Source organism: Castor canadensis, chromosome 5 (genome assembly GCF_047511655.1).
Source record: "Castor canadensis chromosome 5, mCasCan1.hap1v2, whole genome shotgun sequence".
Classification (NCBI taxonomy): domain Eukaryota; kingdom Metazoa; phylum Chordata; class Mammalia; order Rodentia; family Castoridae; genus Castor; species Castor canadensis.
The window spans coordinates 154,720,657-154,776,251 of record NC_133390.1 but is presented as its reverse complement, the minus strand read 5'-3'; the positions used below and the strand labels follow the sequence as shown (position 1 = coordinate 154,776,251).

Here is a 55,595-nt window from a genome sequence, read left to right as displayed (position 1 = left end):
ATTTCTCTTAGTTCTGGAAGCCAGGAAGTCCAAGACCAAGGGGCTAGCATCTATTAAGTGCCTTGTGGTTGTGCCATGCATGAAAGAAGATGGAGATGCAAAGTCAGGGAGGAGGACAGCCACAGGGGACAGAACTCATCCTTTCCTAAGAAGACCAGTGCAGCAGCAACAAACCTACCCCTGTGGTGATGGCATTAATCTGTTCACAAGGGCAGAGCCCCCATGCTCAAACACTTCCAGTAAGGCACCCCCTTCCAACACTGCCACATTGGGATTGCGTTTCCAATGAGTAAACCTTGGGAGAAATACACATTTAAGTCGTGGCAGAGGGCTTCTGGAGAGTGGAAAATTCTTCATTTTCTTTAGGATGCCATGGGGATGAGAGCCCGTTTTCTGCCATGGGAAATGGCTCATTTTCTAGTGTGGAAGAAATTTACACAACTCTGGCCTAACAAACTTGGCAACATGAGCCAGTAAATCTTTGACTCTACAGTCCCTCTTCTAGTATTTTATCCTGGAGTCTTAAGTATTGGCTTTTAAAGTTTTAAGAAAAGCAAAGAATTGGAGGGGGCTGCAGTGTTGGCTCAGGTGGTAGAGTGCCTGCCTAGCAAGCATGAGATGAGGCCCTGAGTTCAAACCACAGTACTGAAGGGGGAAAAAAAAAATGGAAATCATCCAAGCCTGAGGAAGGCTTAGAAATAGGTCCCCAAGGGTGTTGTATCCAGCCCACCCTTCCGGGTCCTCCACAAGTTTAGTGGCCTTTAAATTACTATACAATTATATAAGTTGAGGGAAATTGGTAATATAGCTGATTCTCTTCCACAGAAATGCAAATTTTGACCAGTGGAATGCAATTATTGCTGTGGATTTTAGCCAATTTTGCCAGTTTTATATATTTTATGCAAAATATTCTCCAGCACTCCTGCTGGGCTTATGTATTTGCTCTTTCAATTCTCCTTTAAACAGATGAAAACATCCCTAAACCAAGCTCCCATGGTATAGCACCGAACTCATCCGAGCATTCACGTTTCCTCAATGAAATACCAAGGCTACTGTGTATTCAGTTACACAACCTCTTGTGACAAAACATTAAGTGGGAGGAAAAGAAATGCAAAATTTGTATTATGCTATAATTAAAATTCTAAATGCCTAGGAGCTGGAGGCAGGGCTCGCAAACCTGAGGCTAGTCTGGGCTGCACCATGAGATCCTATCTCAAAAACACAAGGGCTGAGGATGTAGCTCAGTGGTACAAACCTTGTCTAGCATGTTGAAGGCCCTAGGTTGGATCCCCAGCATGGGGGTGAAGGGTGTAAAAAGGGGAGTTAGTGCTTAGGGCAAAAACTAGAAGAGAAATTGAAGTTGGATTTGTTAGGGTGGTCCTATATAGATTTTTTTAATACTGATTTTTTTTTTAAAAGGTCTTAGTTTCCTACTTGTTGCTGTAACAAATTACATGGTTTAAGACAATGGTAATTTATTAGCTTGTAACTAATAAGGAGAACTGTAGTGATGCCTGCCAGTTACAGAGAATGTGACAAAGGATGGATTGGTGGATAGACGTGTGACCAATAGGTACATTTTTATAAGACAATCAGGTATTCACTAAAGCAACCCTTTACTTTGTTGGTAAATTTTATAAACAAACCTTGCGGAAAGTCAGACCCTAGGCTATGACTCCAGCAATCTAAGTTAAAACTAGTAAAAGGAGTGATTTAGAAAATCATTGTAAGAGTCCTTGAACAACCTCTATATTTGAAATGGATGGCTCTCAACCATGGCAGTTTGGGAAGGCATCTTTCTGGGGTACAGGAACATTTTTGTGGATGGTCTCTATAACTCTGTAAGAGAGGGAGTTGTGTTTGTAGGAGCACACACAGAGAATGGACAGCAAACTCAGCGTGTCCACATGGTAGTCTTGCCACACCCCAAGTCACTGAGGAACACCAACTCACACCCAAAAATCTTCCCTTCATAGTTCGTCACTGTGCTTGTACACATCTCCAACTGGAGCGACTCCCTTCTTGAGAAGTGACTATACCCTCATTTGGTAACTTGAGAACCCAGCACACATTCAAGAATACAGTCAAGGAGCAGAGAATGATGATGGAGGAGGGTAATCCCTGGCCATCCCAGTCTGACCCCTCTACTCCACCCTTCCTAGGTGGCCAATGGGGAAGGATTTCTCACTGCTGCTGTTCTTCTGCAAAGATACAACCTCGGACACTATCCTCTTGCCACCAGCCCACCCCTTTTCCCAACGAACAATCATGACACAGAGCTGAGAAAAGCCAGCATAAAGCACTTTTATTGCAATAATAAAACTTGAAACTCATTTGTGGTGCAGGTGGGGAGGGGAGGAACAAAGCAACAGTCTCTCTCACCAAATCACTACACAGGACAGCAAAGGGTGAGGAGCCAAGGGAGGAAAAAGCCAGGAAACTGCTATCAGCAGAGCGCCAAGCATCAAAACCCAGGAGATGCTGAAGCTGCGATGACCAGCATCATTTTCATAGAGAACACTCAAGGATTTGTCATGATGGCTGGACTTTCACTGGGTGGTAAGTCTACAAACAGCACCTTCAATTTAAACTTTCAATTAAAGTTCTTAAAATTTAGGAAGTGGAACTTGGATAATTATGAGATTATAAAAGTCCTGAAAATTCACTAGAAAAACCATGATGGAAAAACAAAAAACAAAATCAAATCAGGTCATGAAGGCTTCAGAGTCCCTGCTGGCCCAAGGACAGATACCTGTAGTGTCCTACATTGCAGTGAAAATGATCTGCTTTAAAAGGCAGAGGGTTTCAGGGGTGGGGGAGGGGCTGATGGAGGCAAAGGCTCTCCCCCTCCCCACTTCAGTTTTGGGTAGGGCTTTTAATTTAACCAAAGAATATCTCATACATTAGAATTCAGCCCTCAATAGCGTCTCAAATCTGCTATGGCTTTGCAGCGCAGCAGCAAGAATGTTTTAATATATAATAAAAATTTCATTCAAAAAAATAAAATAAAGATTCTTGCAACCCCCACCCCCCAACACCAATTCCTATTCTAAAGTTAACCCATCACTTGTGCTGTTAATACTCGACAATATACTTAATTGGAAACCTAGATCCAAAAGACTGAAACTGAATCTTCACCCCAAAATGAAGACAAAATAAAACGAGTAAGTTGAGGTTTATGGCATATAGTTCAGGTAAACACACGTACACAGAGAGGGGGAGAAGAAACGAAGGTGTCAGAGCGAAGCTGAGTGACAGACACATTCAGGCAGGGTAGGTGTTTATACAGTGTTGTGGGACGTCAGGAGAGCTCCGCATGGATTTGTGTGCGCACGTCTGGAGGCACCAGATCCCTCCATGGCAGATCTGTTGGGGACAGAAATCTGTGAGTTCCAGCAACTTAGTGTTCTTTGTGGGGACAGCTACAAAGCCATCTGCTGTGCCAAGCCCCACCCCCAGCAGCTGAGAGCCAGATGGGCTCAGGCTAGGTTCCCCGGTGAGCACCCTTGTTCTGCTTAAATTGGCACGTTTCTTGTTTTGCTTTTGCCGTTAGCCTAAGGTTTAGTTTGCTGAGGACAGCAGGAGCGCTGTCCTCTATGCTGACCACAGTTCCCATTAGCACTAGGTCTCCAAATTGGCTATGTATAGGAATCACCTGGGGGCTTGAAGAAAAATCTGAAGGTCTGGATCCTACCCCCAGTGACTGACTACCTGGTTTAGGGGTGGTCTTAAAAGCTTCTCAGGTCTTCCTGTGTAGTCAGATTGAGAGCCACAGGCCTGAAATGGCATTTGTCATCATTTGTCATGGTGAATAGACTTGGAAAATATCTCTGCATTTGCTCACTCAAGCCTACAACTTGCTGGGCTGCTCCAGCTTTTCTTCCAGACCCTGATAAGAATTACTGTGATGTTTTTTGGCAAACAGGTGTGAGTGGGGGATAGGTCAGGGTGACTTGTAGCCCCTCATCATGTCCTTTTCCTTCCCTTCCCTCCAGGTTTAGAGTCTGTACCCCAAACCAGCAGAGCTCCAGGGCTCCCTTGGATGCATCTATATTCCAAGAACTCCGCTCTTACAGAACTGGAAAGGGGTCTGAACTAGGTGTAGACCTCTGAGAACACAGAGGCTCTGTGATGTCTAAGATTCCCTCCTGGCAGAAATGACAAGGAAAGACGCTAGCACTATCAAACCTGACCAGGCCTATGTTACCTGAGCGTGCATTTACATAGGGGCTCAGACCATGGAAAGGTAAGACTGCTGATAATGAACAAGTTTCTCATTTTAAGAAGCCATCAGCAAGACAAGCTTCTGAGCAGCTCTGACTGCCACACAGGCTGGCAGCCACTCATTACAGCTTTTAAACAAAAGCATCCTACTCCAGCCCCTGTTCCAGGGACAGGAGGAGAGTGAATAGGAAGGTCTGAGCCACTTACAAAGATGATAGCATTCATTTGTTTAGTGACTGTAATACCTACGTGAAAAGGGATACACCCCTGGGATTCTAAGATTGGTGTCCTAAGAAGTGAGGGTAGAAGAGGGGAAACCAGGAGATAGGCTCTGGTCTTCCTATGCCACTGCTTGGATGTGACGTGAGGAAAGGCCTACCTCCCTAGGCCTCAGTTTCCTCACCTAATGCAAAAGAAGGCTGACTCAGGTCCCTAAGGTCCCTTTCCAGTACTGTCCAATCTGAGCACATCCTTCCCATTTCACAAGTATCCTCTGGTGTCATCTTCGCGCTCCACTCACTGTTAACAGGCTAGCCTTTAGTGTCCGGGGCTTTCTCACCAAGGCAGATGGACCAAGGCAGAAACACCTCCCTCATATCATTTAACAGGTAGTAACCACAATCTGTATGGCTGAGAGCTGCACAAGCCAGACACAATGCTATGTCAGAGGTGCTTTTCTTACTAGCTTATTAGCTTCAAAAAACACAGGGTAGAGCAAAGTCATCAAGAGTCTTGTTTCTAAAGAACAAATGCTGACAGCAGAAATTTGGCCTACGATTCCATAGACCTCAACTCAGTTAAGAAGCTACATACAAAAATACTTTATTAAAAGCTGCCATACCCATGAGTTCCTGCAAGACACATGCCACTCTTTACTTAGGGTAGCCAGCTTTTACATCAAAGGTAAGCACTGATTAACACTGATGGGACACCCAACACAGGAAAGAATGTAGTGGAAAAAGAAAGCCCTGTGGCATGTTTTGGTTCTCTCCTCTACCCATCAAACACAAGGAATAACGGGGAAGGAGCAAGGTAGTTAAGGCCTTTCAGCATTCAGTTTCCTTACCCATGAGCAGGGAGCTAAGGGAGGAGGCCACTTCTGTCATTCCAGTTTTAGAAGCTCCACGTCAAATACGAGAGTGGCGTTTGGTGGGATAATGCCTGGGTGCCCAGTGGCTCCGTACGCATAGTCTGGAGAGATAGTCAGTTTGGCTCTCTGACCCACACTCATCTGTGACAAGAACAAGAAAGAACCGCTCAGCTGAATACACTCCTGGTCTTTGCAGAAGCAGAGCTGGTTAGCTGGGTGTTTCTTGGGCATTCCAGTGTTGATGAGGGCATTCCAGTGACTACAGCCTCCCAACCCCTGTGAATGACTTACAAATTGGCAGTTAAGACTCTAAGGCACTCAAAAGCAATTAAAAGTCCCTCTTGATTCTCTGAAGGGCTACGCTCTCAACCTTCCTACCCAGTTCTTACTGATGGATTACGGGTAAGTCTGAAGTCTCCCCACCTAGTCCTTCAGTTATCTGTCACTCAAAGAACATGGGATTAAGTGGCATGTATTCCTGTAAAGGAGTCATTCCTGGGTATTCATGAATTGATTCCAGCACCTCAAGGATACCAAGCCTGTGGATGCTCAAGTCCCTTATATAAAATATATGTGCATATAACCTATGCACATCCTCTCACAGACTTAAATCATCTCTTACAATACCTAATACAATGTAAGTGCTGTGCAAATAGTTTTATACTCTATTGGTTAGGCAGCAATGACAAGAAAAATGTCTACATTGGTTCAGTACAGATGAAATTTTTTTCTCCCCTGGGCATTTTTGATCTGTAGTCAACTGAATCCATGGGTGTGGAAATTTGGAATACAGAGGGCCAATTACACTTTGATCAAGTCTTTGCTTTAAAAGAAACTACCTGTATAGCTATCTTTAAGAAACAAAAATGTCATTTTTTTCTTTTTCAAAAACGGTACATGAAGGCAATACATGTCCTTTCTGGGGGGTTGGTACCAATGGGAGGAGGAGGCTATAAGGAAAGGGTGTAGGAAGATGAATATGGTGGAAGTATTGTGTACATGTGTATGTAAATGGAAAAATGAGGACTGGTGAAACTACTCCAGGAATGAGGTGGGGGCGGGGGATGAAAGAGAATGATGGAGGGGTGAATTCAATTATGATATATTGTAAGAATAAGAACTTTTATAAATGTCACATTGTACTACAGTACAATGAAAAATTAAAAATATTAAACAATTAAAAGAAACAAACAGATAAAATAATTTTGGGATAGTTTATTTTTATACTTTTGTACTGAAAAACTACAAAACAGACAATATGATTTTCTGGAGTACAAAAAGAAAGTACAATATGCCATTGTCTGAAAATTCTTATACATATGTACCCACTGTATAAAAGGAAAATATCTTTAGGAGGACACCAATAATCCTAGGTCTTTTCTATGGAGAGAACAATGTGGAAAGTGTCCAGAACAGAGGGAAGATTTTCATTTAAAAATACTAATTTTGTAATGTTTTTACAGTTTCTAATCAAATGCACAAATAAGTTAAACATCTATGTTCCGAACAGTGAGCTGTATTTCTATCCCTCTATTTCGACTTTTGGACTCCATATGTGCAATTCCTGATGGTGACTAGAGGAAGCCGAGAACATAATGAAGCTTCCAGTGCAACTCAGAATCTATTCTTCCCACTGCTCCTCAGAAACTGGGACACACTGGACCAACGTGGTAAGAATGTTAGCTTATGGCTTAAGGGGAAAAAAAAAAAAGCTTATGACTTTATCTAATAAAATTCAAAAACAGTCTCCTTTTACTCAGCAATTCTACTTCTAGAATATTCTAATCCATAGGCATCTTACACTATGGATCAGTCAGAAAGAATACAGTGGCTCTTAATGTACCAGTATGGGAAGATGCCCAAGACATTGTCAGATGAAAAAAAAGGAGTTGTGGCAGGATTCCATACCTGGAAACATGTAAAACTGTCACAGTGACAACATCCCTTCAAATCATTTGCTGAGGACAAATTCTAGATGTGCTAGGTAGTTCTCAGACTTCTCACAAGTGACAGGGCTGGGAATGACCCCAAAGCACTGGGTAAAAGAAGGTAGGTATTTCCCAGTCCCTAATCTTGTCTCACCAAGCCTGGGCTGTGAAGTAGAGGTTGGTAAGTAACACTATCTCAGTAGCATCTCTATCACTTGGGGTATACAACACACTCATTGTCTCAACGCTCAGTCGCAGAAGATGGGTTGTAGACAGACAATGGTTGGCGTGGGAGACAGAGGGTGGGTTACAGACCCACAAGATGGCCAGGTCATGGGGGAAGGGGCAAAATGGTATGGTTGGCAAGGTTTTCCAAGGGCAGATAACCACAAATGGCCTCTTCCATGTACTGCCAACCCTCTGCCATATAGGAACAGAGACCCAGACACTTTCAGAAGGGAAGGCTTAAAGTTTCTAAAAGTCAAGCAGTTTATCTGGAGATAAATCACAGAGGAAGTGGAACAATGAGTATTCTGGAAGAGACAGAAGTCTTCCATTGTCTTGATTAAATTTCCAGTTCTCCTTGGTGAGAGGGAAACAGATTAATTCCTTGCTACACATAATCTAATTATAAAGCCCTCTCAGTGTCAGCCCACTATAAACATCCTTTTACGTGATAAAAGGCAAGAAAAATTCCTGGGCTCCATGGAAAGACAAAATTCAACTGAGGCCAGGGTGGGGGTGGGGTGGGGGGATGGCTGGAATAAAGAATGATGGAGGAAGTGAATTCAACTATAATATATTTCTTTTGTAAATGTCACAATGTATCCCCATACAACAAAAAAATAACCCAACTGAAACTTGGCAACCCTGGGTCTCCTGCTGTCTCCTGTGAAGTAGAGGTTGGTAATGTGATCCCAATAGCATCTACAGCACTTGGGTATACAACACAGCCACTGTCCCATTGTCTGTCTGTAGTGTTGGCAGAACAAAAATAATTTCCACAAATGGTGAAGGAACAGGTCAGAAAACAAATTCAAGACAAACAAAATGACTTTTTCATGACCTCTGAGGTGGTTTGATGTCATCAATAAGACAAGTAACTGAAAACTATGTGAGACCCTAATTTTCACTGTCCCAAGGGCAAAAGTTAATAGCACGCTACTGGTGGCACAGGGGGGAACAACACCTTCAAAATCTGCAGGGACAGTTCAGAGTGTGATCCCAAGAGGCGAACTGGCAAGACTTGCTGTGAGCTGGTGCAATAGCAACACCTGCAAATAAATCATCCCACATCCATATCCAGCCTGTAGCCCTTTTTATGTCCTGATATGGAATACCAAAATTGACTAGGCGAAAAAGCAAAGCACAGAACGGTGTGTGGGTGTATAACCGTGAGAAAAGTATGTTTCTGCATATGTGCAGAGAAACTAATCTGAGAAACTAATGACAGGAGCCATGTGCAGGGTATTATGTAGATGTGGTAGGCCTTTTGACTTTTAACTCATGTGAATGTACTACCTGTAAAGATAATTTAAAAGGTGGATACTAAGAAACAAGACAAAACAAATGAGAGCATACACACCTGGGCCACCCCTTCTTCCCAGCCTCGGATCACCTCCTGCTTGCCTAGCACAAATTTAAAGGGCTTGTTTCTGTCCCGGGAAGAATCGAATTTCTTTCCGTCTTCAAGCATCCCTGTGGAAAAGGGCAGTTGTAACATGATCAACCAGGAAAAATGACATGAGGCAGGTCAGAAACTAGCAGCACAGGACCCATCACAGATGTCAGTGCTAAAACTCCCAGCTGGTGTTCTAAACCTGGGAGAATTGATTTCCAAGAGGACCCCCTGTGACCTCACTGGGCAGCTACGGAGCTGTAGTAGAGCCACTCATCCAGGTCTGTGGGGCCCTTTCTGGATATTGAGTAGTGAGCCAATCACAAAAGACTTTGACTTCTCGGGGCTGTCTACCTTGCAACTTTCCCTAATTACAAGTAACTGTGGTCCCTTTGCTCACACAAGGGCTTACCAAGCAAGAGGCAATATGTCCTGATTCCCTGTCACTTTTTAATTTTTTTGTGGCGACACTAGGATTTGAACTCAGGGCCTTATGCTTGCTAGGCAGGCGCTCTTACCACTTGAGTCACTTTGCCAGTCCCGTCACCTTTTACATGTAACATGTATACACACTGCTCTTCCAGCCCCCCTCCACCACTGCCACCCCAAAGTCCCCCTGTGGCTCCCTATCCCCACGTTGCTGTTCTCCAGGCTGGGTGACTGGTGTTCAGAAAGAAGAACCCTCTCAGCACCACAGAGGGTGGCAAGACAAAGTAGATGACAGTTTTCCCCAGGATTCTGGTGCCAAGGGCCTCATACCAACCAGGCACCCGGGCAAAGATTGGTTCTTGAGTTGTCACAATCTTCCTAGAAAAAAGTGAAACCCAACCTGGGCAAAACTAGAGAAACGAAAGAACTTGTGCAATACTCATGTCACTTGTTTTGCTGCATCCTCCAGCAAAAAAGGGACCTCCAGAGGTGGAGAACCCAGTGGGTTGAGTGCTGTGAGAGAGGAGTGGGCATCTGTGATAGACATCTGCAGCTCCCTTTCCACAAACACCGCCAGCATTGGTTCGTCCGGAAGCTAGCACCGGCCAATTGTGATAGCTGATACTGAGGTCCTGAAAGCTCTCACGCTAGAACCCTAATGCTGGAAAGGGCCAGCCAGTTGTTGGCACAGAACTGACAGAAACTGATTTTATTGGAGGCTAAGGGTAGGCCAACCAAGGTTCTAAGAATCACCCAGAAGACTCACCAAAATAAGACTCTATTCAAGGGAGGAGGGAAATCCCAACAAAATCCCAACCCAAAAGTCAATGTCAACACTTGAAAGCAGGACAGGGATCAGAGATGAATTGGGAGTGTTATCACAATCACCAGACCATGCAGACTTTAGCAAAATAGGAAATGGAGGAGGGGTAGCGTGGGTAGCGCGGGGGACTGCAGGAGGGGAGACGGATGTCCTGGAGCAGAATAGGCACTCACACTGCCTAAAGCCTGGAGCTGAGGATGGGAGGCAGACGAGGGTGAGACCTAGTTCTGCTCCAAGACCTGCTCCCGTTCCAAGTCTGAGCACAAACAGAAACTGGCACCCCAAAAGCAGTGAGTTAGGTGCACATTTCAGTTGTTCCTTTACCAGAACACAATCACCACTGAGCACAAGAAATGACAGACTCACAACTTGAGTAGTTTTCTGATAATGAGCAACCTGGAGAAAACCAGTCTCCATGCTCCCCACTGTACACAAGCCCATTGCAAGCTCTACTTCACAGGTTGAGCCCAACTCATGAGCCCAGAGATAAGGGTAGAAGGAGGCCATGATTCTGAGTTCTTTCCTTGGACAGGCAAGCCTGCCCACTCACCTTGCAAAACTGTGTGTAACAGAAACAAAGAAACCAACTCCAAGGCTCTGTAACCCACCAAGGTCAGAGTCAGTGAATGATGGGACCTGGCTCTATGGAAAGGCTGTATTTAGTCAAATTGGGACTGTGAATCATGAAAGAGACCAATAACCAGAAACAGGCTCTTCCTGGTCTGTGCTCTTTTGAGCAGGTCCTGAGTTGGGGCCCAGTATGGAAGTATGTTCCCTGGTCTATGAGACTGACTACGAAGGCTAGCTAAACAAAAGAGGAAAACATGCCCAAAGGGGCACCAAGGCTGTGGCACAGCACAGAGTCACAGCGCCCACTCTTCTTTCTGACTGAGAATCTGCTTTCCAGGATCAGCAACAGTCCAGCCTTGGAGATGAACTGGAATCAATCTATGCCCTTCCCTATGCCAGGACTGGTGTGGGCAAATGGGCTAGCTTGGGCACTAGGGCCTACTTAGCTCAGGTACTGCTTCACCTACTGTGAACATCTACTAGTCTTCCAGGAAAAGTCCTACTTCACTGGTGAGAGAGAGGGAAGGAGAGAAGGAAAGAGGGAGGGAAAGAGGGAAGGAAAGAGGGAAGGAAAGAGGGAGGGAGCGAGTGAGACAGACACTCAGGAAGAAAGCTCTCACCTCCAGTTCTTGAATGTTATGTGATGTCTAGAGCCACAGCTGGGACCATGAGAGGATAGTCATGCCAGTGCCCTGAACTGATTAAAAGCTGCTTTGAAAGTCAAACTATGGAGACAGTAAAAAGACTGGGGCATTGTGGGGGAAGGAGGTAAAACACATGGAACATAGAGGATACTTAGGATAGGGAAAATAATCTTTATGATACTGTAGTGGAAGACATCATTGTACATTTGTGCAAACCCAGAATGTACATCAGGAGCAAGTGCAATGTATACTGTGGACCTTGGGATTCTGAGTAGGTTCCTAACTCTCAGGGAAGGTGCTGATAATGGGGAAGGCTATGCATGTGTCGGGCAGGAGGCACATGGGAAATCTCTGTACCTTCCTTTCAGCTTTGCTGAGAATCAAAAATGCTCTAAAGAATAAAATCGGACATATACAAAAGCTCTGCTTGGGCTTATGTCAGGTTTTCAGTTACTTGCAGCTAAATGCACCCTAAATGGGGTGAGGTGAATCTTTGATTCACTTACTACTTTAGTGTAGGGTGCTCCTAGAGGAGCAACAAATGACCACAGCCACCAAGACCACCGAGCACTTTTCTGATTTGTAATGACCAGATCAGTGTTTGGAGACACAACACACAATTTGTGTGTGTATACACAAAACAAAATGTACAGATTATAGTTATGTGGTATACTTCTCATTTTTTAAAAGAAGCTGATTGTGACCCACAAAATTTATTTCATGACATGCTAGTAGGCTGTAACCTACAATTTAAGTAATATAGTCTATCTATGAAGAATTATCCTATTTCTTGCCAAATCTGAACATGCCTGTGAGCCGGGAAGGCTATTTTGATGCAGTGAAGTACACACACTGCACAAGACACAGAGACAGACCGCCTCTCCCACTGCCCCGAGTTCCTGTTATTTCCATCAAGGGCAGTGCTGAGCTGCCTCCAAATGTCACAGGCAGTGACGTTGCTCTGCTCTGCCTGAGGTGAGCTGCCTCAGTTCTCTGACTGGTCCCAGACAGGGTACCCAAGCAGGACACGCCTCCACATCTGCTGAGCTGGCTTGGAGATAGAGATGCTTTCAAGGCAGTCTGTAGGTCTATGACAATGTCTAACTCACAGTCTCTGAGCTCACATGGGACAAGGAAGAGCAGTGTTTCCCTATTATGTCAGGAAACATAAAAGCCAGAAAGCAGGATCTTTGCCTAGGATCCTTATTCTCCTAGCTATTTCACAGGAGAAATTTACCTTCTGTCAATTCCAACTACTTCACTTTCATGGGGAAGGACTGGGGAGGGTGGTACTCCTTAGGCCTGAGGAGGGGATTTTCCATAATCCAAGTCCAAAAGCTAAACAGTATCTCCAGAGATGAGAAGCATGGTATGGGACTGAGTGCCATACAGACTACAGGACAAGGAGGTTCCAGAAGGAGGACTTGCCCAATGGAGAGGAATGATCCTTATGTATGGCTCTGACTGGGAAGACTGGGGGAGGAGATGATGCAGGAGGGAAGCAGAGATGTTAAAATGCAGGAATGAATGTGCACCTAGTTTTCTGGAGCAGAAGCAATGCTAGTCAGCTTTGAATGTAGGATATAGGAGAGGCTGTGATGGCAAAACAAGTAGCAAAGATCTCCATTTTCAGCCAAGATGGAGGCCAACTTGAGCCACATAGTTCCTAACCAACCAATAAACCCTCTCCCTATACAACTTAAGAAACCTAAATGAAACATAGCTGAGGCAATGGATTTAAGCATCAGACACCCATAATGCAGGACAGTAATCCCTGAAAGATGAGAAATATACAAGGCAAGCCTATAACTGCTCCAGCTTTCATCTTTGGGGAGGTTCCAAGGAAAAGGAAAGGGGACAGAGCTCAAGGCAATGGAGTCCACGGGACAGACTATCAGAATAAATCAAACATCCAAACACTACTAGCAGATAAAAAGACAAACCACAGACTTGAACAACATTTTTGCAAAACATACTGGATAAAGGACGTACTTCCAGAGTATATAAAGAATTACTGGGGCAGACTCCAGTGGCTTATACCTTTACTCCTAGCTACTCAAGAGGCAGAGATCAGGAGGATCACAGCTGGAAGCCAGCCCTGGACAAATAGGTTGAGACCCTATCTCATAAAAACCCATCACAAAAAAAAGGGCTGATGGAGTGGCTCAAGCAGTAACAGCATCTGCCTAGCAAGCATGAGGCCTGAGTTCAAACTCCAGTGCCCCCCCCCCCCAAAAAGAATTATGGGAGTTGTCACTCCCATTTCCTGCATAGGGAGCAGGAAATACTCCTTCCCCTCACTTCTCCCTACTTTATCCTGCTATACTAAAATGAGTCCTTGCTAAAACTTCAAGAAAAAAACCTATCAAGCTGGGTATGGTGGTGGTGCACACCTATAACCATAGCACTCAGGGGCTGAGGCAGGAAGACTGAAAGTTCGAGGCCAACTTGAGCTACATAGTGAGACCCTGTCTCAAAAATGAAAACAAAACAAAGACAATCAAAGTTCAACAATAAGGAAACCAGTAAAAGACAAAAGCTCTGAACAGATGTTTCACTGAAAAAGACATTTTATGGATGGCAAGCAAACATAAAAATACTCAACATTCTTAGTCCTAACAAAAATGCAAATGAAAAACACCAGGGGGGAGGACTACTGCTACTACTGATCAGAATGAGTAAGACTAAAGCTATCAGGAGCCTGTGGAGGACCTGGAGTTCTACACTGTTCACAGGAATACAAAATGTTGCGAGTACTTTGGAAAACAGCTTGGTATTTTCAAGTTAAACACACAACTCCCATATGACCCAGCCATTCTTCAAGAAAGGACAGGCTATGTCCATACAAAGATTTGTGCATAAATGTTCAAAGCAGGTTTATTTATAGTAGTCCCAAACTAGTTATCAACTCATGAATGGATTAAGTATACCCAGATAAAATTATTCAGCAATAGAAACGAACACACTATTGATACATGGAACACAGAAGAATCACAAAACAATTATGCCAAGTAAAAGAAGCCAGAGAAAAGTACACAGCACAATTCCACTTATCTGTAACTTTAGAAATGCAAAATAATCTCTGCAGACAGAAAAGCACATCAGCAGTGGTTTGGGGAGGGCAAGAGGTGGAAAGGGGAACAAAGAAATACCAAGTTACAAAACTGTACACTTTAAATATGTGCAGCTTACCGGATGTCAATTATGCCTCAACAAAACTTTAGAAGGAAAGTAGGTTGTGACGCTTACTAAAATCCTACATATGCTTGGCTCCTACAGTCACCCTGGCACTGGATGAAAAGTGCTTCCTCTGTCAGGGAAGGAGTAGGCAAAGCAGGCAGCAGGTCAAGTCTCAGCAGTTGCTCCAATTTTAACTCTGGAGACCTGTGCCAGGACCTGGAGCCCTTGAACAGTAAAACCACCTGCCAAGTTAGTGCAATAATTTCCTAGAGAAAGCATGCTCTGCAGGGAGGAGGCAACTGAGGCTACAGTCCCCACAGGACAGCTGGCATTCTTTAGGCTCTAAAGGCCATGCTTAGCACAAAGTGTCACCAGTGTTACCTATATCCATGTTCCCTTCCCACTATACACAAATATACCTCATGAAGGAGAAGCTGCCTGGGAGGATTCCACAGTCTTGATTTCAAGCATTAAGTCTTGGCTCTTGAGGCTGAGTGCAGCTTGAGGTCAGAGACCTGGACTCATTCTATATCCCCATGGCACTTAGCTCAGCCACTCTCCACTGGACTTGCTTCACTTGCATGATTTTTAAGAATCAGCAGCCTTCCATATTTAGACCTTCTTCCCTATATGACGAGAAGCAGCTGAAGAGTAATCCCAGAATGGCCATCTATTTCCAGCACCTGTAAGTTACTCACCAATGAGAAAATTGTGAAAATTTGCAGGTCTCCAGGTAAAAGCACAAGACTACAAAAGAAGTGAAAGCTTTGGCTTGCCACAGAGTTGAGGTCATCTTTGCCTACATCTCTTCAACTGTTTAGATGCTCACTGGGGGAAAACCAGACTCAAAGAGGGATGTGGGGAAGAATCTCAAGTCTGTCTTCACAGCAGCCTGCTCTTTCCTGCTGCTTATCTGTTTGACTGTGGGTTTGTTTTGCTGGGTTTTAGTTGTTGCTGTCGGTGCTGGGGATGAAACCCAGGGCCTTGCACATGCTAGGCCATACCCTAGATAACCCCCCAGCATGTTCTTGTTCAGAAGGAATCAGCAGAGGAAGAATATCTGGCAGCAGCTGCCAGACAGAATGCTCCTGGACAGTGTTCCTGGTGCACAGCAGTGGCTAAGACCCAGGACCAGTTCAGAGATTCACAGGACCGTTACTACTACTTTACTAGTAACAGAAATGGAAATGGAGTCATCTCCAGTGCACTCTGCATTGTGGAAGGCAGACTCCCCATATGCTGTGCCAGGCGTGGGAGGGTGGCACAAGAAGGCACCTTCAAGCCTCATGCCTTTAGCACTTCAGTGAAGGCTCACTGATGAGCATACAGCTGCTCATCAATCTGGAGGTTTTCATAGGAAGCATCTTACAAAGACTAAGAAATGAAGATTTAAAAAGCAAAGAAAAAAACTATACCTAAACCAAACAATAACACTGCAAACCTTCAAAACAAAATAAAGTTTCTGTCATTTGCAGCTGCGAGAAAGGATTTCTGCTTTCAATACATAGGTGAGTTTCACAAGTACAATTGAGTGGTGTAGGAGAGCCAAACTGAAGACACAAGTAGTCTGCAGACTTGCATTTGAAGCCACTTACGATGTTCCCAGATGGGTGCACTGTCCAAGACCTGATGGCTGGTTCTTTTCTTTCTCTTTATTAGACACAGGAGTTGTCACCTTTTGCCTAACTGCCTTGCCAGAAACTCATACACCCATGGCTGGGGGCACTAAGCTCCCTCCTGCCTCACTCTCCAGCTCGTCCTAATTCCTTCCCTCCCATGTTTCATGCTCACCAACAGGGCATCATCTGTACTTCTTTCCAAACCCAGTCATGGTGGTTATACTACTTGTATACAGCTGACAAAATGATGCAGCATGTAAATCAATGACATGAGTGTGACTAGAAAGAGTAGTCTTAGCTGACTGCTTGTAATGACTCAGTACAGGCAAGTCACCAAAAATACTGCTAGCAAGTAACTACATAAGTGTGGAGAAAGGAAAATCTGGAAAGGCTGGTATTTAGATGAACTCTCACAATAGTCCTTGCTCTACTTGAAAAAATAAATAAGCCATGCGCCACTGGTTCATGCCTATAATCCTAGCTACTCAAGAGGCAGAGATCAGGAAGATCACAGTTCAAAGCCAGTCCGGGCAAACACTTTGCGAGACTCAACTCAAAAAACCCTTCACAAAAATAAATAGGGCTGGTAGAGTGGCTCAAGGTGAAGACCCTGAGTTCAAGCCCCAGTACTGCAAAAATATAAATAAGGTTACATTTTTGTCCCATTTCTGAGCCTCAGTGTAACCTTTCTGAATTGGGGCTCTGAGAACCCAACAGTTGTATGACCAAAGGTCAAGTGCCGACACAGAGAAGGAACCAGTTCCACCCTCACCATCATTTTCTGGAGTTCATAAACTGACTGCAAGCACATTTCCCATCTGCAGCACAGTAATACTTCTAACTTTTGGCTAAATTCCTTTAGATTCTATGACCAAAACCATTTTCAAAGGCAAGGCGGCAATACAAAGAACAGACCGGAATGTGCACTCTTGTAGGCATGTCTTTCAACTTTCCACTTTAGTCACAATATAAACAATGCCACATTATGTCACATAGCAGAGAGGGTGAGGAACACTATTCAGCAGTGCTAACTAGAAATGGGAGAAATGTGCACTTTCTGCAGGGTCTAATGGTTTAAGGCATGAAGCCTTGCTCCTCTCCTCAAGACTGTTATCGCCCCTCCCCATCTCTGCTTCTGCCTTGCTTTCCTGAGCCCAAACCTGGTATGACAGCCAGCCAGACAGTCTTTTAAAATACAAGTCAGACCGGATTTCTCCTTGATAAAATCATCTCATTCAGAAAAGCCGCCGAAGTCCTTTAGTAGCCTACAAGACCTTACAAGAGTTGCCATCACTGCCACATCTCACTGTAGTTACTCTCATACTTCTCCACTCTCAAAACAGTGCTTCCTTATGTTCTGCAAACCTCAGAGCCTCTGTACTTCTGTTGCATAGCCTAAAACATTCTTGCTCAAATAGTCATGCAGATCCCTCACTCACATCCCTTAGGTCTTTGTCCAAATGTCACTTTCTCACTGAGGCTTTTGCCAGTATAAAATCTAATCTCAGCCTTTTCTTGGCCCTCCTTACTACTTAATAATGTACATTTTTGCACATTAATCACATTTATCATCTGTCATTTCTACTACAGTGTAAGAGTAGGGATGGACTTCTTCACTAATTCCTGGAACCCAGAATGGTACCTTTGTACATACTAGTCACTCAATAAGTAGTTGTAGAAAATCAAAGATGCCTCTTCCCTGCCAGGCCTGTGCGTGCTTGGAAAAACCTTTCCTCCTGCCTGCCTGAGGCATATCCACCCAAACCAAGTAGCCCTTTTTCCAGAGTTCTAGCCCGTTAAGTGCAGTACTTCCCTGTAACTGACACCATACCTCAAGGACAAGGCTGAGACTTCCCCATTTCTTAGGAAATTGCTGAACTGAGGGAAGGTTTTGGTGTGCTGACCCGTCTATGGTGGGTGGGAGGAGGAGGAACCGGCAAAATTCTACGAATCTGCCCAGACTAAACAAAGTCCAAAAAGGTGCAAATACTTTCTTTTCCATTCTAACCTAAAGGAAACAGAAATACTGTACCATCAAACCAGGAATGTAGGCTTTGTTCCCCCAGCAAGAGCTACTGCCAGGCCCCAACTGGCCACTCATTCAGAATGAATGCCTACTCTGATGCTGCAGTGCCTCAGCACCAGGCATGCGTGGAGACCCCAGAGCAGCACTAGTGGCTTCTGGCCTCCTGGAACCTGGAGTCTGCTGAGGATAGAGCAGATGTAACTCCATGGCCCAACTGTGAAACTACTAGCATCTTGTTAAGAGAATAAGGGTGCATGTCTGCTCATGCAAAGAATCACTAAAACCAAGGGTGGAGAAACCCACTGAAGGGGTGTCATGGAAGTTGTGACATAGACTTAGAAAGCGCTTGCCATCCCAGTGGGGCAGTGTGGTGGCACCGACCCCCAGGGAAAGGCTGTCTGTTCAAACAAACACTGGCACAGTGGCTGGAGCTCTTGGGTCCTTAAAATTCCAAGGCAGACAAATGACTCCCAGTTTACCAACACAATAAACCCATCTGCACTTTATAAAAACCAGTTTCAATCACCAAAAATGTTCAAGTAAATAGTCTATGGTTAGCTGGGTGCCAGTGGCTCACACCTGTAATCTTACCTACTTTGGAGCTGAAATCAGGAAGATCATGGTTTGAAGCCAGCCTGAGCAAACAGTTCATGAGACCCCATTTCCAAAATGACTGGAGCAAAATGGACTGAGGTGTGGCTCAAGTGGTAGAGTGCCTACTTTGCAAGCACGAAGCCCCGAGTTCAAAGTCTAGTTCTACCAAAAAAAAAAAAAAGTCCTATGGATGGATAAATTAATTCTATGGTATGTAAAATTATATTCCCTGAGGCAGTTAAAAAAAAAAAAAGTGTATGGGACCCACTGGGAGGAACCAGAGCTCACTGGAAGGGCTGACACCAGCACCAGAGCAGTGAGACCAAGGAATTTAGAACAGTGGGAACATGCAAAGGTACTGGAGCCACTTAAAGGGGCTCCTGATGGCCAAATTTAGGGCAATATTAACATCAGAAATAAATGACCAGCACTGATTTTTAAGGCCCCGAGAAAAATTTAGAAGCCCACAGTATACTAAAAACAAGTAAAAGGTAAAGTCAATTGCCATACTGGGGATGTCTTTAACACTGATTCTTTATTATAAAAACTGGTAATTGAAAGGAAAGAATTCGCTTTGCCCTAACAGCTAACAAATGTAGAAGGAATGAGAGCATTTTTAAAAATCACTGCTTATGAATGCCTATGAAAAAACTCATTCAGGTAAAAATTCTCCATGGGTGGAACAAGCACCAGGTGAAAGTTGATAAGGACAGGGCACCTGCAAGACATCTAAGCACATCACAGACCACTAATAATTACAAAGGGAAAATGTACCTTTCCAAATAAGATCAAATTCAGCATCACAAACCACAATGCTCTCCATGTGTGCTGAAGATGAAGCATTCATCTGGAAACATTTTACCCGAGTCTATTCAGACACCCAACAATGAGCTCCAGTTTAAAGGAGGTAGAGAGGGGAAGGAATTAAAAAAAAATAAAAATTAAAAAAAGCCCAAAGGGACAGATGTGAGGTATCTATAAGATAACCAGCCTGCTCTTAGCAAAGTCAGAGTCATTAAGAAAAAACACAGCGAAAACTTCTAGATTCTTACTAGACAGAACTGTCACTAATGAACGTCAACTCAATTGTGGTTTTAAACAAAACTATAAAAACCACACTGGAGACAACAGGATAGTTTCAATAGAAGTTTGGTTTGAAATCCTACTGTATCATTTTAAATTGAAGGAGGATGAGAATATTCTCATTCTCAGGTGCACTCAAGTCTTCAGGTGAGATGTCAGGATGTTTGCAACCTAAGATGGCACAGCAAACTACAGATTAGAGAACTATTTATATTCTATAAGGAGACAGAACCGGAATATATGACAAAACATCAACCATTGGAACCTAGGTGGTACCACATGGGTATTCAATGTCCTATTTTCATTCTTCTTTCTTTCTCTGAAAACTTCCCACAAAGAGCTGCATACACACTTAATGCTTCAGGGCCTTTGGTTCACTTAAGACAAGGGAGCCTTCCTCTGCTCTTACTTGTGAAGAGGAAGATAAGGGCCCAAAGGAAAGAAAATGTTTCCATAGCAAGGTTATTTTCACAGTGTTGAGGCCTCATTCCACTGAAGGATATGGAGGAAAAACAGGAGTGATAACCTTAACTTGCTGAGATAGCCAAGCTGGGTTAGGCCAACACCCTCCACCCCCACCCCATACAGTGGGTGGTCACAACTACCATGACTCCAAATATGAGAGAAAGATGCAGCTTTCTCAGCCAACACAACCTGGGGGTGATTTTTTGCAGTTGAGGCCTTACTCCGCTCTACCTCTCTTTTCTGGCTACCTACTTCCCCACATGTGAAACTGGAGGAAAAGGTCCTAGCTCTGGCCAACTCTATCCATCTAAAGTACATGGAAGAGTGGGCCACTCCAGGAAGCTCCCATGACAAGATCATAGCTCTGCCTTTCTCCCTCTATAGATACCACACAGGACAAGGGCAAGGAGAGTCCATTGCCCAGTGTCTGGAACGGTATATGTGATGAATAATACCATCACTATTACATGCCCCTAGTTTAACACCCTAAACCACTCCTCACAAGACATCATTAGTTAAAGTGAGACAATTTGCTCAACGTCTCAGAGCCTGTTACATGGCAAAGGTAAAATATGAACCTAGGGAAGGACCTCCATCCTCTTTGGGGATCACTGTCCACTTGACACAACTTCTGCCCAAGGCCTAGGCTGGCACACATAAACACTTAGGATACAACCAGAGTCCTGTTTCTGCCCTTGACTCCCCACAGAAGCCACAAAGGAGAAGGCTAAAATCCAAGTCAGCTCAGGACTTTCTAAAGGCTTCCACGTGACTCAAAAAAAGTCAGCTTCTTATAACCTACTAAGCTCCATCATCCCCTACCACATTCCCCTCATGTAATCACACCCGTCTGAGTCTTACACAAATACTTTCCTGAGAGCTACAAGGTCCACTCTCCAACTTCCTTTGCACGTTTCTAAGAGTCACTTGTCACAAGCCTTTTCAGACCACCCTCATTAAAAGCAAACTCCCCTTCCTATCCCTCCCTGCTTTTAAGCCCTACCTGATCAGGTCTTTATTCATAGCCACATCATGTGTCCGGTCTCTTGCCCTGTCACAGCCCTGCCCAAACAGTTCCAGCCTGCCTGCCTCATGACAACACACGTCAGGGAGCCACCTGAGGCGACTGTGGGGGTGGGGAGTGGGGGGGCGCTCCCTTCAGACATCAGGTCACTTAAATAAGAATCAGCTGATGGGAGAGTAGATGAAATTAAGCAGAGAAGGAACTAAGGAAAAGCAAAAGAAATGAGGGGCTTCAGGAGAGTGGCTACACCTGCTCAGAGAGCCGTGGCAGCCCTCCAGAGGCTATGGAGATGAGGCTGAGGGACTTTTGGCTTCTCTGGCAGACACCAAGGCTACAGATGACTTAAGCCTGATCCCAAGGACACAGCTCTTTTAAGAGGATAAAAAAAGAATTCCTCCAATCCACTTGAGGTTGCTCTCACAATGGCAGGCACGTGGCTTGCTGATGTGAGTAAAAGGGACACGAACCTCGCTGTGTACCAGGACAGGCTCAACAGTAAAGATGATGAAGCTACTGGAGGTGGGGAGGGGCCATGGGAATCCACTCAATTCTCAAGATATTTAATTGGCAGGTTACATTCTCACCTCCTCCCACCCACCTCAATCAATGCCTGTCACACTCCTAGGACCTCCTGTCATACTCCTAGGAGCCGCGTGGCTGCTGCCTGTAAAGTTTTCCTTTCCCTTCTGGCACCACAAAGAGGCAGTGCAGGCCTTTCTTTGAGGCCCTGTTCATGCTGTGTTGCTAGAGGTCACACAAGACACAGAAGGAGCCTTGAGAAGGAGCATCAAGGCCACTAATGGCAGCCACTTGTAGCATTTACAACATACTTGAGATAAAAGTCAGACTACGCTATGCTGTGGTGGCTGGAGGTGGGGAGGGGAATTCTGGCCAACTTATTGCTTCTGCTCTTTCTTTGGATCCACTTCTCAGCAGTAATGGACACCTGGCCACATATGATGGCGTGTTCACCTGACCCAAACCCAAACCAAACAGATCTTTCCTCTTGGGAACTGTAATCACCAGGCACACAGCCATGCAATCTGAGCCAGACACTGAAATGGAGTCAGAGAAACTGGGCATGGAGAGGGGGAAGAAAGGTGGGGATGCAAGGGACTTCCACTATCTTCCAGGTGGGAGAGCAGAAAAACATCTCTAACAGGATTGCTGAGGTAGGCAGGGAGAGAAAACCACAGATGAGAAGTACAGGCATCAAGAGAATCTCTCCTTTCTTGGGGCCCCTGCACTTCCGGCCTTTGAAGACACCCAACATCTTTATGATAATCCTCCATTCTAATCATGTTCCCACAGATGGATTTTGTTCCCAGTAACTTGAAAGTCTACTACAGATGAGATCTCAGAGTCTGCCTCCTCCTTTCACTCCCCCACAGGTCTCAAACAGGTTCTTCCTGGAAGGCTGATGGCAAAGACCCACGGGAACAAAGCTGCCCGCCCGCTTGTGAACAGCCTATTCTATGAACATGAGGCAGAGCTGGCTTCTCACTAAGACGCCTTTGTAGGGCTTATCAAAATGAAATAAAAAAGAAGGCTTTTGTCCTAATGCATGTCAGGGTCCTGTTGCTGTTCTGGGAATGTGCAGGTGGGTGAGTGCCACCCATGAGGAAAACAAACTTGAAGAGGCACTGGGAGCCCTGGTGGTGTTCTGGGTTCCATGGCCATCTGTTTTTAGGAAAAGATTCCAGGCATGCTGTGTGGGGACACCAAGCAGTATGTGAAATGGGTTTGTCTGGTCCTCAGAAGCACCAAAACATGGTGAGCCAAGCATGAAGGGCAGTCTTGGGTGTGGGACAGATGCAGCCAGGCACCTCACCAGTCTGTGCCCTAGTTGGCCCACTCATCCCAGCACTGTAAATAAAAGGCAATGGTTACGCTTCTCAACCTGTTGAGCAAAAATGGGAAAAACTAGTGAGCTTTTCTCCTCCAGGGTCCTCAGGCTCAGGTGCCGACTGTCGTCCTATCATGACAGCAACTCAAAACATTCAAACCCCTTTCCAGTTTTGTCCAAGACTATTCCCTCCAAAGATGGATTTCAATACCCAACCCCACAGCCTTTTAAAGTTCTAGTCCTTAACTCCTCAGTTTCCTGCCCTCACTTCTACTCAAGGAGCTGGAGAAATAAAAGGACAAGGGAGGGAGGATGTTAGTCGCCTTTTTCCCCCTTCTTAATGTAAGTCATTTCCCTCAAAACAGGAGCCTCCCATGATGGAGAGAGAAGGGCAGGGCTTGTCCCTACGCAGCTTTGGTCAGAACTGCCCAGAAGGAGGAGGAGTAAAGGGAGAGCAGAAGAAACGGAGGAAGGAGGGGGAGGGGGAACAGAGGAAAAGGTGGGAGGGGGAGAAAAAGGGGAAGGAGGGGAGGGAAGGTTATTCATATCAACAACTGTAGCTGCACCAATCGCACCCCCCACCTTCCTGGAGCCATCAGCCCACAGCTATGGAGTTACAGCCAGCTCAGCCCCTTCCCCCACCCTACACAACTCAGGAGGACCTTGTAAGGGCATGGAATAAAAGATGGACCCAAAGTACGCAGTCTTGATGCTTGAATTTTGGCTGGTGTGTGTGTGGGATGTCTAAAATGCTCTTTGACTTCACTGTATAACCCTCCCCACCCCGCCCCGAGCGCCCAGTTTATCTTTAACCTGAGGATGAGAAAAGGCTCCACTCCTAGGAGAGTTGGGCGCTCGACGGCTCATGCAGCTTCTAGTCGGCCCGGGCCACCTCTGCCACTGAGGCTTGGGTTGGTGAGTGACTCGAAAGTAAGAGGAGGAAAAAGACCGTGCATGTATCTGTTCCCGCCAAGGCCAGGTAGGGCCCCGGTAAGGACTCAGGAAATGAGTCCTTTCCCACCAGGCAGAAGGGAGAATTCCTAGTTCCCCGGAGAAGAGGGCAGCTCTGCAAGTGGCCTCGTAATTAACCTCGCCCTTCTTTCTTATCGCCATTGAAGGGAGCGCCCCAGCAGAGGCAGGGTGTCAATCAGGACACAGAAACCTGCCAAGGCTCTGCCCATTCCTGAGCTTGCGACCTTGGGCAAGCGTCTTGCCTTCGCCAAGCCTCAGTTTCCTCATCTGTGCAGTGGGCATCACGGAAGCATAAGGGGCACAGAACTGTGCCTAGTCGCAGTCTCACTCACCACCACCATCGGGTCAGAGGAGCCGGGTCCGGCAGGCCCCTCCGGACGCGGCCACCGCCCAGGCCTCGGCCTCGGGCCACGCGGGCCTCGCCGCCACCAAGTCCAGAGTCCCCCGGGCCGCTGCGGCCGGCCGCGCACTGCCCCCCACCCCACCACGTCGGGCCCGCCCGACTCACCGGTGTAGTGCACCACGCAGGTCTGGCCGCGCTTCGGGAAGGTGCGCCCTGAGGAGACAGACAGACGGCAGGGTAAGCGGATGCGCACGGTGGCGGGGTGCGGGAGGCGGCGGCAGGGCAGCCTGTTTACTCACCGTCTCCGGGGGAGATGGTCTCCACCTGCACTCCCATGGCGGCGGGGCGGACGCGGGGCGGGCGGCGCGACTAGCGGCGTGGACCGGAGAGCGGACCTGGCGGCGATTCCGCGGTTCTGCCTTTTGGCCCTCGGCGCGTCGCCTGCGCACGCGCGCGCCCCCGCACGCCCCGCCCTGCGTGCGCGCTCTTCCATCCACGCGGCGCGCACGTCCCGGAAGCCCGGGCCGCCGCGCGGAGGGACCGGAAGCCCGGATGCTCAGGCCCCCGGATGCAGCTGTGTTTGAGGGTGCTGCTCACCGCCTTGCTCTACGCTTCCAGCCTGGCTCGGAGCTCCCTAACCAGGTTTCCGCATCCGAGAAGTGGGAGTGGACAATAAAGGGTACACCAGTTGCTGACTAGGTGATTTGGAGCTGGCTCACACTTGCTGGCACACTTAACTCATCCTATAAAGAGGATGGTTGTGAGTAGACAGTGCCCATGTGGTACGATGTTAGCCTTCCATAAATGGCCTGAAGTTCTGACTTCATCTTTGGGTTGCATGGAGTCCTCCTCTTATTCAAATACATCACTCACTTATCTTGGTAGTTTACAAAGATACTCTGATGGAGCATCTACCATGATGCATTGTGTTAGGTGTTTGGGTTACAGCCAGTGAAGGCTAGAATTAGGAAGTTTGGGACTCTTAGAACATATATGACTTGATACTGTATTTCAGGTTGAACATTCCTCTTTTTGAAATGTGTGTAGGTAATTCACAGCCTAGCTCAGGGACAACTCAAAGCATTCCCACCTGGCCCAGGGATCACCCATGCCCCTCCCCACTCATCGATTATTGGTGGTTAGGAATCACCAGGTTGTTTCTTTCCCATAGTTTAGGGTAAATTTTAAAAGCACCTGGAAAGAGAGAGACTTTCACTGTCTGCTACCAGCTTTCACCTGGTCCCACCATGTCCCCTTTTGTAATTCCCCTTCCTAACTTTAAACTCCATTACACCCACCTGGCCTGCCTTGGATTCTTCCCTGTGGGACAAAAAGAATTTGGAAATCTGATCAGACACTGCATCACTGCTGTTAACAAAGGTATCCCGCCTCACAGAATTTACAGAAGAAACAATCAAGGGAGCTGGGTGTGGTGGTGCATGCCTCTAATCCCAGCACTCAGGAGGATGGCTGCAAGTTCAAGGGCAGCCTGGTCTACACAGTGAATTCTAGGTCAGCCTGGGCTACATAGCAAGATCTTGTTTCAAAATACACACAAAGTAACAACCACACAGATTAAAGTTTCAATTCTGCAAGTACAGTGACAGAATGATACATGGTATCATGCTATGAAAGATGTATAACCAGAAGCCCCACAACCTGGAGTGTGGCAAAGTCCCTGAGTTAGTCAGGTTTAGCCACAGTGTGAAACACTGACCAGCTGTGCAAGTGCATGTTGGATGGGGAGGGCAGAGGGAGTACATGCAGAGACACTGTGACTAGAGAGAGTATTGGGACACACTCTAGGACCTAGGGAGGCAGATATGGACTAATCCTTGTCTGGTATCCCTGAACATGCTCCTGTAGTGTTTAAACATGACCTCAAAGTTCTCTGAAGAGCTTCCCATCCTCTACATCTGCTTTCTTATAATGTCAGCGAGCTGGTAACTGATTTGTCAATTTGTACACTACTTAGGATACAAATTAACAGTTGCAGAAATTAGAAGTCACTGTCTTTCTCAGGTAACACTCCAGAGGCAGATGGCTCAGTGCAGGTGGGAATTCACAGGCTGTCCAGGGACCCATGCTTCTCTATCCATAGAATTTTACCTTCATATGCATGGTCCAAAATGGTTCTCCAACATGTTTCATTCCAACAGTGGGAAGAGGGAAAAGAGGAATGTGAGGGAATATCCCCTTGTCTTTAAGGGCATGACCTAGAAGTTGCACGTATCTCTTCCTCTTACACCTCATTGATGACAGCTTAGTTGTGTGACCAAGTTTAGCTGCATGGGAGGCTGGGAAATACAGTTTTCATTCTAGGTTAATATATGCCCAATTAAAAAACCAGGGGTTCTGTGTCTATAGAAAGGAAGAATGGGCCAGGTGCTGGTGGCTCACGTCTGTAATCCTAGCTACTCAGGAGGATCGTGGTTCAAAGCCAGCCTGGGCAAATAGTTCCTGAGACTTTATCCTGAAACACCCTTCACAAAAAAAAAAAAATAAATAAGTAAAGTGGCTCAAGATGTAGGCCCTGAGTTCAAGCCCCGTACTGGGAAAAAAAAATAGGAAGAATAGATATTGAGAGACAAAATTTAAAAGAGAGAACACTCCCCTCCAACATCTAGAGAAAATCAGACTGCAGAGAGGATAAATGATGAAGCAAGAGCAACCAGGAGGTAAGACAGTTCCTGGGATCATTTTTTCTGAAGCCTAGCAGGAGGAGGCTTGCTTCACTTTCATCTACAATCTCATAGCTCTGGATTGGGCATCTGTTCAAAACAGTCCTGCCTTTGTGGCAGAAGCCATCCCAGTCCATAGATATAAGACTTTGTTTACCCTTCCTGGGAGGATTCCCCAAAAACCTGTTTCCACCATCCCTTTCTCACTGCTTTGGGGAAAGGAAGGAAAGCATGTGGTGATTATTTCAGTGATCAGTGGCAATGTGCAGCACAAGCCTGGGATGAGTTGGACTTCAGGACTGATGTGTGCTGTGCATCACAAGGGACATTTATTTATTATGCACTTGTAAGATTTTTTTGTTTTCTTTTTCATTTTGGTAATGGAAATTGAACCTAGGGCCTTGTGTCTGCTAAGCACATGCTGTACCCCCAGGCCCAAGGAAGTTTTTTTTTTTTTTCAGTTCTAGCATTTTCATTTTGTTCATTTTAATATATTTTATTTATTTGGTTAAACTTTTTATCTTTCCATTTGTTTCTAGATGATTTGTCCTTATTTTTCCTTATTCTTTATTCTTTTACCTTATTTTTATTTTTGCAGTGCTGGGATTGAACCCAGGGCCTTATGCATGCTAGGCAAGTGTCCTGCCATTGGCTACATCCCTGGTTTTTGTCCTTATTTTTTGAAACATTTTTATAATAGCTGCTACAATGTTTTTGAAACATTTTTATAATACCTGCTACAAAGATAATTGCAATGGTTATATCATTTCAGTATTGACATCTGTTGATTGTCTTTTTCCATGTGAGTTGAGATTTTTCATGTTTCTTCATATATCAAGCAATTTGGATTTATTCCAGAATAATTTTGGATTATGTCCTAGCCACTTTGAATATCATGTAATAATATCCAGAATCATTTAAAAACTCCTATGGAGAATTTTGGTATTTTTGTGTTAGCAGGCAATCAACCAGGTTGTCTCAGGCCATCTAGTCTCTCAGTATTAGGCTCCTGCAGTTGCAGACCTTCACTACCACTGCCTCCCAAAGATTTCCTGGGAACTGAAAAGTGAATGGAAAATAAGAAGCACAACCACCACCAGAGTTTTCATCCATTCTGGGAAATAGGAGACCTTATTCTGAACCAGACACAGCAGGCATATTCTGGTGCTGTCTCTGTCTGTCCTGGTCTGCACTTCCAGGTTTCAAGCCAGATTAAGTCCAGGCTGGAAAAAACTGAAGGAGAAAAACGATGATAAACTCACTGTTGACTTGTTCATACTTCAAACTTTGGTTTTATTCCCCACATCTCTCTGCTTCTTACCATATTACAGAGTTCTTTAATAGCTACTGCCTGCATTTTGTCCAGGTTTTATAGCTTCATTCATGGGGCAAAAAGGGTGCAGTGTGCTTACTCCATCCCATCTGAGCCAGACCCTGTCCCCTACGGGTTTAATTTTTTCTTTGTTTTTGAGACAGTATCTTACTGTGTTGCTCAGGTGTCCTAGAATTTGCTATGTAGCCTAGGCTGGTCTTAAACTCACAATCCTCCTTCCCTTGCCCTCCTGAGTGCTAGGGTTATAGATATGTGCCACTATGCCTAGCTGCATTCTATGTTTTAAAATGGAAGCAAAATGTGGTATACAGTACAGCATGGACAGATCTTTATTGGGCATTATGCTAAATGAACTAAAACAGTCACAAAAAGATCAATACTTGGCCAGACACTGGTGGCTCATGCCTGCAGTCCTAGCTATTCTGGAGGCACAGGTTAGGAGGACTGAAGTTTGAATCCAGCCCGGGCAAATAGTTTGTGAGACCCTATCTTAAAAATACGCAACAAAGAAAAGGGCTGGCAGAATGGCTCGAGTGGTAGAGTGCCAGCCTAGCAAGTGTGAAGCCCTAAGTTTAAACCCCAGTATTGCAAGAAAAAAAAGGTAAATACTATGTGATTCTACTTCATGAGCTACTTAGAGTAGTCAAAATTATACAGAGCATATGCATAAAAATAGACCAGGCATGGTGGTACACACCTGTAATCCCAGAACTCAGGAGACTGATGCAGGTGGATGGTAAGTTTGCTGCCAGCCTGAGCTATACAGTGAGACCCTGCCTTAAAAAAAATGATGGTTGCCAAGGGCCAGGGGAGTTATTGTTTAATGGGGAAAGACAGGATGAAAAGAGTTTTTTAGAGAGCTCAGTGCCAGTGGCTCACACCTATAATCCTAGCTACTTGGGAGGCTATCAGCAGAGTCATAGTTCAAGGCCAGTGCAGGCAAATAGTGCACAAGATCTCATCGCTAAAGTAACCAGAGAAAAATGAACTGGAGGTGTGGTTCAAGTGGGTAGAGTGCCTGTTTTGCAAGCTCAAAGCCCTAGGTTCAAATTCTAAGCCCACCAAAAAAAAAAAAAAAGAATTCTAGAGATGAATGGTGGTGATGGTTGCACAACAATGTGGATGTACTTAATACTTCTAAAGTGTGCAGTATTAAATGGTTAAGAAAGTAAACTATATTTATGTGTATTTCACCACTATAAAAAGGGGGAGTGGATTCAGATACGAAAACACCCATCTAAGAAAATAAGGTGTCACTTTCCCCATCTCAACAGGAGAAATCATATCCATAGTCTCCAAGAAGCCATCATGTAGAACTAGCCGCACTGTTTCTTGGTTGCAGGTTTAGTCAGGGCAGTGCTGGGCAAAGCTTCGGTAACACAGAAACATGTAGGAACCAGGTGGGTGGTCACCTCCAGTAGCTCAGCCCAGTTACTGGCCAAGGGCTCGAACTCTAGGCTATCCTCTCCTGTGGCAACTGAGTCAGCCTGTTGCTTCTGCCATGAAGCATGGTGATGCTCAACTTGCCATAAACATCAAGGCTGTGCTTCTAAGCTAAGAGAGCAGAATGTGCATCCCAGAGGGTTCTGCAAGTCTAAAGCACTGGAAATAGACAACATGGGCAGGGCCTGAGACCCACCTCTAAGGCAGAACTGCCCAGAGTCTCATGCTCCCTCCCTCCCATTGAGCTCCAAAGCCTTTTCTTTCACTCTCTGGACAAAACCTTCTGGGTTTTTCCAAGTATCAAATGTATAGTGACTGGCATTATCTTTGCTCTATATTTTAAAGGTTTATGTCTAAAGGTGAGCTTTCAGGTTAAGGGACCATCTTTAATGGTGAAATTTCTGGCATTTACCAGTAGATGGAGCTGATACTGGTGGATTTGAGCCTCCCTGAAGCCTTAGGAGGCTCAAGGAGCCTTAGAGACTGTCTTTGCCTCCACCTCACTCAAATACCTGAAGACAAGCTTCCAAAGGGCTGCTGGATTTTGCTTGAATACCTCCATGCACAAGTAACCCATTACCTTCAGGAGTAGAAACTTTAACCTCTGAAGAGCTCTGTTTATTGAGTAAAAGGGTCCGTGGGAATGGGACAGGATTGGACTGCATATAACGCACTTTGATCAAATTCACACCTTCTAGTACTCTTTCTTACTCTCCTCTCCCCTGTGGTTGCCTTTTCTGAAAATAGTATTTTTGTTTTCGTTTGGGGAAGCACTCCTCCATTTGATGGCCATAATGTCTAAGTGGAACTAATCTCACTCTCACCTCTAGAGAGGGCATGTAACCCAAGACTGGCCAGCTGGGGCTGTACATCTTCTTAGATTCAATGATTGATTTAGGGATAGGAATGTGTCTTGGGCTGTTCAGATTACTATAAACTAAATGGCTTATAAACAGCAGAAATTTATTTCTCACAGTTCTAGAGGCTGAGAAGTCCAAGATAAAGCAGATTCCATGTCTGGTAAGAACCAACTTTCTGGCTCATAGTCAGCACCTTCTCAGTGTGTTCTCACATGGTGGAAGTGGTAAGAACTCTCTCTCTAGCTTCTTTAATGGTACGAATTACTAATTACAGTAAAGCAATAGCTTTGGGGTATATGTGTGATGATGAACAGGGGTTCTCACACTTGTGTGTGCCTCAGAATCACCTGGTAGAACTCAGATGGCTGGATTTCATTCCCAGACTCTCTGATTCCGTGAGATGTGACCAGAGCATCTTTTTTCTAATAAGTTCCCGAGTGATGCTGTTGGTTTGGGACCCACATTTAGAGGACCACTAGTGTAATGGAATGTCTTGACTCCTGAAATGAGGACACTTGGAATCTTAGTGGTCTGAGCTTGACACAGAAGGGCAGAGCCTCAGTGGGAAAGAGCTGTGCAGGTGTGTTCCAGGAGTCCACAGGAAGTTTAATCCCCACTCTTAGCCCCAAAGGGAAGGCATCACAGTTCTAAAACTGATATTTTCAGGTAACCTTTAAAATGCCTGTCAAGCTCTCCCTTTCTTTTGTACTCAGAAAGAACTCAGGGGTATTACAAGGCTCTCTATGATCTGTCTTTCTCAGGGAAAGTGGGAGTGACCCAAATCCTCCATCCCCTTGATACTACTCTCATATGCTACATCAACAGCTATGGGACTCACACATGCTGGAATTTCCTGGACCATACTGATAGTAAACTTTCTGCTCTGTTACTTTCCTCAACTCTCTGAACATCAGGAACTTTATTCTGTGTGGATCTAATTTATATCTCTCAGATGACTTTGGGCTCAAGAATAAGTGGTAGACATCCATGTACTCAGATATTACAGGATCTGAAATTGTGATCATTACATCATGGTGATCACAAGCAGTGACCCATTGCTCTAGGGAGAGTCACAAAGAAGTGTGTACAAGGGCCAAAAGAAGGGACTCAACTGCTCCTGAGGATTCGGGAAGGAGCTCTTTGCCATTCAGCAAAGCATTAGGTAACTGTTAAAATGCAAGAAATTCAGTGATAGGGTTTTGCAGACAGTGATTTACAAAATTCAGATCCTAATATCATTATTATTAACCCTCTCTTATAGAAGGGAAAGCTGGGGCTTAGAGACATTAGGCAACTTGCCTGTGGCTGCATATGGCATCTTAAAAACTGGCCTCCCAAAGATATTAGGTCCTGATTCTGAGGGCTCATAAGTGTTATCTTACATGGATATGGTGTGTTTGTAGATGTAATTAAGTTAACAATCTGGAGATGGAGAGAGTATCCTAGATCATTAGGGATGCTGGTTTCTTGATCCCAAGTTCATGTCCGGGCAAAGTCAAGGATTGAAGAAGCCTGACCAGGAGTTAATAGTCAAGCACAAAGTTTATTAAAAGGATACCAAAGCTCCCTGCATGGGAGGGGCTTAGTGAAAAAAGCTGAGCCATGGAATGGCTGAAGTCTGGGAGATGATAGAGGGTTTTGCCTGATTTAGGACCACCTCCTCTACCTTGAAACTGCATTTGTGATTGGGTGTTATTTAGTTGACTTCCTGCTGAACTGGACCACCTAGTCACCCCCATCTTTTTGGAACTGGACATTCCAGAAGGGTCTGGTCAGCTCATCCTGGCCTTGAGGCTCATCATTTACACTTTATAGCTACCTTTTGTTTTTGTGAGAGGTTTGCTGTTTTACTTTTCTGAAGAGCCCGTTCTCATGTCTCTTTAGATGTTTGTTTTCAAAGATGCCTCCCTGTCTCCCTTATCTTGGTGAGAGGCTTGTTGTTTTACTTCTTTGAGGAGCCTACTCCTCATGTCTCCTTAGGTGTTTACTTTTAAAGATGCCTTCCTGTCCCCCTTGTCTAAGATAAAGTCACTTATGTTATTTGCTCCCCTCACATTAGGTTGGGATCTAAATATCACTTCATGTGTAAAGAGGGAAGTAGAGGGAGACTTGCCCCCATACACACATAGAAAAGAAGGTGATGTGAGCATGGAGTGGAGCTATTGGAAGATACGGGCCTTGAAAATTGGAGCGATGGGGCCCCAAGCCAATGATGGCTGCCACTGGAAGCTATAAAAGTTAGGAAAGAATTCTGACTTTTCTCTTTTCTCTGAAGAGAGCATAACCTGCTGACAGTTTTACCCCAGAGAGACTGGTTTCAGACTTATGGCCTCCAGAACTATGAGACAATCCATTTTTGTTGTTCGAAGTTACCAAGTCTGTTGTAACTTTCTGTAGCAGCCTCAGGAAATGAATCCACTCTTGCAAGCTCTCTCACAAGCTCTTGTTCTACTGACCTAACTTAGTTGCAGAAAAGACAAACAATAGAAGACAGACATGCAGAAAGTTGGGGTCAGGTGTGTTGGGCACTCAGATGGAGATACACAGCAGCCTCATTGCTTCTTTTCTCTATTATTCTCTTCTTTTACTATGCTTCTTTTCTTCTGTATTCTTTAAGGCCTTACTTCTTTACTATTTTTTAAAACCTTGCTTCTTTTTTATTCTTTAAGACTTTACTTCTAAAGTATTTCTTTTCTGTTCTTTAAAGTCTCTTTCCTTAGACTTGCACTGTCCCATGTTTTCTTTAATTTCTCTTAAAGTCTTGGCCCTCAGACTTGCACTGCCCCATTTTCTCTCTTAAAGTCTGGGTGCTCAGACTTGCACTGTCCCATGTTTCCTCTAATCTCTAGCATAACTCAGCAGCCCACCGATCAATAAACCCCCATCAAAAAACCTCCATTAAAAAAACCTCTCGTTCTCCTTCAGGGAGTCTTTTATATCCTATGGTAAATAAGGAGGTGGAGCAACAGTTCTCGGGGAGGGGCGTGACATTGTAACAAGAGAAATCTGTGTTCCTACTTCTTTCTCTGAACATAAAAAACTTAGGAAAGGCAGTTGTGCTACATTTTGCCTCTCATTCTCTTCAGTGGCTGGGGCCATGCCAAATTCAGCTTGTAGATCATTGAGCACAACTGTACTTATGTCACGTTCTCATAGGCTTCTCAAAATCCACAAAACTCCAAAAATATGTCCAAGTCTGTGTAGTCTTCAGGCTGTACAGGTTCCTCTACACCCAAGCCACAGAAAGAAGAAACCACTGTTGCTTCCCATGGTCTACATTTGGTAAGTTTGTTTGTTTTTGTGGTACTGGGGCTTTAACTCAGGGTTTCATGCTTGCTAGGCAGGCGCTGTACCACTTGAGTCACTCCACCAGCCCCCAGGGTCTACATTTAGGAAGAGATTAGAGACATATCTCAGCCACACTGAACTACTGTCAACTACAAAGGAACCAAAGTCTATTGCAGTTAAACTCCAAACTCACTATAAAAGGTACCAATTCCAGAAAGGCAACGTTATTCTTGACAGTTTTTCAGAAGGCTCCATGTCACAGTGCCTCTCACCTAATGTACATTGTGGGAAATGACTATTTAACTTTCTTCATTAATACAGTAAAATGTACTGATCTTAAATGCACAAATTAATGTGTTTTGAAAATTTTGAAAAACTTTTAACCAACACCCCAAACAAGATTCAGAGTACTGCAAATGAAGGGTAGTAGAATATGCCACCTCAAGTATGCCGCTTTGGCATAAGGAGTATTTTGAGCTGAAGGCATTTTAAAAACAGCAGGTACAAGAAGAGTGTTCTGACCTCTCCCTTTTCTTCTGGAAAGGAGGAGAGGAAACCCTCATGTAAAAGCTGTCCTCCATACACCAGGAAACATTCTTATCAGCACAGACAGGAATCAAGGGCAAGAATGTCCTCTATAATCTTCCTTTAGTCTCCCCCATACACTTCAGTTGTCTGTCTTTGTACAACTTTATAGATATAAGCATTAAGTTTTTGCTACTTCTTTGGGTCTTCATTTCCTTCTGAAGACTCAAAAAACAAAACTTACTGTGATGGTTAATCTTGATTCTTAACTTGACTGAATTGAGAAATACCTAGGAGATTAGTGTGTCTGAGGGCATTTCCAGAGAGGATTAACTAAGGGGAAAACTCACCCAGAATGTGGATGGCACCACCCCTTGGCTGTTGGGCCTAGATGGAAAATAAGGGGGAAATGGCTGATGCAGGCATATTCTCTCTCTCTCTCTCTCTCTCTCTCTCTCTCTCTCTCTCTCTCTCTCCTGGCCACCATGATACAAGCTTCTCTATTCCGTCTGAAACCATGAATCAAAATAAACCCTTCCTCCCTTAAATTGTTTCTGTCAGTTTTTTTTTTTTGTCACAGTGATGAAAAGTCTGACTAACACAGAAAAGTGTTATCAGAGAAATGAGGTCATTGCTGTGACTAATCCTGACTATTCCTACCACTTCCTAAGCCTTTGGAACAGGTTTATGGGAGGAATTTGGAAAAGTTTGAAGATATGGGCTAGAAAAGCTCTAGAATGCTATTAATGAGAGATTCTGGTGGGAGCTCAGAAGACCAGAATGCCAATAGGAATGCAGACAGTAAAGACTGTGTTCATGAAATTTCAGATGGAAGCAAGGGAACTAGACTAGAGGCCATACATATTACATTCTGGCAAAGAAGTTGCCTACACTTTTGTTCATTCCCTAAGTCTTTGTGGGATACCGAATTTGAAGGTGACAGACAAGTTAATATGGCAGTGGAAATTTCAAGGCCGCCCAGCATTCAAGCTGTGGCATGGATATTGCTGATGCTTTTGTCCAGGCTTATAGTCAGAATTGGGGCAAGAAACAGAGCAAAAGGATTTGAAAAATCTTTCAGTTTTCACTGAAAAGGCACACATTTAAAGTTGAGGCCGAGGAAGGTGTAGTTGTTAAATTGAGGCCATGAAAAAGAAGCCAACAGTATACACATGTACAGAATTATTACCTGAAGGCTGGGGACATGGCTCAACTGGCAGAGCACCTACCTAGCAAGAACAAGGCCCTGAGTTCAAACCCCAGTGCTACAAAAAAAAAGCAAAAGTCCCACAGCGAAGTATTTATGTATGCTAGTTAAAAATATACTAAAATTATTTTTAAAAAGCCAAGTACTTTGCACTGGGACAATAGAAAAGATGTCTTGTGAGTCTCTCAGTAATTAGTCAGATGGCACTCATCACAAGCTCAAGGATGTGAAGGTTTAACTCATTTGAAAGACTACACTTTTAGCAAAGAGTTCCAGAGTGCTCTGCTCACACAGGGCCACCTAAGGAATTGTTTTTCCCCATATCCATCCATTCAGGTGCTCAGAGGCTACTTCAGCTGTGGTACAAAGGGCCCTGGCTAGTACTCAAGGTGGCAGTAGACCCTGGCTTCATCCACATCACACCCATTCTGCAAGGATGCAGAATGCAAGAGTTATGGAATCATAGATGCTTCCACCCAGATTTCAAAGGAGGGCCTAGGAGGCAGGCAACCTGTGTCAGGGTCAGGATCCCTGTAGTCATCTCCTGAGAGGAAGATGCATGAAGCTGTGAGAATGAAGCTGAAGATGCAATAGGAATCCTAGGAAGTTGAAAATGCAAGGAATGTGGAACATGTGCTAGGGAAATCTTCATGCATGAGCAAAGGTAGCCCTAGAGAGAGGTCCTGTGGGTTGCAAATGGCTGGACCTTAGGGGAAGGCCTGCCAAGGCCTTTGGAGTTCACATCATACCATATGAAAACTTTTGTGCATCCGACCACAGCCCTAAGAAGTGAAAAGACAAGGTTGGAAGTGTGGCTCAAGTGGTAGAGCCCCTGCCTAGGTTGAGGCCCTGAATTCAAACCCCAGTATGGCCATAAATAAATAAATTTTAAAAAGTGAAAGATCACCTACAGAATGGAGAGAAAATATTTATAAATTGTATGTCTGTTAAGGAACTAATATTCAGAATATATAAAGAACTTTCACAACTCACTAGTCACAAGTATTACCAATAGTCATCAAGAAAATCACAACGAACTATGACTTGGACCCACTAGGATGGTTCCAAGAGAAAAGAAAGGCAATAACAAGTGCTGAGGAGGATGCAGAGAAATTGGAACCCTCATTTTTGCTGGTGGGGTTGTAAAATAGTGCTGCAACATTGGAAAACAGTTTAGAAATTCCTCAAGTAGTTAAACACAAAAGTTATGGTATATGACAATGTGAATGTACTTAAATGTCAATTAACTGTACACCTGAAATGGCTAAGTTGGCAATATTGCCAGCTTATCTGTACATATCTGACCACAGTACACAAAATATTGTCACATGACCCAGCAATTCCAGTCCTAGGTCTATCATCGAGACAAGTGAAAACATACGATCACACAAAACCTTGCTCAGGAAGGCCCACAGTACATTAGTCACAAAGCCCCAAAGTGGGACAACCTGATATCCATGCACATGAAATATCCAGGTTGGGGAACACATGGAGACTAAAAGCAAATCTCTCTTTTCCAGTGGCTGAGGGGAGGGGAAATGATGGATGTGTAGGATTTCTTTGGGGATTGATGAAAATATTCTAAAATTAGGATAGTGGTGATGGGTGCATAGCTCTGTAAATATACCCGAAATACTGAAAAATCTTTTAAAAGGATGAATTATGTGGTATGCAAATTTTATCTTAACAAAGCTATTATTTTAAAAAGAATGTATAAGAGTAACTGGAAAGATTCTCCTTATTGTCATGTTAAGGTGAGGCTGCCAGTGGAACCTGGATAGGGCAAACCTAAGGACCTCATCGATCCTCCCAGGATGGCAGAATGGAAAAGCTGAACATTCCTGAGTGTTTGTTGACATCATTTTTCTCCTACCCAACCACCCTGGTGTCAGTGACTACCAGGGTCTTGCACTGTGTGTTACTGCATGTGATTGTTTATGTCACTTTTACTTTGGTTTCTTTTTACTTAAGATTGAAAGTACCCTGTGATGGTTGACTTTATGTGTCCATGAGGCTGGGCTATGGTGTACTGGAGCTGGGTCAAACACTAGTCTAGATGTTGCTATTTTTAAAGAGAGAAATGGAAATTTATTTCTCACAGTTCTGGAATCTGGTAAGTTCAAGATCAAGGTACCAGCAGATTTGGTGCCTTAAAAAGGTTCATAGATGGCACCTTCTCACCCTAACCTCAATGGCAGACGGGGAAATAGAACCCTCTGGGAGCTCTTTTATAAGAGCCCTAATACTATTCCTGAGGGCTCCATGATCATGACCAAATCACCTCCCGAAAGTCCCACCTTCCCACCTTAAAATAATACCACATGAGGGATTACATTTCCACACATGAATTTGGAGGGAAACACAGTCAGTCTATAGCAGTCACATAGGCGTGCAGTGTCACATGACTGATCTCAACTATTCAGACCCCACCCACCTGTTCACAGAAGAAAGCATTCACCATAAGTCACATTTTAGAGTACACATATCCGGCCAGATTTGTACAACATAGGCCAGTGCCTCAGGCCCACAGAATCCACTCTTATCAGGCAGAGTATATCTTTGATGTTTTCTCCCAGTGCTGAAGGCAGATCTTTCTTCAGAATATGCAGGGTGTGAGCAACCCAAGCCTGTTGAATTAACTCTTTCCTGCCCACAGCCCAGGTCAGGAGAGTCCCACTGTTCTTAGGATGAACCTGGTCTATACCCAATTAGCATCATAAGAGGGGATATACCAAGTCTGTCTGACCTAGGCAGTCTGAAGCATCAGGAAACACGCACTGGCTAAAATGCTGAACATACTCAGCCTGGGTGTCTTAAAAACTTACTAGGTGATATTGCTATAAGTCCTAATTCTTTTTTGTTTTATTTTATTGTCTTACTAGCATATGTTAATTGTATAAAGGAATTTCATTGTGATATTTCTATACATGCATATAATGTGCCCCCACTATGAAGGTTTTTGTAGCTGTGATTAACATCTATAATCAGTAAACCTTAAGTAAATCAGATTGTACTCCATAATGTGGGTAGAACTCATCGAATCATTGACGACTTTATAAGCAAAGACTCAAGTTTCTCAAAGAAGAAGGAATTCTGCTCAAGACTGTTACACAGAAATCCTGAGTTTCCAATCTGCAGGCCTGCCTTACAGATTTTTTAGACTCAAGACTAACTTCAACTCCTACCTGAATTTCCAGCCCTACAGATTTTGGACTTGCCAAAATTACTTGAGTTGGTTCCTTAAAATAAATCTCAATTTCTGTCATATATATTCTGTTTCTTGTGAGAACTCTGATATATAGCTTGATCAAAATCCATAGCATTGAAGGCCTTCTCTACTTGGCCTCCACTAAGGGCCATGGTCACCACCCACTGTCCTACTTTTCATGCCCCAGAAGTGGCAGAGCTTTACAATTGCCATCTCTCTCACCACCCCATACTTTGACATGTCCCCAATGTTAGTCTTATACAACAGAAATATATCTATAAATCTGTATTTACAAACTATATATATATATATGCAAACTATAGTTTGCAAATATTTCTTTTATACCTATGATCTATTCTTTTCCTTTTAAAAACTTAATGTCTTTCAAAGAGAATATGTTTTAAATTTCAATGAAGTTCAACTTATCCATTTTTTTCTTTTATGATTTGTAGTTTTTCTGACCTATGTAAGATATCTTTGTGCCTGGCCCAAAGCTCAAGGCCACAAATCTTTTATTCCAAAAATATTATAGCTTCAGCTTCTAAATTTATGTCTGTGATCCATTTTGTATTAATTTTTGTATCAGGTGCAAGATATAGGTAGAGGTCAGTATTTTGCATTTATCGAAGAGTCTGTCTTTCTTCCATTGAATTTCCTTTGTGCTTTTATGGAAAAGCAATTGTCCATATATTTGCAGCCTGTATGTGATTCTTTCTCCTGTTTGCCTGATCTCTACGTCTACCCTATACCAGTACCACACTTTCTCGATGATCATAAGTCTTGGAATCAAGTATTATGATTTATCCAACTTTGCTCTTTTCCAGAATTATTTTCCTGTAAACATTGCTTTATAATAGAATTTTATAACCTTTCCTCCAAAAGCAACTGTTCCCTATCATAAATAATTCATATATTCTTAGACCTTGCTATGCTGTCTGCTTCTGTGGGTTGACTGCATCTGGCCCAGGCCCTCCTGGGCTTAGCTCGGGCATTGTCTCCTCCTCCAAACATTCTGCCCATGCCAGGCACAGGTGTTCTGCCTCTGAGATTCCTAAGATCTTTGGGTTTAAGGCCTTTGCAGCCCTCTGTACCTTGCATTACAACTGCTCAGGTGGTTGAATTCTCCCTCACTAGATTGTGAGCTCTGGAGGGCAGAGCCTGGTTTAACTGATCTCTGATCACAGCATTGCCTCCCACAATCTTGGCAAAGATGTGGAGGAGGGGTTCAGTAAGTGTTTATAGAAGGAAGGAAGGAATATATGAGGTAAGGAAAGAAAACTAGAAGGAAGGAAAATTGGAAAGAAGGAAGGAAAATATGAGGAAGGGGAAAAGAAGGTAAAAGAGTAGGAAAGAGAAAGGTTGCTGGCTTGGGGAAGGGGAGGGTGGGAGGAAGGCAGGCAGGCACAAAGACAATGTCCTTCCTCAGTCCTGCAAGATTCCATATTCTTTCTGCACAGAAGAAAGACCTTTCTTTTTTCTTGCCCCCAGGCCAGATGGAGAGATTTCACCTACCAAGGCAGCAGGAGGAGCACTGATGTGTTGTATAGCATCCCATCAGGATCATGGCCACTTGGCTGGAATCATGATGTGAACAAGCTGAAACTGAAGTGGGAGGTGGAGGGGAGGTGGGGGGGAGGGGGTGGGCAGGGAACTGGGAACAGCAAGGGGATGATCAGGGTGGGACCGGCCCTGTGTAGACTGGTGTCTGATCCTTTTCCTGGCTCAGATCTCAGATAAGCTTCAGGGCATCTTCACTTTCACCAGTTGTGAAATGGGGCTCAGCATATCTGACTGACTCTGGATAGAGTAGTTATTGCATGAGTCACAGATGGTCAACCAGCATTCTGAAGTAAATTCAGGCTTCCCAGGAACCAGAAATGCTCGTGAAAACCACACGGAAATGCCATTGTCACTACCTGGTACTGGTGGGGAAGCAGCATTCATGCAGGGGTAGGTGGTGTAGAAGGCAGGATCTTGCTGAGGCGGAGCTGACATCGCACATCAAAACCTTAGAGCTGAGCGGAGGACTTGATGTGGCAATGCCACTTTGAGGGAGGATCATGTGGATCCAAGGAAGTAATTCAGGTTATCTACAAATATGCTTGTTACACTGTTGCCAATGATAAGGGCACCTGGAGACAACCTGAATGTCCCCATTAGGGACATGGATGGAGAAATCAGCCTAAAAAAATCTCAGAAAATAAACACAGAATGACATGGGGAAATGCTGAGCCTGTCTTTGTTTGTCTGTTAGTTTAAGACATGGTCTTGGTATGTAGCCCAGACTGGCTTTGAACGTTTGACCTTCCTGCTGCAGTTCCTGAATGCTGGGTGACAAGTGTGCACCACCACGCCTGGCACTCACCCTGTCTTAGTTGATAAAAAACAACAAAAACATGCTAGAACCTATCTATCTATCTATTATCTATCTACCCCACCTACCTACATAAAGCTTGACAACATCTTCCCGATTCTTCAGATTCTGGCTCCAGAGACAGTGTGACTGGGCTGCTATCAAAGTGGACCAAGGATCAGGACAGCAGGGGAAACCATAACACATTGAATTCCTAACAGAGGATGCTCATGGGGCAAGACAGAGATTTAAAGAAATTATGTTCTATATCTTCCAAATTTCACCTTATTTTTGTGATTATTTGTATACATAAGAGAAAAGATACTTTAGAACAATTGTTGTTGGTGGTGTTTGAAGCCTTGGATGCTTACTTTCTGGGCCTGCCTGCCAGGAGATTGGCAAACAAAACCCCTCTGAGATGCTTTTTTCCATGACAGATGGGCAAAAATCCAAAGTTTGATCCTGCCGTCCCCCTCCCAGCTCACTGGCTGTAGAGGCCAAGAGGAAAAGGTGTCATCAATTACTGGCAGGTGTACATATCAGTGCACCTGCAGGGGTCAAGAGGCTTAAAGGAGCTGGTCCATGATGAGTGCATAGGACAGGACACACCTGGTCCAGAGGGCTGAATGCCACCAGTCAGCATTATCATTGTCACTGCTATGTTACTATTGACCAAGGGAGCACTGATATTCAAGGAGGGGGCTCGGGTGGAGTCAGGACTGGACTTGGGTTTGTTTGACTCCAAATGTAGGCTCCTTGAAGCTGCAGGGTTGAAGTTTATCAACCTTTCCTTGACTGCAGGTAGATTTATGAAGGGACTAACGTGAACCATGGTCCTCCACCCATGGAGGAAGGGTGAGGGAAGCCAGTGCACCCTGGGATTCTGGGGAAGGACTCACCAAGGAGCCCACTTGCACAGCAGTTTTCTTCCTGAACTTCACCAGGAACCAGGGCCAAAGAGGGATGGAGAGGGAGCTCCAGGGAGTAAAGAAAAGCAACTAGACTGAGTTTCTTGCCTGCAACCATGAAGCCAAAGAGGAGGTGGCATCACATTTTCATGAGCTGAAAGAAAACAACTGTCAACTATAATTTCTATATCCAGCTCATCTAACTTTGGGAATGAAGAAAATAAAGACATCCTGAGATGAAGGAAAACTAAAAGAACTTGTCACTAGCAGACCTACCTTAAAATTGACTGAAGGAAGTTCTATAAGTAAAGGAAGTGATAAGAGAATCTTGGAAGATCAGCAAGGAAGAAGAAAAAAATAAGAAAGGGAAGAAATATGGATGCATACAATAGACTATCCTTTTCCTATGAGTTTTATAAATCACATTTCCTGATTGAAGCAAAGTTATAGCTCCATCTGATACTCAAGACAATGTTATTGAAAAGGATAGTTTCCTCTAGGGAAGTGAGGTTTCTACACTTTGGTAGAGTGGTAAATATTGACGTGAGACCAAGGAGTAGCACTGGGGACCAGATTTGAGGAAGCTGGAGGGCCTGATCTCAGCGTCCTCTCATCCCATGGACACCCCACCACTCAAGGCTCTTACTCTACTCTCCTGTGATTAGCTGTGGGGATTTGCCCAAGTCCCTTTCTCTCTCTGGTCTTAGTTTTTCCATCAATACAATAGGCTGAAGTCAGGGTCCCATACACAGTGAGAAATTCAGCAATAAAAGGCATTCCTCCTTGTGGAAAGACTGGGGACCTGGTCAAGTCAGGCCAAATCCATTTTATGAGTGGAGATCATGAGGCCCAGAGAGGGATAGGCCTTGCCAAGGTCACACAGCAAAGCAAGGTAGACCTTATCTGAACTAGAGGTCAAAACCAGAGCACCAACCCCAGGATGATGCAGCGCCCCATTGCTCAGTGCTAGCCAGCCCCTCCTTACACTCATACATGTCTGGAAAAGACAGTATGTGATCAGCCACCAGAAGAACATCTCATTGATAGACAGGGAGTCACCAGGTAAGAACCAGAACAGGTAGTACAGGGTGACTGCAAAGGATGTGGACACCAAGATCCTGTCAGCAGAAGGACCAGAATGCTGTGAGGGAACCAGATTGTGACTCTAACCTGGGACACAGACCTTAGCAAGTCACTGCCCCCTCTGGTCCTTCCTCCTTAGATGGCACCTAGTTGCCAGCCAAGGCCATGAACTAGAACACCTGAAGGCTATGCAGAGATCAGTAGAGAGGGGAGCAGGCTCCCAGGGAGGGAAGAAATGTACTCTTGCCACATCTTAATATACTGTGTAGGCTGTTTGTCATCTGGAAAATGGCTGGACACGGAGGGACTCTGGAATTCTTTTGACAGTGACTGAAGTATGAAATATACAGGCACCATTCCAGCTTTATGTGTACAGACTGTTGCCCACATAGGACTCTTTGACTAATGGTTTTTCAGATTGATGATGGTGGGAAAGCCACATGGTTCAGTAGAAACCATGCTTGGAATTCTGAATTGTGATCTTTCTCAGGGCTAGTGATATGTGACCCGGACCCTCTGTCTAGATGCTGGGCAGCTTCAGTGAACTGCAGCTCCATCAGGCTGATACTCTAGCCTAGGCAGTTCAGTGCTTCCTTGACTTTCATATTCAGTTTATTGTGGGCTTAACCAGTAATCAATTACATCATAAACAGAAGAGCATCTGTATGAACTCTTTTATTCCACACAACAGCCATACATACTCAATAGAACTATGACCAGCCCTCTTTCTTTTGTTGGTGGGACAGGGGTTTGAACTCAGGGCTTCATGCTTGCAAAGCAGGCACTCTATCACTTGAGCCACACCTCCAGTTCATTCTGCTCTGGTTATTTTGGAGATGAGGTCTTGTGAACTATTTGCCCAGGCTGGCTTTGAACCGTGATCCTCTTAATCTCATCTTCCTAAGTAGCTAGGATTATGGGCATCAGCCACTGGCAACTGGGCTCCAAAATTCCATCTTACAGATGAGGAGACTGAGGTTCACCCCATTATTCACTATTCAGCTCATTAGCATTTAAACCCCAGCACTCTGGCTCTACATACCTTTAAGCTAACATTCATGAGCCATCACCTGCCCTTCTTACATGTGAGGTATTATATTTTCTTTTCTTTTATTCCACTTTATAAAACTGCTGGCCATGACTCACTAAATGGCCCCTGATCTGCTCATGGGTTGTGACCTGCTGTTTGAAAAACCCTGGCTGGAAATAAATGTTTGTGATCCGTCATGGCTGACAACATCACAACGGAAGGGCACAGTGGTTTTGCCAAAACCAATACAAAACCCACCCCTGAACACGAGCAGGTTCATTTCTCTTGGGTAAATCCACCTGGGAGAATTTGTTTTCCTAAGTGTCCTCCTAACAGCGTCGCTCCCATTCACGGTGAATCCATTCTCTTCCCACAGCCAGCCAGTGCGATCTTTAATCTGCCTCCAAAGGGCTTGGTCACGTGGTGGCACCACCTGTAGTCTCAGCCACTCAGGAAGCTGAGGAAGGGCTCAAGTGGTCCTCCTGCCTCAGCACAGTGAGACACCCCCCCATTCTCAAAAAAAAAAGTGCACAATTCACTTGTAAACACAAAAAATAGGCAGCAGAAAATAAGTCCCCCTCCCGCCATGTCCCCCAGCCACCCAGATGCCCTGCTCCATGACCAGAATGGTGTCTTTCCTGAGGTCCATTTCCTTTATACCCAAGTCGTGGGGCTTTCGGGCCTGCCTTACAATGCAGGGGGCCCTCAGTCCCTGGGTTCTGGCTCAGCAGAGCAACCTGGGCAAGCTTTGGCTTTCTCTGGCTGGGCCTCTGTGTCTCCAGCGTAAGCAGGGAGTGAGGAAGTCGGGGTCCCCTTCCTCTGCCCCTCAGTGTCCATGTGAATCTCCCCCAAAGCCTTCCCCGAAGCTGCCTGCCGTGGGAAGCGGAAAGCCCTCGTGTGACAAACGTTTGCCGAGAGGCAAGAGCGAAGAGGCGCCTGTCGGCAGGAAACCTGCTGGCGAGTCCGGGCGGGTCTCATCCTGGCCGGCCTGATGGGCTCCTGGGACCGCCCGTCGCTCCGCTCCAGCCCCGCCCTGCTGCAGCCAGCGCGGGTGCACTGCTGGGACCTCGCCCTGCCCATCTGAGGACGGGGTCCATCTCTGGCGCTGTGGTGGGGACCCCCGCGCCCGCCCGCTGGCTGCCCTCGGGAAATTACTCCGCAGAGTCCAGCACCCGCTCCACGGCTGCCAAACGCGGGGTTTTTGGGTGCCGGGGATGCAGGGCCAGGAGCAGGTTGGCGCTGTCTTGGCGGGAGTCTCCAATGGGGTCCCGGGCGGGGTCACAGGCGGGCACCTGAGGTCAACAGCTCCCTAAGCCCCACTTGGCCTCCAGACCTTTCAGACTCAGGAGAGAGTTGCAACACACTCGTGCCCAGGATGTGTGTGTGTGCGCGCGCGCGCGCGCGCGCCTCAGTTTACCTCTCTGCGCTTCAGTTGCTTTCTGGTGATTTCTCTGAGCGGAAGGCAAGAAGCCTGTGGGCCCGTTAAATAGTCAGTACAGGCCTGGTTACACAGGTCAGTCGATTCTGTCATTGTGATTTTATTTCTAGGAGCTCTCTTCGGCAGCACTGGGGTTTGAACTCACGACCTCACACTTGCTAGAACGGTACTTTTATTACTTGAGCCACTCCACCAGCAAGGTCAGTCCATCCTGACTCAGAACAAGCTGACAAGTCCTTTGGCTGGGAGGGGTTGGTAAGTGGTTCCCCAGCCTGAGTCCTCCTGTCCACAACTGTCATGAGGCTGTATACAGTAGGTGCTCAGGAAGTGGGAAAGTACATGAGGTGAGAAAAGAATTGAGCTTCTGCTTCCAGGCTGGGATAGGGAAGGGAGGTAGACAGTCAAGGATGTCTCTTCTACCATCCCTGATAAGGAACAAAGGGACATCTGGGGGGAGCCCCATAAGCGCCTCAGTGGAAGAGGGGCAGGTAGTATCCAGATCTAGGTTTCTCCTCAGTCCCAAGATGGAATGCCTGGGACACAGCCAAGACCAGGGTGTTAGGAGCAACCTATCAGGGCCAACTCCTATGAGACCTCCAGGAAAGTCTGTCTGTCTGAAGGGAGCCCCCTGAGCAAACTCTTAACTGCTCTGGTCTCAGGTCTCTCCTATACAGACAGGAGAATCCCTGGACCTCTCAGCTGGCCACTGGCCCAGGAGGTACATGCTGTGCACCTCTCTGGTCTGCTTGGGCAGGGTTGAGAGCCTTTGCCTACCCCATTCCTTTTCCCCAGAGTGTCCTCTGTTATCCTCTGTCCCCCAGCCTGTGTACCATATGGTTTTTGAGAAGGCTAATTCAGTTCCTGACCCAAGGCCAGCTTTGCTTAGGTAAGGATGATGCTGGAGGCCCTGCATGGGACCTGGTCACTTGGATGCTCAGGCCTGCCTCCAAGCTACTTCCTTGGACAATAAGGCTGGAAACAGCCCCAAAAACAAGCCAAGGAGGAAGTTGATCTTGGCCTCTGGCCCTCATCGTTCCTTTCCTTTGCAGCAAAGCAATTCATGTACTCTGAGAAACACATCATTCCTGTCATATGAACACATTCTTCATTGACCCTCATGGTGGCCCCAGGAGAAGGGTGCCTTGTCCCGCTGTGCAGGGAAACTGAAGTCCACAAGATCAGTAGTTGTGGTAGGCCATTCATGGGTGCCAGGAGCTGGAATCTCAGTCTCCTACTTCATTTCTCAGTAAGTAGCTACAAAAATGATTGGCACAGGAGCCTGCTGGGAGCTCACAATCTAAATGGGGAAAATAGTAACACCAGTGATCATATGTGTCAGGGACTATGAGGGGTCCAAACCATCCCTCAGATCCTAGAAGTCTTCCTGGAGGAGGTGATGTTACCCTGAAGGAGAAGTAGGAAGCAAACAGAGTGTCCAGGCCATAGGCCTACGGGTGAGAGAGCCTGGCCAAGTGAGTGAAGAGGGAGAGGGAAGAGGAGGGGAGAGATGAAGCAAGAGGAGGAAGCTAGGACTTATCCCTGTATAGAACATTGTGTGTCACAGCTGAGAAGTAGACTGCATCTCAAAGCTCTCCAGCAAGAATGCCAGGTTGGGATGTGGGTTTTGGAAAAGTCACATTTGCTAGAAGGTGGTGTGGACAGAGGGAAGTGGGAGGCAGGGAGACTGGTGGAGGCTTCTTCAGCTCCAAAGTAAAAGATAATGGACCTGGACTAGGGTGGGTGGTGGGAGTGGAGAAAACAGTGACTTAAGGACATTCTGGGGTCTCTAGGCCCTCTCCCACACTGGAGCTTGCCAGTGGGAGGCTCAAGGACTTGTGTTTGTGAGTTTGCCCATGTCTTTATTTTAGGGTGATAGTCACCTGCACTGCCCAGACATTGGGTCCCACAGGCAGTTTAGGGACGGTCCAAAGCTTTGTGAGCAGCTGATTATGGGTTTCCAAGAAACCCAGACCATGTGGCCTCTCTCCAACTGCGGCCCAAGTGGAAATCAAGGAGCCTGGAGACATTCCTCGACACACACAGCTGGCCTTCGGGTCTGAGCAGGGCCACTCAGAGAATGGTGCTCAGTTACTTCTCTTCCCATGTCAAACTTAATTTTGCCTGTCACCGCTGACCAGCAGCCCCAGATCCCCACTGTGGTGATTTCCTCACTTCCGCCCCGGGTCTGCTCAGACATAAGTTACATGTGTGCATGTGTCTGTTGTCATTCACACACTGGACACCTGGCTGTTGTCCATTACTATGCTGTCTTGTGACAAGGTCTCTGAAAGGGATCACAAAGGTCCATCTCAAATGAGTCCTGTGGACAGGACACTTCTGGCTCCAGCATGTGGGCCCAGGGAGCCAGAGCTGACTGTCTAGGAGAAGGAGAAAATTCCAATAGTGACTGAAAATCTGAATTCTGAATGGTGAATCGATTTTAACAGTCAGTCAACGATACTGTCCACACCAAAGAAAATGTCTACCTGCCTGATTGTGACTTCAAACCACCTGGCTAGACGTGCAAGAGTACACAGTGTGACCATGGATGACCTTGCTTGCCAGTATGTCCTGCCAACCTGTCTGCCTGGGACACACGAACTCACACAATCATAATCACACACTCACGTATAGATACACATTCACACCCTCTTTATACCCACTAACACCATACTCATCGCGTCCTAAGTGGGTTATGCTTTGTCTTGCCTCCAACCTCTTCCTCTGCTGTTCTGCCATCAGAATCATACCTATCCCAAGTTCAGATGTGAGTGCCTCTGTGAAAGCATCCAGCTACCCCTGGACCTACTCCTTATCCCAGCAAAAGGAATCCTCCTTCCCTGTGTTCCTTCAGGCACCAAGGCCACTATACAGTCCTAGTGCCCCGCACATCCTATTTTAGTAACCCTGGGTCTCTCTGGCACTAGAATAGTACACACTGCCAGCCATCAGGACATGTGTCAAGTGAAAGGATGAGGTAATGGATGATGTGACTCCAGGTGACAGCTCATTGGGCCTTAGCAAGTCCAGGAGGACAGAGGGCAGGAGAGAAATTTGCTTGGGGTTCCCAGGAGGAGAGGGAGGACAAATTCTGTCCCTCCCTGACTATCTGTCCTCCTGGGGTCTCTAGAGCAAACTCTTAAACCCCTACCCCTTCTCCATTCCCTCCAATGCTGGTGCCTGACCTGCTGGTGGCCCCTCCTTCCCTCAGTCCCTCTAGTTTGTTCAGCCTCTCACTCACATCTGTGCCCTCTGGAGCTGGCATCTTTATTGGTTTTCATTTTCTCACCTTACAAGGGGATTAACCTTGCCAGCCACAGCTGAGTGCCAGGTACTATTCTCAGAACTTAAATAACTCCTTCGTACCTCACAACATCTGAAATGCTAGATATTGCTATTACCAGTTCCATTTTACAGGAAAACCAAGGCACAGAATGGTTAAGCAACATGTCCAAAGTTGCAGAACTGGGAGTCAAGTGCAGGTTGACTGACTGCAGAGTTTATATTAACTGCTGCCCCATAAATGCCTCCTGGGAAGAGGCTGGGTGTTACCAGGGAAGTAGTTTGTAGTATGATTATTCAAAGGGGCCCTAGAGTCTCCTTAAGCCAGACCTAAATCTACCCCTGTCTCAATCTGGCTGCATGACTGACAGCCTGCTTCTTCATCTCTAAAAAGGATTAACTTACCTGTCCCTCAGGCCAATGACAGGACGAAATTGAGTTGCTTCAGTGTGACATGCAGATGAGGGCCTGGTCTATAGCCAGTGCTCAGTGAATGGCATTGCTATTGTTAGCTCCTAACCATTCATCCATTCATAGATTCTCTCACTCAACAGTTGCACATGGTATTTGTTGAATGAACAGATAAATGGCTAAGAGTTTTTAGTAATGGTAACTTCAAATTACTGAGCACCTGCCAAGTGCCAGGCCTGGTGCTGGGCCCTGAAGTCATCATGGGGAGCTGATTGTCCATCAGAACTTCCAGGGCCTTCCCTTGGTCAATCTTCCTGAAACCCTTTATCTACTCCCTCTCCAGGAGCTCAGAGCTGCTCCTGATAGAACCAAGAACACCACAATGTAATGCTTCCCTCTGTCTTTGTTACCCAGAATGCCACGATATAATGAATGCCTCCAAGGTATCCTCACAGTTTCAGCTAAAAGTTAAATGTAGTGAGGATATAGATGCCAACTTATAATGGAAAGACCCAAAGTAACAATGCCTTAAATGCCTTCTCTTGCACAAGAATCTAATCCACTACACAGCCCTGCTCTGCAAAGCTGTGGTGAGCCTAGTCCACCCTTAGGATGTGGTCCTTCTTGATGCAGATAACTCCTCACTAGGTCTGCATTCCAGAAAGTCAGCAGGAGGAAGGGGAGGGCAGAAAGGGCTCTGCTTATATCCCACTGGCCAGAACTCTATCAAGTGGCTATTCCTAGCTGCAAGGGAAGCTGGAAAGTGTAATCTTTATTTTGGGGTAAAACTGGAGTTTATACTATAGTGAAAGAGAAAGAACATATAACTGGAAATTTCTCCCACAGAAGAGGTCACCTTGCTAGAGACTTCAAAGCTTTGTCCATGGCCTTGCTCATGGCCTCTGTGAATGACCATTGTAAAGTTAGGTAAATGATCCTAAGGAATGTGCATAGCTCTCTCTCTCTCTCTCTCTCTCTCTCTCTCTCTCTTTCTCTGTGTGTATTCTATGAGATTATCTATATATGGAATAATTTTATCTTCAAATAGAGATAATTTTAGTGCTTCCTTTAAATTTGAATGCTGTTTATTTCTTTTTCTTTTTGAGGTACTGGGGTACTGGGGTTCCACTGGGTGTGGAACTCAGAGCCTCATCTTTGTTAGGCAGGTAGTCTGCCACTGAGCCACACCCCCATACATCTTTCTCTTTCCTAACTGTTTTAGCTAGGAATTTTTTTTCTTCTGCAGTACTGGGGTTTGAACTCAGGGCCTTCACCTTGAGCCACCTTGAGCCACTCCACCAGCCCTTTTTTGTGATAGGGTCTCTTGAACTATTTGCCTGGGGCTGGCTTTGAATTGTGATCCTCCTGATCTCTGCCTCCTCTCCCTCTCCCTCTCCCTCTCCCTCTCCCTCTCCCTCTCCCAGTAGCTAGGATTACAGGCATGTAATTATCAATGCTGGGCTCCTTTTTAAAAATTTTTATTTACTTTTTGAGACAAGGTCTCATTGTGTAGCTCAGTCTGGCCTCAAACTTGTGATCCTCCTACTCCACCTCCTGAGTTCTGAGGATTTTTTGACATGATAAAAACATTTTCCGGATGAACTCAATAGCAGAATGGAAGTGTGTTAAGGGCTCAATTACACTACCTTCCCATAAAGATATGTTGAAATCTTACCTCCGGGTATCTGTGAATGTGACTTCACCTAGTAATAGGGATTTTGCAGATGTAGTCAGATTAAGATGAGATCATACTGGATGAAGGTGATGTCCTTAGAAGCAGTGAGGAATTCCACCCAGAGATGGAGACACAGGGAGAGCACCAGGTGATGATGGAGGCAGGGATGGGAGTGATGCAGCTATAAGCCAAAGACTGCTGGCAACCCCCGAAGGTAGACAAAGAAGGATCTTCCCTTCGAGCCTTAGAAAGAGCATGCTTCTTGATTTCATAATTCTAGCCTCCAGAGCTATGAGAGAACAAATTTCTATTGTTTTAAACCACAGGTTTTTGGTACTTAGCTGTAGCACCCTAGGAAGTTAACACAAGGTGATAAAGAAATGAGTCAGCAAACTTGAAAGTAGATCAGGAGAAAATCCTATCTGAACAACAAAGTGAAAACATTTCAAGAAATAAAGAGACTCAGGGACCTGTGGAATAACAAAAGGTCTAACATTTATGTCTTTGGAGTTCCCAAAAGAGAAGAGAAGCGATGTAAAATTATTTAAAAAATTATTTTGATAAATGATGCCTGAAAGCATCCCAAATTTAGTGAAAGATATAAACCTACAAAAAAAAAAAGCTCAGTGGATTCGCAAACAGGATAAACTCAGAGACCCAAACCCAGACAGTATCAAATTCAAACTGCTGAGAAGTAGTAGAAACGTGCAACATAATTCAATGAAAAAAGTATAGTTTTTTAACTGGTGGTGTTGGAAAAATTAGATATAAAAGAGAAATCTCACCGGGTGCTGGTGGCTCATGCCTATAATCCTAGCTACTGCAGAGGTAGAGATTAGGAGGAGGATCATGGTTCAAAGCCAGCCTGGGCAAATAGTTCTTGAGACCTGATCTTGAAAAAAAACCCATGGCAAAAAAGGTCTGGTGGAGTGACTCAAGTGGTAAGAGTGCCTGCCTAGCAAGCATGAGGCCCTGAGTTCAAACACCAGTCCTGCCAAAAAATAAAAAAGAGATAAATTTCAACCTAAAACTCACATTTGAAATGAAAAGAAACTCAAAATGGATCATAGGTCTAAATGAAAACAACACTGTAGAAATTTTAGAAGAAAACACAGGAGTAATCTCCTCAGATACAACATATAAAGCATAATCTATAGAAGACAAAACCCGTAAGAGATCACCAAACAAAATGATCTTTTCCCTGCAAAAGACATGGTTTAGAGGATGAAAAGCTGCGGAGGGGGAGAAAGTACACACAATATTGAATTCTAGAATTGTATTATTGTATCTAGAATATATAAAGAACTCTCCAAAGTTCTTTATCCATTAAGGAAATACAAATTAAAACCATGATGAGTGATAACTATACATCTGTCAGAATGACTAAAATAAAAATTATTGGTACACTAAGTACTGGTGAAAATTTCTGCCATGAATTACTGATGGGAATGCAAGATAGTACAGTCCTTCAGGGAACGGGTCTGGCAGTTTTAAATGAAGTTAAATATAATTGCTTCTTGGCTTTTGGGCTAGGATCAAGTTAAATCAAGTTAAATACATAGTCATCGTATGACCTAGCCATCCTGGACCCTGGCCATCTTTGAGATGTTTATTCTGGAGAACTAAAAACTTGTGTTCACACAAAAAACTGCACATGAAAGTTTATAGGAACTCTGTTTCGAATTGCCCCAAAGTGACAATAGCCTGACTATCTGATGGCTGAATGGCTAAGTGGGTCGTATAGTTACACCATGAAATATTACTTGGTGGTATTCCCAGTTTGTTATCAGTGGACTTTTGATGCATGAACAGCGTGGATGACTCTAAGGAGCATTAAAAGAGGACAGTCTTTGAAGGTTAAATATTGTGCCTCCAGTTAAGTGATGTTCTGGAAAAGACAAAATGACAGTGATGGAGAACAGGTTGGTGGTTGTCAGGGGTTGAGGCTGAAAGGGAGGTTTTGAGGGTGAAAGAATTGTTCTGAACTGATCATGGCGGTGGTACATGGAATCTATACATGTGTGAACATACAATGTACACAGTATAGTCATTTTGGCTGTATGATAATTTTGGGGGGGGTAGTGGGGCTTAAACTTGGGGTTTTGCGCTTGTTAGGCAGGCGTTCTAACTGCTTTCTTAGTGGCACTGCAGTTTGAACTCAGAGCCTCATGCTTGCCACACAGGCACTCTACCACTTGATCCACGCTACCAGCCCATCTACTGCTTGAGCCAGGTTTCCAGGCCTTTTTCGCTCTGGTTATTTTTGATATAAGGTCTCCCTTTAGGCCCAGGCCAGCCTGGACCCCATCTTTCTATTTTACGCTTCCTGTCATAGCTGGAATGATAGGCATGAGCCACCATGCCCAGCTTTTTCCCTTTCAGATGGGCTCTTGCAAACTTTTTTGCTCAGGCTGGCCTCAAACCTCAATCTTCCTATTCTCAGCTTCCCAGGTAGTTAGGATTAAACCACTGGCACCCGGCTTAAATTTTTTTTTTGGGGGTGGGACTGGAAAATTGTTATTTTTTTCCACATTAAAAAAAAAAAAATGAAGGTATAAGCTGGGCCTGGAGGCAAATATCTGTAATTCCAGCACTCAGCTGTGGCAGAAGGATTGTGTGTTCAAGCCCAACCTGGGCTACATAGCAAAACTGTCTCTAAAAACACCAAAAAAAAAAAAAAATATATATATATATAATATAAAGTATGTATTACATATAAATGTATATTTTTGTCTTTAAATACCAAGCAGACTAGTTGAAACAGTCTCCTAAGTTAGAGATTTAGCAATTTGGTTGTAGTTTATTTTACGTGGTTTATTCCTTAGTGACTTCACATAGAACAGTGGGTGTCAGCTGTCTTTTCCCTGCCCAGCACACACTGCACTTCCATCTGCACGATGACTGATAGTTGTAGTGATTCATTTGGGTTAAGGAGGACTTTCCTGCAGGCAGTACCTGACTTGCTAGGATCTTGCTTTACCCTCTTTGGGAAACAGGCTCTTTTCTCCGCAGCTCCTGAGAATCACTAACGTAGAATGCAGAAACACACTTGAGGCCATTTCCTTATCAAACCAGTTTGTTAACGTCAGATGATTTTTCCAACTGTGAATACTTCATTGCCAGCAGGAGAGACTGCTGAGAAAGTGTGGCTTATTTAAGATGTTCATGAGAAGTATTAAGTTGTAATAGCTCCTTTCAGAAGAAAAGTCAAGCATAGAATGCATTATATGGAGAGAGGAGTTGTTAATAAGTGATACACTTTGTAAACTACCCTACAGACTATTGGCTGCTTGTAGTTATTCCTTGATTCAAAATACTTAACAAGTGTCATTTTTGCACGACAGCCCTCTGAATATTTGAAGTTGTTTATTGTACCTTCTGAAACACCCTTATTTCATTTATTTTGCATTTGCTAAAAAAAATTTACTTGAGGAGGGTTGGGGTGTGGCTCAAGCAGTAGTGGTTCTGCCTAGCAAGTGCAAGGCCTTGAGTTGAAATTCTGATACTGCAAATAAACAAACAAATAAATATTTAAAAATAAAGAAATATTTAATTGAATCCTTATTTAAAAAAAAAACAACAACCCTGTTTCATAGGGTTGGTCTGAAGGTGAAATGAGATAATTCATGGGAATGGCTTAGCTTATAATGAAGTAATTCCAGCACTTGGAAGGCCGATGCAGGAGAATTGTGAGTTCTCTGCCAAAGAAACCAAAAAGCAAAAACAGACACAAGCAAAAAATCCTAAATGGGGTGGCCATTATTAACTACAGGAGGAAGCCATTGCTCACCTGCCTGGCTGGCAAACCCCACAGCGCACCCTGCTGACGAGTTTATGGAAAAATAAGCTCTGGGTCAAGATTTTGATTCCACATTTCATGGACACCCCAGTCCACTGTATGGACTTTCCCATACAATGGCATGTACAAACTGTCCCAATGCAGCACTGTCTGTAATAGCAAAACACTGGGGACACCCTCGTGTCCTTCACCAGAGATAATCTCCAAAATCTAATGTTAAATGGGAAATGATGCGGCCAGGGGTGGGCAGGCAGCCATGTGAGGAAGAATCATGGCAGAATTCATTGACTCTTAAGATGCCATTGCTGACAAAGACACTATTAATTTGTGTATCACTAAGAAAGACAGGCCATGCTGATAAAACTGCATGATGCTTAGAACTTTTGAGAGCTCATTTATTTAGACATTAATTAATTTGTGTAAAAATCAATTTAAGCACAGATGAAAAGGAAAAACATAGGTAAAATAAACAGGTTAAGGTTTTAGGTGATATCAGGCCTGCCTCTGATTTCAGAGGTGTTAAAAAGTGGAAAAGTGATGCATATCTTAGAGTAGACATGGGGTATTGTTTGTATTCAGGAAGTCTGGAAGGA

At 44.8% G+C, this 55,595-nt stretch overlaps 1 protein-coding gene across 1 annotated transcript; it reads right to left on the bottom strand.

The window, feature by feature from the left end:
- Positions 1-2,280: 2,280 nt before the first annotated feature.
- Fkbp1a (FKBP prolyl isomerase 1A) lies at positions 2,281-24,937 on the bottom strand. The gene is made up of 5 exons (XM_020176249.2): positions 24,778-24,937; positions 24,644-24,691; positions 8,828-8,940; positions 5,291-5,455; positions 2,281-3,366 (listed from the first exon to the last, which is right to left on the bottom strand). The coding sequence occupies exons 1-4, from the start codon at positions 24,812-24,814 to the stop codon at positions 5,327-5,329; spliced, it is 327 nt and encodes a 108-aa protein (XP_020031838.1). The 5' UTR covers positions 24,815-24,937; the 3' UTR covers positions 2,281-3,366; positions 5,291-5,326.
- Between the last annotated feature and the right edge of the window lie 30,658 nt (positions 24,938-55,595).

Bases quoted from the DNA above. Each gene is read 5' to 3' on its own strand.
- Fkbp1a (XM_020176249.2), bottom strand. From the start codon at position 24,814: ATGGGAGTGCAGGTGGAGACCATCTCCCCCGGAGACG. The intron at 24,692-24,777 runs GTGAGTAAACAG...CTGTCTCCTCAG, and splicing joins GACCATCTCCCCCGGAGACG to GGCGCACCTTCCCGAAGCGC. The intron at 5,456-8,827 runs GTGTGTATGCTC...TTCTTGTCACAG, and splicing joins GGGAAGAAGGGGTGGCCCAG to ATGAGTGTGGGTCAGAGAGC.